The sequence below is a fragment of the Amia ocellicauda genome, assembly GCF_036373705.1.
Source record: "Amia ocellicauda isolate fAmiCal2 chromosome 11 unlocalized genomic scaffold, fAmiCal2.hap1 SUPER_11_unloc_2, whole genome shotgun sequence".
Lineage (NCBI taxonomy): Eukaryota > Metazoa > Chordata > Actinopteri > Amiiformes > Amiidae > Amia > Amia ocellicauda.
The window spans coordinates 382,602-442,753 of record NW_027102660.1 but is presented as its reverse complement, the minus strand read 5'-3'; the positions used below and the strand labels follow the sequence as shown (position 1 = coordinate 442,753).

The 60,152-nt window shown below is 43.9% G+C and overlaps 6 non-coding genes across 6 annotated transcripts; all 6 read left to right on the top strand.

The window, feature by feature from the left end:
* Positions 1-11,907: 11,907 nt before the first annotated feature.
* On the top strand, positions 11,908-11,980 carry trnav-cac (transfer RNA valine (anticodon CAC)). The gene has a single exon. It is a non-coding gene; the product is annotated as a tRNA-Val (tRNA).
* Positions 11,981-28,092: 16,112 nt separating this feature from the next.
* On the top strand, positions 28,093-28,165 carry trnav-aac (transfer RNA valine (anticodon AAC)). Its single transcript has one exon. It is a non-coding gene; the product is annotated as a tRNA-Val (tRNA).
* A 3,348-nt stretch (positions 28,166-31,513) lies between these two features.
* On the top strand, positions 31,514-31,586 carry trnav-cac (transfer RNA valine (anticodon CAC)). The gene has a single exon. It is a non-coding gene; the product is annotated as a tRNA-Val (tRNA).
* Positions 31,587-37,737: 6,151 nt separating this feature from the next.
* Positions 37,738-37,810, top strand: trnav-aac (transfer RNA valine (anticodon AAC)). The gene has a single exon. It is a non-coding gene; the product is annotated as a tRNA-Val (tRNA).
* A 3,348-nt stretch (positions 37,811-41,158) lies between these two features.
* trnav-cac (transfer RNA valine (anticodon CAC)) lies at positions 41,159-41,231 on the top strand. The gene has a single exon. It is a non-coding gene; the product is annotated as a tRNA-Val (tRNA).
* A 6,590-nt stretch (positions 41,232-47,821) lies between these two features.
* Positions 47,822-47,894, top strand: trnav-aac (transfer RNA valine (anticodon AAC)). Its single transcript has one exon. It is a non-coding gene; the product is annotated as a tRNA-Val (tRNA).
* Positions 47,895-60,152: the final 12,258 nt, after the last annotated feature.

Below are 60,152 nucleotides of genomic sequence, written 5' to 3'. Positions count from 1 at the left end.
TTTCAAACTTTAATGTTTTTAAAAGGGCTTTGTTTGCCCGTTGAGGGCTAATATTTAAGCGATGGGTGACCGTTTCCTGTAGGGCGGGGGGTTCTGGGAAAGATCTTTAGAAGTCCGGACAGGTCTAGGCTTGTTTCTGGGGAACGTGTTTAGAAATGACCGATTGCCGTACCGTCTGGTTAGGAAGTAAAGCCGTCCGAAAGGGTTTAGTAAGTTGTTTGGCTTATCTCCCGCTATTATACTTCTGTTTTAAAGTGGTTGTAGGAAAAGGCTTGAAGGTGTTCATTGTATTTAATATTTAAACAGATCGTGAAAACGTTTGTGAAACAGGAAGTCCCGGGATCAGGAAGCGTTTACACTTGGAAGGTTCGTTTAAAAATGAAATGTTGTTGTGTGTGTGTGTGTTTTATTAACAATATTACAGTTTTTAAAGAAACATTTAAGAAACAGTTTATTTACAGCGGCTTCTCTGTTTTAAATTTATTATCAAGTCCTAATAAATATATTGTCTGTAAATAATAAGGCGTTGTAGTGAATGTCTAAGGCTATTTTCAAAGGTCTAAAAAAGCTAAAGGTTTTGAATGTCCTGGACATGTTGTTTTAAGTTTGATTTCTGTCGCCGTTTAAAGATGTAAATGTAATGTATATTTTTATTCTTCCCAAGACTCTTGGGATAGTCATTCTGTGAATGAGCTATTGAGGACAATTACCCCGTCTAAGTGGGATCAAACATCTTTCCCGGTGAGATCACCGAGAGGATCCCCCACGATGGTCTTGGAGACCCCCCAACATCTACTCAGGCCACAGCCTTCTGGGGGTAATTCAACACCCCAGATTCAGCCCGCCGCATTGTCGGGCGGAACAAATACAGGCATCCAACAACCTCAGGGGTCGCCGTCAGTCAGGTCTGACACACCACCCAACGACGGCCTAGTTTCAACATCGTCCCCCCAGACCCGTTTCTTGGCTACCGAAACGCGAAACAGTAACCCCGCGCTTGGCCAGGGTGTCACCGCAAAGGCCTTCTTGGTCTCCGTCCATGAGTATACACTCGCTCCCTGCCTCCTTCGACCGAGATTTACCGGAGAGACCATCCTTTGAAGCTGAGCCAGGCCACCAGCCCCCGGAGCTACTTCCTGAAGGTCGGCATGAGTTGCTACATACTTTGTTACAAAATCAAAGACTTGTGTTAGTGGGGCAAAACCTGGTGATAGAGAGCCAAAACACCCTTATTAATACCCTTACTAACGAATTGTACCGTATTTAATGTTTAAATAGACACAAAACGCCTTACTATTGTGGGTTGTTGGAAAAATAAAAAATAAATTAAAAAATGTCCTGACTTGGTAAAAGAACTCACAAACTAAAGGATTATGAACAAGCTAGGGCCCCAAAAAGACCTTCCCGAGAGAACATCCCCGGCCCTGTTGTGAACTCCTCTGATGTCCCAATGAACCTGGAACTATTACAAATGATAAATTATTTAAATAACCCCCAATTACCACCGATAGAATGTGAATTAACAGACTTACCTGTGAACCCCGACCTGTTACAGATGGTCAATGATCTAAATAACCACCTCCCACCGGTAGCGCTTATAGAGGTTCACCCCCTAGTTCACCCCGATTTGTTTGAAATGGTGGAGTCTTTGGAGGAGCTACCCCGACCAAATTCTGCCCCTATTATAAATGATTTGAAACAATTAGAACACAGGATGGCGGCAGAAGCAGCCATCACTATAGAGGAGGGTCTTGACATTAACCGGTTGGATATCTTTGAAGGACTTTTACAGGCTTTAAATGAGCCTCCTCAAAAAGGGGGTTTTGTAGATGTCAGCAGTGGGGGTGTTCGGAATGTGGAGGGTTCTGAGACTGATAAGGCTGTGGAGGACATGCTCTGTGAGAATGTAGGGGGTGAAGGCTTTGTTCAAAATGATGATGTGTCCAAGAGTACCAGTGATCCCGTGATTATAGATAGACCGGCCTATAACAATTTTGAAATGATTCAGTGTTTTAATTTTGCAGAACTTTTAAATTGTGACAATTATGCAGAAATATTTGTCAACATACACGAGGCCTTGCAGAAAATGCTTGAACAGGTTGCTGAAAGGGTCAGACCTCGAGATGTTGTACAGTTAGAACTCAGAGGGGATGATTTGTTTAGCAACCTATCTGTAATGCTGAGTGGAGATAATTTAGATGTCTGGCTAAAATCGAAGCGTTATTGCAAAGTAACGCAGCCATCTTAGCTGATGAAAGTCTGTCTCTGGTAATGAATGTGGTTCGTAACCCTGAGGGTGGGGCGCTTAGAAGACTGTCGAAATGCTTGAAGAACGACATAATTAGGACCAAGCTCAGGCAATTAGTGGTGAGTTCCAGTGGGGACAATAAGCTCTGTTTTGCTTACAGTTTAATAAAACTACTCACCCCCGACATGCCTGAACCCCAAGCTCTGCAAGAGGCTTTAACGCTTCATCAGAGGGCTGGCTTAAACTCTCAACAGAGGGTTGCCTTTTCAGACATCACCAAGTTGCAGGAACATAACTGTAAACCCCGCCAAGAGACAAATGTCCAAACTGATTTTAAACAGTCTGTGGGGTAAGTTTGGGGAAAGAAATTACCGTCTAAACACAACCTTGATTAAAACCCCTGAACAGTTTATAGAATTTATGTTTTCCAAACAACATGCAGTATCACACCTTCAATTCTTAAATGACCACGTGGCACAGGTCCAGTGGAGGGCCCCTAAAGATTTCCCCACCAAACAGGGGAACGTTAATGTTTTCATAGCGGTTCTTACCACGGCTTACGCCCGGCTTGAACTGTACAACTTAATGGATCAGTTGCAGGAACGCACACTCTATCATGATTCTGACTCTGTAATCTTTGTCACCAGGCCAGGGGATTGGGTCCCTCCCCTCGGGGACTACCTTGGGGAGTTAACGAGCGAACTAGATCCTCAGGACCACATAGTGGAGTTTGTTTCAGGGGGTCCTAAGACGCATACAGAACGGCTGCGGGTAAGACCTGTATGAAAGTTAAGGGTTTCACTCTGAACCATTGTAACAACAAGCTCATTAACATCAAGTCTCTGACGACCCTGGTAGAAAGTTTTGTAACCGAGAAAGACGCGCCTCCTCGTGAGATTATTACAGCCGGAAATCAGATCTATCGCAATAAAAAGGAGTACACGTTGGAAAATAGATCACTAAACAAACGGTTCAGGGTGGTGTACAATAAAGGAGTGTTGAAGACTGATTATACCACTCTGCCTTATGGATATTAGCGGTGGTTTTGATAACAGACTTCAACACCCTTTCTCCTGTATTATAGCCGGTCCCTCCAATTCGGGGAAGAGCTATCTTATAAGGAACATCATAGAAGATGTGGACGCAACCGTGTCCCAAGCTCTTGACAACATAGTGTGGTGTTACTCTTGCTGGCAACCTCTCTACGATGATTTGGCTTCGAAAAAAAATAATCTGAAATTTGTGCAAGGTCTCCCCGCCTCGTTGTAAGACGATGACTTGTTCCCGCCCGGTCAAACTAACCTAGTGATCCTTGATGACCTGATGGAGCAGGCCGGTGACAACAGTGAAGTGGAAAAAGCTTTCACAAAGTACACTCATCATAGGAATTTAAGTATTCTTTATTTAGTTCAAAATCTATTTTTTCAAGGTAAAAAAAGCCGCACTATTAATTTAAATGCCAATTATATAATTCTTTTTAAAAACCCCAGAGATAAACTACAGGTCACCGTCTTGGCTCGTCAAATGTACCCTAACCAGACCAAGTTCTTTTTGGAGGCATTTGAGGATGCCACCAAAAAACCCTACGGGTACTTGATTGCGGACTTAAAAGCACAAACCCCAGAAGACTTTCGCCTCAGAACAGGTTTGTGCCCGCCCGATTGGCCGGCAGTGTATGTGCTAAAGAAAAGGAAATAAATAAGAATGTCTGTTCGGATTAAAAGAAATCTGCCACTTTTGCAAATGTTATTTGAGGGGAGCCTGCGCCATAGGAAAGCTGTGCTGGCAGGGGCCCCCTCGGATTTGATCGAGACCATGTGTGAAATAGCTTTTAACATCTTACACGGTAATATACCCCTAACCCCTTCTTAACATTCTAAACTCAAAAAACAAAAAGCGGTTATCAAGATCATCGCTAATAAGAAGTATTCTATTAAAAGAAAAAGAAAGAAGATTAATCAAACCAGGGGTTTTATAGGACCGCTGTTGAGCATAGCCGTGCCTTTCCTAACCAGTCTTCTAGCTTCCAGAGTGGGTTAATAATGGAATATGCTCAGAAAATGTTTTTGATCCCTCAGGAGCAGCTTGAGAAACTGAGAAAAAATGTTGTCGGGCAAGAGCCCATTAGACAAACGGCCGAAAACAACCTGGACTCTGAAATGAAAGCTATACAGGCCAGGGCCGATTTAAATCAGTATTCCAAAGCCCAGTTGTATACCAACACGTTACAGCGTTACCTCCGTCTGGTTAGACAGGGTGAAAAAGATCAAAACATTTTAACTTTAACCATGGCCTCTCAAGAAAATGGTTCTGGGGCTGATGCGGGGGGTACGGTTGATAAAGATGTTGCGGTGACCGAACCTGTTGAGAGTTCAGAGGGAGATGTTGTAACGGATGTTTTGAGAAACATGCCGGCCAGAAGCAGGAGACATGCAGAATATATCCTGCGCAAAATGGTTCAGAAACCGCGGGTAACGGCTTGGAATGAACAGGGTGAATTTGTTTTTAAAGGACAACTGATCAAAGGTTCACACATGTTTGATTTGTTGAAGAGTGTCAATAGCACTAATAAGGTACCCGAGAGTCGCCGACCTGTAGGCTGGAATGCTTTCCTACAGGCGATGGCCTGTCTGAACATGCCCCAATCCACAGTTCCTAACCAGGAAACGCGACAAAAAATCCATCTGTGTAAAGAGGTGTAGCCTGATCTGACTCCGATATCTCATTACTCTGACCGTGCTTAGCGACCATCCTCAGGATCTATCCATCGTTGGGAAGCTTATTAATCTCATGTTTTTATTTGTCTCCCCTGTAAATAATGACCCGACAAACAATTTTTTATTTATTTTTTTTTATTTTCAAATGTTGTACATTTATTTATAACATAACCCCTGCTTTGTATAAGAATTGTTTTGAATAAAAACAAAACTAATGATTCAAAGGCTGTTTTCTTTATTTTTTCACCTTAACACGCATGACATCTTTTAAAATCCTCACAAGAACACCCCATCTGTATACATGACTGGCTAGGGTCGTAAGTCATTGTGTTATAAGGGGGGTCCACAGTGTACTGACAAACTCTGCCACTTTTTTATCATTTTGGCCTAAATCCTCACTGTACAAGGCCATAATATCGGGGTATGACCTTCCTTTAGATCTATGATATAAGAAAAACACACAGTGCTGACCACAAGTGAAGGTCTGAAGACTTTGTACTTGACGACCGCTGTAAATGGTTTCTTGACAGTTGTTGAGCAGAAAGTTATTGATCTTCCGAGGGAAAGGTCTGAAATCCGGGGGGTTTCCATAGGAATCAAAAAATTCACCACGGTGGTCCTCCCTTAGATAAATAGCCAGCCAATGTTCTCCGGGCATATTTTTAGGGTGTGTGTTGATTATGTACATTGCAGGTAAATTCTTGATCTTAAATTTAGGTAGCTGATCGCAGGCGTAGACTCCTTGAAACAGTTTCCGTGAGCCGGCCAGGGCATTCATGATGTGGTTGAGCTCTCTGGTGTTCATTTTAATAATAATCATACCGAACGTTTCTCCTCCGATTCACCTCAATAATGTTGTCAAACACAGCATACACGACCATATTTACAGTGCGTGGTAGAGGCTGCTTGAAACGCATCTCCAAACGCATATTGCCCGTCTTCATCAGTGAAAAATGTTGTCCACACTCTTCGTCAGGGGTCAGGTTGAAACCGTACAGGGTGTAACCGCTGCAGTATTCCCGGCGATCGATCAGCAGAGTTTGATCCTTGAGATGGCGACCCGTAGCCAGTACTACACTGTAATATTCACGAACCGCATTGCCGTTTTCAAAGTCAGGTTGAAAAGGTCTGGATGGAACCTGCACACCATCGACGTACAACGCTATAAATTCCGCGTTATAATGTTTAAAGTTAAAAAGGTTCTTGTTGTAAACCCCGGTAAATGCATCATTATCCACGAGACCAATAATAACCTGTTTTGGGAGCTGTCCTAGAAACAGATTTTCCTGGTTCATCACCCGTGTCCCTGCAGGGATACTGTGGACTTTCATATAGACTCTTTCGATCGGGTACTTAACGCCTGCGCGTGTCCTAGTTTAACCGCCGGGGAGACGGACACTTTTTTCACAAACAGCGAGGCCGATAATATGGTCAGTTTATATTTTTCAGTATCAGGGGTCATCAGATAAAAAGCACTTTTACTACGGATCATTTTAATTTTAATGTCTACCCCGTTGAGCATGAGTTTTTCTTGGAAAAATATGTCTGCATTGATATGCCCCATTAGCTCAAAGGTCCTCCCTTCTGTTGAAGAGGCCGTTCTTTTTTGCAAACCCTTATTGAGTCCCTCTGGATCCTTGTCGTCCATAGCTTCCGGGTTGTCTTTGAAGAAAAGGCCGGGGCTGAACTGTTTGCTTAGGGTCTCCTCACTATAATTAAGGATACACTCCATCATGGCTCTATAGGGGTAAGTATTGCTGCTTTGACTAATGAGCCGATCTCCCAGGGTCACATCCACCTGTGAAAACATGGTGGCCACCGGGTAATTGATGACCCCAGCGTTGGCCGTCTTCTCGATTGCATCGCCATCCTCATTAGTCACTTTACAGTTCATTAAAATAAATGTGTTATTCAAATCATTATAATCCTCGCCATTGCCAGCTATAAAAAACTCCAGAGGGGCCATGTCTGAAATTGCAGAAAGAGGGGGAATCTCTACATATATGCTCTTATCTATACTCGTTTGAGTGTATGGAACTGTAAACAGATCCAGTTCTGATTTGACGCATTCTTCCAATAGACTGTGGACAAAAGACATGTTTAAAAGATATATCCTGAGGCTCTATTTTTCTTTCTTTGAGACTTTCTTTTTGCAGGTTTTTTCTTGTGCTGCTTCCTTCTCCGAGTGTTTCCACGATATGTTGGAGAATGAGAGATTCTTCGTTTTCTGTTAGCCACGGATCATCGTCGCCCTGGTGGACACATGCTGTTTCTTCTTTTACCCCCCCTCCTCGCCATTACCATGAGACCCGAACCCTCCTGATGCTCATGGCTAGCTGCCCGGTTCATAACATTGGTGAACACGTCACTAACAATATTTTTAGCCGCTGATTTCAAGTGGGGTCTGGCTATAGCAAAGCCTCTCTTAAGCAGGGGTACGGCCATTCTAAAGAGACCACGAAAGAGTCCTCCTAGACCGGCGCCATACATTGTGGGGGCTCCTACAAAACCGGGCAAGCCGTTCCATCTTGCATCTTGTAATAATCCACATTGGCGCTAGGATCTACATAACCCCTCGAGGTAGCCATTTTAATAATGTACACACTGTTTCAGGGGTCGAAAATGTAGTTTGACAACTTAACTTTACCGAAGCGGAAGGGTACGTTGATATTCTGATCCGATTTGACTTCGATCGTGATGTTGTCAAAGTGGGTCTTTGAGACTGGTACGTAGTGTGGCTTGTCATAAGTAATTGTGACCATGTCATTGCTTTTACCTTTAATAAGTACATTTCTCAAAAGGGGGACATAACTATCCCCGACCCTCTGGTGGGTTATGATATCCGTATACACATAAAGAGTGTAAAAGCCGCCCCACCACTTCTGAGAACCTGCTCTCTGTGTCAGAATAGAACCCTAATATACGCCCCAGTTGGCCGCTGGTTTGAATGCTAATACCTGGTTTTGACACCTTGTACACTCTGTTTTTAATAGGGTTGTAATATAGCTTGATGTTGGGGGTGCCTTCTGAGAACTGTTTATGCATCTCATCTAATATTTTATCCACATTGTCATAATAACCTCCTTGTATCGTGAATGTCCATTGACTCTTTTTAACATCATCAAAAATGGCGAAGGTGGCATCCTTATCTTGTAAAACAGCCCAAGTGTAAGGATACTGTATTTCCGCCAACCCCACTTCCCACGACCCTCTTAGATCTAAAGATTTTCCAAATTGTACCGTGTAACTGGATATTTCATTTTTAGGGTATATATCGAGAGAGGCGTTACTGGGTAGAGTCACGTAGAAGCCTCCTGATTCCATCTTGAGTATCGAGAGTAATGCCCCCAACACACCCGCGGGCATGTTGTTATAAGGATTGAATATCGCAAACCTGTTGTTCCGGGACCCAACTATTGAACTTTTCAGGCCATCCAAGCCATTTCACCAACACATATTTTTTCCGGTTCTGGGTTTTTTCAGCTAATATCTTTTCAACTCTGTATACACTGTCTTTACCCACAATAATTTTTTGTAACTCGGCTTCGTAAAACGTTCCTTCTATATCCTCCCCGTCATAGTCTTTTAACCGGTACACGGGGGGGGCTCTAGCCAACTGTTCGGTAACTGTAAAATATTCGTCAGAAAATGTTTGTTCATAACCTTTGGCAAAAGTACTCCTTAGCTTTGAAACGCGAACCACATCACCGATGTTGAACTTATAAGTAGTTTTTCCCTTCTTAATAAATGGTCCATATAATTTTGTATAGACCTGAAAAGAATTACTTTGATCAACATCTATAGACTTCATTTTAATACTGGTGTGATACCCTTGGTTGTAAGCATCAATAAAATCCTGAACTTTATCAAAATACTTGAACGTGTTGACCGCTGTAAAATATCTCCACATTTTGGTCTTTATGGTGCGGTTAAACCTCTCCACTACCGATGCTTTAAGCTCATTTCCGGTGGTGAAATGATGTATTTTGTGTCTCTTCAGTAGATTCTGAAATTCTCTGTTGAGAAACTCTTTTCCTTAATCAGTCTGCAGTTTTTTAGGACATCGACCCTGGGACAATATATCCTCAAAGACCCTCGTCACCGCTCAACCTGTTTTATTATGTAGAATTCGAGCCCAGGCATATTTTGATTAAACATCGATACACATCAACATCAATTTGTGACCATTGTTATGTTTTGATAAATTTGACATATCGACTAGATCCATTTGCCATTGTGAGTCTATGTCAGTTGCATATACGCGGTTTCTTTTAAAGTTAATCCTGAGAGGTTTATGTAAGGTATAGGCGTCTTGTTCCCGTAACCATTCTGAAACAACCACATCATTAACCTTCACTCCGGCCTCAGCGAGTCCTCTTTGAAAACCCTTCTTACCCGCCAAACCCCCAATCTTGGCTGGGTTGTAGTATAGTTCCTGCATTTGGGGAGCTTGCCGAGTCATTCTGTCAAATAACCACACAGACCCACACTATGCGCAAAGTTTTTTACAAGGTTTTTTATTCAACTTCAGGAGAGCAGATACCCCTTTTTAGACATTTGAGAAAAGTATAACATACACAACAATTTTTTCTACGGTCCAGACAAAAAGAAATCAGATGATTGGTTACTTGATCTATATCAACAAATATACCTGTTTCTTTATCTTGTAGGCACACACCTCAGTTACATATGTAAATAAACAACAATATGACCTATTTTAAAATTAAACAGAGGTGTATTAAACATGCTCAGTAAAAGGTCATACAGATGTTGATGAAATGGCCTAATATCATTCTTGGCCCCCTTGAGCGCTTCATCCCAGTGTTCGTACCCCCCGATCTTTGTTACAGCAGCCATTAACTTTTCCAGGTTTGAAAGTTGATCCTCATCGATGGTTAAATCTGTAGAGAAAAGGCTCGCGTTGGCTACTTTTCTGTCAAGCACATGGTGTAATAGCGCTCTCAGGTTAGCTGCAGAGTGTTGATGACAGAACCAGTTGCAGAAGCAGTCCAGAACATTCCCCATGTTCAAAGTCCCTTAGTTCAGGTCAGAGTCTGAATCAGTGGCGTAGATGTCGAATTCTTCGTCGCTGTCCCCAGCTTTAACTTCTTTACGGAAGAAATAAGCTTTTAGCTTGCCAGCGGTTTTTCTACTCGGCTCATCCAGGTCATTGAGCAGCTGCCCAAGTTTCTCTATTATAAACGGCTCCTTTTTCAGCTCCAGCAAAATCTCATCTATGATTTTCTGGACTTGTCCCGCAGTGACATGTATGTGGGAGTAAGACAGCGCCTTGATTAGTGCCGGTTTCAGCCACGGTTTGTTCAGTCTTCTGTAAAACACGTTGAAATAGAACAGGAAATAGTAACGGTCTGGTTCAAACAAACAACTGTGTCTCAACTGACTGGGGTGATTCACTTCACACCCCCGACAGACTTCTTTCAGAGCTCGGTCGATGAGAGCACTCAGAATATACACCAGGGTGCTTTTAACCACTCTGCTTACTTGGTCACATACCCCGGGCATAAATCCTTCGTCTTCATCACGCCCCCGGGACTGTCCGATGCTCATTGGTTCGCCTGGTGGTTTGTGGGGTGTTTCTACATCCATTGGACTGACCCCCTCCTGAGACGCACAGACGGTAGACAGTTCGGCAAAATCGAGGCCCTCCATGAGCTCCAGAGGCTGGGGATCCCCGAGACTCATTTGGACATCCATCGCACCGCATGTTGTTTCGTCCTGAGGGACCGGGGTCTGAGGTCTTGGAGAGTAACCGCAGTCAAAGGGTTCCAGAGTGTATACAAAATCTGGGGAATAGAACCAGGGGTGATCCCGGGTTTGAAGAGGCCTGTAGAGCCTGTCGACGTCCGCAGCTTTCGGGTAAGACATTCTCTTTAATTTTAAACCATGAATGAATTGTTGCGCCTTTTATCCTATCTCTTCACTACGTCATGACACACCGCCCTCTTAGAAGAGAGTAGCCCCTGAGCCGTCAGACCCCCCTCCAAAACCCCACACGTCGTCTGTTTTATCATCGTCGTCGTCATTCAAGGGGGATATATAATCCATAATCCAGCATATTCTCCTTCTAACCAAATCCAGTTGCGAACATTTGGTCAAGATGTCAAAACCATCATTTATACAGTTTATGACCTCTTTCAAGAACGGCCAGTCCACGGCGTCAAACATCATTTCAGTAACCTGTTTTTCTGGATCCTCTTGCCCTTGAGCAATGCAAAATAGGTCAGTGAAAATAGAAACCTTTATCTCACAGGCTGGCCCACGGGAAACGCCTGTGCGCGTTTTACCAGCCTGCTTCGATGGGAGCCATTCGAAACGCCAGGACGGGTCGGTTTCCGTAGTGTAGTGGCTATCACGTTCGCCTCACACGCGACAGGTCCCCGGTTCGAAACTGGGTGGAAACAACCCGCGGTGCACGTATGCCAGTGCCGTGTTACCCGTCCTCATCTCTCTGCCCCAAGGCCGGCCGTCGTTTTCTCTTCCTCGGAGTGGCAAGAAATCCTGACCTTGAGAACTAATGATCGAAGAAGGGTAGCTTTGCGAGGCGCTGGAACTGACACTTTTAAAATCGATACATGTTGTTGCTGTTACAATACGACCGTAGCAGGATCGGCGACATTGCTGTTACTCTTATGTAGTTGAAGGCGCAGTATAGCTCTGATAGTCTGCTGGTGAAGGAAGACCACCAGCCGTTTGAACAAGCCATTCAGCATCACCTTGTTGGGCTAAGTGCAGGCACTGTCAGAGCGCAGGGCGTCCTGCCTTTGAAAGAGTTTCCAAAGTGTCCTGATGTGCCCTTGAGCATTGCAAAATAGGTCAGTGAAATTAGAAACCTTTATCTCACAGGCTGGCCCAAGGGAAACGCCTGTGCGCGTTTTACCAGCCTGCTTCGATGGGAGCCATTCGAAACGCCAGGACAGGTTGGTTTCCGTAGTGTAGTGGCTATCACGTTCGCCTCACACGCGAAAGGTCCCTGGTTCGAAACCGGGCGGAAACAACCCGCGGTGCACGTGTGCTAGTGCCGTGTTACCTGTCCCTGTAACGCGGCCGGCCATCGTTTTCTCTTCCTCGGAGTGTCAAGAAAGCCTGACCTAGAGAACAAACGATCACAGAAGGGTAGCTTTGCGAGGCGCTGGAACTGACACTTTTAAAATCGATACATGTTGTTGCTGTTACAATACGACCGTAGCAGGATCGGCGACATTGCTGTTACTCTTATGAGTAGATAGTTGGGTTTTTTGGGCGCGGCCTATTTTGTTATGACGTATGCCCTAAGCTTATTAATATTCCTACGTCATAATTGGGGGGCGTGATTTTAGGTAGAGTTATTTCCTTAATTATTCCTACGTCATATCCGTCAGAAAGTGTACACCCATAAAACCCTGAACAACAAGGCCGCCCATAACCTGTTGTTCTTGTTGTTCTTGTTGGTCAACTGTAGAGTGTGAATGGGTCGGCTCTTCCTGTAGTGGTTGGGGGTCTTTTTTAAATAAAAATTTAATGGTTTAGTAAATCTAAACCGTTATAAGATCAACAAGTTCTGTTGTCTGTAATGGTCCCAGGTCTTAACAATGCCAGTTTTGAATTGTGCGTTTATCATATTCACACTGTCTCTGTCTGTCTTTCTCTCTCTCTCGCCCAATCATTTTATAAAATTCAACAAGTTCTGTTGTCTGTTATGATCCCAGGTCCTAACAATGCCTGTTTTGCATAGGGTACTTATGTTATCCACACTGTATCTGGCTCTGTCTCTCTCCTCAAATTTAATTAAAAATTAAATTAAAAAAGAGGGTGTGTGTGTGGGTGTTTGTGTGTATAGGTTAATTGTTTTTGTAAAAAAAAAAAAAAAAAAAGCTGTGGTTATATTTTATCTCTCACATAATGTGTTCAGTCGTTTTACTTAAATACATTCTAGGGTCTTAAAGCTCATAAGAGTTAGACTTAAGATAAGGATATGCTTTTAAGGTATTTTAGCAGTCTCAATCCCTGATGATAAGGAATCGTTTAAAAAATGAAAACAACTGATCACTCAATGCTAAATAGATCACAACACTCAAGGCTAAATCACTCACACCATGGGGGGCGGGGGTGTGCTCATACAACAATAGGTATGGCGTGTGGTATCAAAACATTCAGAATACTTTTAACCTATATAATTTATAAGCTTTGTAAAATAAACCCAAATATCTCTTTTGCGGGGATAAACGCTGTTCTGAGTAGTTTGTGACTTGTTTAATACCAAACAAAGCATCGCTATAAAAAAAAAAAAAAAATCACTGTAAAAGCGCTAGTTATTTTTGATCTTTATAGTTATTTTCTAGGCTCAGGTTGTTTTTTAGCGCTTATAAAGGCCTGAAATATTCTTAGTGGTTGTTGACTATAGGTCTTGATGCTTAAAAATGTTTTTTTGAGAGACCAAAAGGTTCTAATAAAAGTTTAGAGTAGAGAGGAGAGAGATCGTCTCCATCTTGGTTTCTATTTGAAATTTGATGCAGTGTCATTTTATTGGTTGGTTTTGATATGTTAATTGGTAACAGGGTGGCACAAAGGCCAGACCAGAACAATGCCTTACAAGCAGATCCGGCATGTGGCCATCATTATAAGTATGAAGGTCTGGTCTTCAGCTCGACAGACTCATACTGACCTTTCGATTTAAGACTAAAGATCAACAATGTCCGGAAACAACATCAGCGATTCGATTTAAACGAGTTTTTAGGCAAGTCTTCAGATTATTTTCATTGACTCAGAGCGTGTTGTGTGCATGTATTGTAAATAAGGCTATAACATCTGTTTTAAGTTCTGTAAAATTATTTTTCAGCCAGTCAACAGGAGTTAATTCCCAACGCTGAGGAGATCATCTGGAACAACGACGGTAAGATTTTTGTGTTTGCGCTCATGGGTTCTTATGCATGGGTGTGTGTGGTTTTGAAGCGGCTCATTAGAGTTATGAAAACGTTTTAATATATATTAATGCCGGTCTCTTTAATTACACAGAAAGTATCGAAAGGCCTGTGATTAATGTCTCCGAGGATCGACCAAGAGAAGTGGTTGTCCCTAGACAGGCTGTCTGCCGACCGGGTAAGAACTAAACCCCTGTTTGTTTGTATAACGTTTCTGTAAGATGTTTGAGTCCAGTTTTGTTAATTTTAAAAAATTATCCTGTCTAACAGTATTAAGAAACGTGGTTCGAGACAACGAAAGGCCTTCCACATCGAGGGCTTGTTTCGTTTTACCTTCGAGAACCGTAACCTTTCAAGAATCTGAAAGGCCGTCAGCCCCGGTATCTGATAGCTGTGAGTATATATCTGCAGCCTGTAAGAGGTTAAAGCTTTTTATAAAGCGGTGTGGTTAAAGGTTAAACATGTCTCTTACCTTCACAGCGGTGCAAAAAGCTAAACCAGCCGAAAAACATAAGAAACGATTATTCTGTGGAGGTAAGTAAGATCTTTCAAACTTTAATGTTTTTAAAAGGGCTTTGTTTGCCCGTTGAGGGCTAATATTTAAGCGATGGGTGACCGTTTCCTGTAGGGCGGGGGGTTCTGGGAAAGATCTTTAGAAGTCCGGACAGGTCTAGGCTTGTTTCTGGGGAACGTGTTTAGAAATGACCGATTGCCGTACCGTCTGGTTAGGAAGTAAAGCCGTCTGAAAGGGTTTAGTAAGTTGTTTGGCTTATCTCCCGCTATTATACTTCTGTTTTAAAGTGGTTGTAGGAAAAGGCTTGAAGGTGTTCATTGTATTTAATATTTAAACAGATCGTGAAAACGTTTGTGAAACAGGAAGTCCCGGGATCAGGAAGCGTTTACACTTGGAAGGTTCGTTTAAAAATGAAATGTTGTTGTGTGTGTGTGTGTTTTATTAACAATATTACAGTTTTTAAAGAAACATTTAAGAAACAGTTTATTTACAGCTGCTTCTCTGTTTTACATTTATTATCAAGTCCTAATAAATATATTGTCTGTAAATAATAAGGCGTTGTAGTGAATGTCTAAGGCTATTTTCAAAGGTCTAAAAAAGCTAAAGGTTTTGAATGTCCTGGACATGTTGTTTTAAGTTTGATTTCTGTCGCCGTTTAAAGATGTAAATGTAATGTATATTTTTATTCTTCCCAAGACTCTTGGGATAGTCATTCTGTGGATGAGCTATTGAGGACAATTACCCCGTCTAAGTGGGATCAAACATCTTCCCCGGTGAGATCACCGAGAGGATCCCCCACGGTGGTCTTGGAGACCCCCCAACATCTACTCAGGCCACAGCCTTCTGGGGGTAATTCAACACCCCAGATTTAGCCCGCCGCATTGTCGGGCGGAACAAATACAGGCATCCAACAACCTCAGGGGTCGCCGTCAGTCAGGGCTGACACACCACCCAACGACGGCCTGGTTTCAACATCGTCCCCCCAGACCCGTTTCTTGGCTACAGAAACGCGGAACAGTACCCCGCGCTTGGCCAGGGTGTCACCGCAAAGGCCTTCTTGGTCTCCGTCCATGAGTATACGCTCGCTCCCTGCCTCCTTCGACCGAGATTTACCGGAGCGACCATCCTTTGAAGCTGAGCCAGGCCACCAGCCCCCGGAGCTACTTCCTGAAGGTCGGCATGAGTTGCTACATACTTTGTTACAAAATCAAAGACTTGTGTTACTGGGGCAATGCCTGGTGATAGAGAGCCAAAACACCCTTATTAATACCCTTACTAACGAATTGTACCGTATTTAATGTTTTAATAGACACAAAACGCCTTACTATTGTGGGTTGTTGGAAAAATAAAAAATAAATTAAAAAATGTCCTGACTTGGTAAAAGAACTCACAAACTAAAGGATTATGAACAAGCTAGGGCCCTAAAAAGACCTTCCCGAGAGAACATCCCCGGCCCTGTTGTGAACTCCTCTGATGTCCCAATGAACCTGGAACTATTACAAATGATAAATTATTTAAATAACCCCCAATTACCACCGATAGAATGTGAATTAACAGACTTACCGGTGAACCCCGACCTGTTACAGATGGTCAATGATCTAAATAACCACCTCCCACCGGTAGCGCTTATAGAGGTTCACCCCCTAGTTCACCCCGATTTGTTTGAAATGGTGGAGGCTTTGGAGGAGCTACCCCGACCAAATTCTGCCCCTATTATAAATGATTTGAGACAATTAGAACACAGGATGGCGGCAGAAGCAGCCATCACTATAGAGGAGGGTCTTGACATTAACCGGTTGGATATCTTTGAAGGACTTTTACAGGCTTTAAATGAGCCTCCTCAAAAAGGGGGTTTTGTAGATGTCAGCAGTGGGGGTGTTCGGAATGTGGAGGGTTCTGAGACTGATAAGGCTGTGGAGGACATGCTCTGTGAGAATGTAGGGGGTGAAGGCTTTGTTCAAAATGATGATGTGTCCAAGAGTACCAGTGATCCCGTGATTATAGATAGACCGGCCTATAACAATTTTGAAATGATTCAGCGTTTTACTTTTGCAGAACTTTTAAATTGTGACAATTATGCAGAAATATTTGTCAACATACACGAGACCTTGCAGAAAATGCTTGAACAGGTTCAGACCTCGAGATGTTGTACAGTTAGAACTCAGAGGGGATGCTTTGTTTAGCAACCTATCTGCAATGCTGAGTGGAGATAATTTAGATGTCTGGCTAAAATCGAAGCGTTATTGCAAAGTAACGCAGCCATCTTAGCTGATGAAAGTCTGTCTCTGGTAATGAATGTGGTTCGTAACCCTGAGGGTGGGGCGCTTAGAAGACTGTCGAAATGCTTGAAGAACGACATAATTAGGACCAAGCTCAGGCAATTAGTGGTGAGTTCCAGTGGGGACAATAAGCTCTGTTTTGCTTACAGTTTAATAAAACTACTCACCCCCGACATGCCTGAACCCCAAGCTCTGCAAGAGGCTTTAATGCTTCATCAGAGGGCCGGCTTAAACTCTCAACAGATGGTTGCCTTTTCAGACATTACCAAGTTTGAGGAGTTGTTGTCTTTAAAAATTGTTGTGTGGTACCGTTGTGAGGTAAAGGAAGTATTTGTTAAATTTCAGACACATCCTGAAACCCATACACAGACACTGTTTCTCTTCCTAGGTGATAGACATTAATTTGGAATAAAGAGTTTGACGGCTTTTTTGGGTTGTTCGTATGTTTGTCATTGGTGTTATAAGGCCTTCAATGATAAGCTTAAGCACCGCTGTGACGGTTACTGTAACGTCTGTTTCAATCCGCAATGTCATAAGGGTTTGGCCCCTACCATCCGATGTAAAGATTGCTTAAGGATTTGTCTCTCAGCGTTCTGTTTTTCCGAGCATAAGGTACAGAGGGCCGCTGCTGAGGGGGTTAAAAAACTGAGTTATTGTGATCAAACTAAATATTGCCCGCAGTGTTGCCTCCAGTACCGTTTTCATGAGGTTAAACCACACAAATGTCTGGAGCCGAGATGCAGGATCTGTAATGCTGATTTAACCCCGGGGTCCGAACACCAGTGCTTTATTCAGCCGGTTAAAAAGGAGCCGCCGCACAACCGGTATGTCTTTTTTGCTTTTGAATGCCGGCAAGAAAACGGGGTCCACGTTGCTAATTATATACACTGTATTGACATGTTGGATCGTGAGTGGTCAGCTAGCGGTGAGAGTTGTGTCAGGGATTTCTTTACGCGGTATCGCGGTCCAAAATACCTCAATTACACATTTATTGCCCACAATGCTAAGGGTTATGATTCTTACATTTTGATGAAGTATCTGGTGGAAAATGGGGTGACCCCAAAAAAAGTAGCTCAGGGTAGCAAGATCATGTGTTTCACCGACGAAGCTTTCAACTAACGTTACATAGACTCGTTAAATTTCCTCCCCATGAAATTGAGCGCTTTGCCTAAGGCTCTGGGTTTTGAGGCTCAGAAGAAAGGTTGGTTCTGCCATTTTTTTAATACTAAGGACACTCAAAATTATCGAGGGTCCTACCCGCCCGCCTCTTATTATGGGGTTGATACTATGATGTCTCATGAGAGGGAGGAATTCTTTAAATGGTACAATACGGTTAAGTGAGGTGTTTTTGATTTCCGAGAAGAGATGGCCGCTTATTGTTAAAATGATGTGGTGATCCTTAAAGAAGCCTGTGTGCGTTTCTGCGCCGAGGTTATCAACACATCGGGTCTCGACCCTTTGCAAAGTGTGACCATAGTGTCTCTCTGCATGAAAATGTATCGGTCCAATTTCTTGCAGAAAAACACTATAGCGGTCACCACTTCTGACAACTATCGTGCTAGACAAAAGAACTTTTCGACTGTCTCCATACAGTGGCTGGAATACCTGAGTGCCCGGGATAACATATTCATCAGACATGCTTTAAATCAAGGGGAAGTCAAAATGGGGCCTTACTACTTAGACGGTTTTAGCGACGTGTTCGGGCGGCGTACCGCTTATGAGTTTGCTGGTTGTATTTACCATGGCTGTCCTCAGTGCTTCGACCCAAACACCTTTAACCCCGAAACACAAAAACTCTGCGGTGATATCTACTATGATTTCCAGGAACGAATTGAAACTTTAAAAAACACCTATGGTTTGAACGTGCTGGTGATTTGGGAACACGAGTGGACGACCCTGAAGCAACAGGATGCGGGGGTACAACGGTTTATGGAAACCTTGGACTTTCCTGAATGTCTAGAGCCCCGGGATGCGTTATTTGGGGGTCGTACCAATGCCCTCTGTTTACATTATGAGGTAAAGGAGGGTGAGAGAGTAGATTACTATGATTTCACCAGTCTGTACCCTTATGTCAACAAGACCAAAATGTACCCGGTGGGGCGTCCAACCATTGTTTATCGTGACTTTCTCGAAATCGGACATTACTTTGGATTGATCAAAGTCACCATGTACCCTCCTCGCGAGCTGTTCTTACCCGTGTTGCCTTACAGGTGTTCGGGAAAATTGATGTTCCCTCTGTGTAGAACGTGTGTGGAAACTGAAAATCAAACTACCTCTTGTCTGCACAGTGATGAAGATGACGGGTGTCTGGTGTAGCATTGAGCTTGACAAGGCGGTGGAGAAAGGTTACAGAGTCGGTAAGGTGTTTGAGGTTTGGCATTTTTCTGAAAAATCTGATACTCTTTTTGCTGATTACATTATGACCCATCTGAAAGGGAAACAGGAGGCATCGGGCTATCCCTCATGGTGTGTTGACTCCGCGGCCAAAGAGCGATACATTCAGCAATATTTTGAAAAGGAAGGGATCCGTCTAGAGCCGGGGAACATAACTGTAAACCCCGCCAAGAGACAAATGTCCAAACTGATTTTAAACAGTCTGTGGGGTAAGTTTGGGGAAAGAAATTACCGTCTAAACACAACCTTGATTAAAACCCCTGAACAGTTTATAGAATTTATGTTTTCCAAACAACATGCAGTATCACACTTTCAATTCTTAAATGACCACGTGGCACAGGTCCAGTGGAGGGCCCCTAAAGATTTCCCCACCAAACAGGGGAACGTTAATGTTTTCATAGCGGTTTTTACCACGGCTTACGCCCGGCTTGAACTGTACAACTTAATGGATCAGTTGCAGGAACGCACGCTCTATCATGATACTGACTCTGTAATCTTTGTCACCAGGCCAGGGGATTGGGTCCCTCCCCTCGGGGACTACCTTGGGGAGTTAACGAGCGAACTAGATCCTCAGGACCACATAGTGGAGTTTGTTTCAGGGGGTCCTAAGACTTACGCATACAGAACGGCTGCGGGTAAGACCTGTATGAAAGTTAAGGGTTTCACTCTGAAACATTGTAACAACAAGCTCATTAACATCAAGTCTTTAGATCTATCGAAATAAAAAGGGGTACACGTTGGAAGATAGATCACTAAACAAACGGTTCAGGGTGGTGTACAATAAAAGAGTGTTGAAGACTGATTATACCACTCTGCCTTATGGATATTAGCGGTGGTTTTGATAACAGACTTCAACACCCTTTCTCCTGTATTATAGCCTGTCCCTCCAATTCGGGGAAGAGCTATCTTATAAAGAACATCATAGAAGATGTGGACACAACCGTGTCCCAAGCTCTTGACAACATAGTGTGGTGTTACTCTTGCTGGCAACCTCTCTACGATGATTTGGCTTCGAAAAAAAATAATCTGAAATTTGTGCAAGGTCTCCCCGCCTCGTTGTGTGACGATGACTTGTTCCCGCCCGGTCAAACTAATCTAGTGATCCTTGATGACCTGATGGAGCAGGCCGGTGACAACAGTGAAGTGGAAAAAGCTTTCACAAAGTACACTCATCATAGGAATTTAAGTATTATTTATTTAGTTCAAAATCTATTTTTTCAAGGTAAAAAAAGCCGCACTATTAATTTATATGCCAATTATATAATTATTTTTAAAAACCCCAGAGATAAACTACAGGTCACCGTCTTGGCTCGTCAAATGTACCCTAACCAGACCAAGTTCTTTTTGGAGGCATTTGAGGATGCCACCAAAAAACCCTATGGGGACTTGATTGCGGACTTAAAAGCACAAACCCCAGAAGACTTTCGCCTCAGAACAGGTTTGTGCCCGCCCGATTGGCCGGCAGTGTATGTGCTAAAGTAAAGGAAATACATAAGAATGTCTGTTCGGATTAAAAGAAATCTGCCACTTTTGCAAATGTTATTTGAGGGGAGCCCGCGCCATAGGAAAGCTGTGCTGGCAGGGGCCCCCTCGGATTTGATCGAGACCCTGTGTGAAATAGCTTTTAACATCTTACGCGGTAATATACCCCTAACCACTTCTCAACATTCTAAACTCAAAAAACAAAAAGCGGTTATCAAGATCATCGCTAATAAGAAGTATTCTATTAAAAGAAAAAGAAAGAAGATTAATCAAACCGGGGGTTTTATAGGACCGCTGTTGAGCATAGCCGTGCCTTTCCTAACCAGTCTTCTAGCTTCCAGAGTGGGTTAATAATGGAATATGCTCAGAAAATGTTTTTGATCCCTCAGGAGCAGCTTGAGAAACTGAGAAAAAATGTTGTCGGGCCAGAGCCCATTAGACAAACGGCCGAAAACAACCTGGACTCTGAAATGAAAGTTATACAGGCCAGGGCCGATTTAAATCAGTATTCCAAAGCTCAGTTGTATACCAACACGTTACAGCGCTACCTCCGTCTGGTTAGACAGGGTGAAAAAGATCAAAACATTTTAACTTTAACCATGGCCTCTCAAGAAAATGGTTCTGGGGCTGATGCGGGGGGTACGGTTGATAAAGATGTTGCGGTGACCGAACCTGTTGAGAGTTCAGAGGGAGATGTTGTAACGGATGTTTTGAGAAACATGCCGGCCAGAAGCAAAAGACATGCAGAATATATCCTGCACAAAATGGTTCAGAAACCGCGGGTAACGGCTTGGAATGAACAGGGTGAATTTGTTTTTAAAGGACAACTGATCAAAGGTTCACACATGTTTGATTTGTTGAAGAGTGTCACTAACACTAATAAGGTACCCGATAGTCGCCGACCTGTAGGCTGGAATGCTTTCCTACAGGCGATGGCCTGTCTGAACATGCCCCAATCAACAGTTCCTAACCAGGAAACGCGACAAAAAATCCGTCTGTGTAAAGAGGTGGAGCCTGATCTGACTCCGATATCTCATTACTCTGACCGTGCTGAGCGACCATCCTCAGGATCTATCCATCGTTGGGAAGCTTATTAATCTCATGTTTTTATTTGTCTCCCCTGTAAATAATGACCCGACAAACAATTTTTTTTTTTTTTCAAATGTTGTTCATTTATTTATACCATAAACCCTGCTTTGTATAAGAATTGTGTTGAATAAAAACAAAACTAATGATTCAAAGGCTGTTTTCATTATTTTTTCACCTTAACACGCATGACATCTTTTAAAATCCTCACAAGAACACCCCATCTGTATACATGGCTGGCTAGGGTCGTAAGTCATTGTGTTATAAGGGGGGGTCCACAGTGTCCTGACAAACTCTGCCACTTTTTTATCATTTTGGCCTAAATCCTCACTGTACAAGGCCATAATATCGGGGTATGACCTTCCTTTAGATCTATGATATAAGAAAAACACACAGTGTTGACCACAAGTGAAGGTCTGCAGACTTTGTACTTGACGACCGCTGTAAATGGTTTCTTGACAGTTGTTGAGCAGAAAGTTATTGATCTTCCGAGGGAAAGGTCTGAAATCCGGGGGGTTTGCATAGGAATCAAAAAATTCTCCACGGTGGTCCTCCCTTAGATAAATAGCCAGCCAATGTTCTCCGGGCATATTTTTAGGGTGTGTGTTGATTATGTACATTGCAGGTAAATTCTTGATCTTAAATTTAGGCAGCTGATCGCAGGCGTAGACTCCTTGAAACAGTTTCCGTGAGCCGGCAAGGGCATTCATGTTGTGGTTGAGCTCTCTGGTGTTCATTTTAATAATAATCATACAGAACGTTTCTCCTCCGATTCACCTCAATAATGTTGTCAAACACAGCATACACGACCATATTTACAGTGCGTGGTAGAGGCTGCTTGAAACGCATCTCCAAACGCATATTGCCCGTCTTCATCAGTGAAAAATGTTGTCCACACTCTTCGTCAGGGGTCAGGTTGAAACCGTACAGGGTGTAACCGCTGCAGTATTCCCGGCGATCGATCAGCAGAGTTTGATCCTTGAGATGGCGACCCGTAGCCAGTACTAGACTGTCATATTCACGAACCGCATTGCCGTTTTCAAAGTCAGGTTGAAAAGGTCTGGATGGAACCTGCACACCATCGACGTACAACGCTATAAATTCCGCGTTATGTTTAAAGTTAAAGGGGTTCTTGTTGTAAACCCCGGTAAATGCATCATTATCCACGAGACCTATAATAACCTGTTTTGGGAGCTGTCCTAGAAACAGATTTTCCTGGTTCATCACCCGTGTCCCTGCGGGGATACTGTGGACTTTCATATAGACTCTTTCGATCGGGTACTCGGCGTTTGCCGTCATTAACGCCTGCGCGTGTCCTAGTTTAACCGCCGGGGAGACGGACACTTTTTTCACAAACAGCGAGGCCGATAATATGGTCAGTTTATATTTTTCCGTATCAGGGGTCATCAGACAAAAAGCATTTTTACTACGGATCATTTTAATTTTAATGTCTACCCCGTTGAGCATGAGTTTTTCTTGGAAAAATATGTCTGCATGGATATGCCCCATTAGCTCAAAGGTCCTCCCTTCTGTTGAAGAGGCCGTTCTTTTTTGCAAACCCTTATTGAGTCCCTCTGGATCCTTGTCGTCCATAGCTTCCGAGATGTCTTTGAAGAAAAGGCCGGGGCTGAACTGTTTGCTTAGGGTCTCCTCACTATAATTAAGTTTACACTCCATCATGGCTCTATAGGGGTAAGTATTGCTGCTTTGACTAATGAGCCGATCTCCCAGGGTCACATCCACCTGTGAAAACATGGTGGCCACCGGGTAATTGATGACCCCAGCGATGGCCGTATTCTCGATTGCATCGCCATCCTAATCAGTCACTTTACAGTTCATTAAAATAAATGTGTTATTCAAATCAATATAATCCTCGCCATTGCCAGCTATAAAAAACTCCAGAGGGGCCGTGTCTGAAATTGCAGAAAGAGGGGGAATCTCTACATATATGATCTTATCTATACTCATTTGAGTGTATGGAACTGTAAACAGATCCAGTTCTGATTTGACGCATTCTTCCGATAGACTGTTGACAAAAGACATGTTTAAAAGATGTATCCTGAGGCTCTATTTTTCTTTCTTTGAGACTTTCTTTTTGCAGGTTTTTTCTTGTGCTGCTTCCTTCTCCGAGTGTTTCCACGATATGTTGGAGAATGAGAGATTCTTCGTTTTTTGTTAGCCACGGATCTTCGTCGCCCTGGTGGACACATGCTGTTTCTTCTTTTACCCCCCCTCCTCGCCATTACCATGAGACCCGAACCCTCCTGATGCTCATGGCTAGCTGCCCGGTTCATAACATTGGTGAACACGTCACTAACAATATTTTTAGCCGCTGATTTCAAGTGGGGTCTGGCTATAGCAAAGCCTCTCTTAAGCAGGGGTACGGCCATTCTAAAGAGACCATGAAAGAGTCCTCCTAGACCGGCGCCATACATTGTGGGGGCTCCTACAAAACCGGGCAAGCCGTTCCATCTTGCATCTTGTAATAATCCACATAGGCGCTAGGATCTACATAACCCCTCGAGGTAGCCATTTTAATAATGTACACACTGTTTCAGGGGTCGAAAATGTAGTTTGACATTAACTTTACCGAAGCGGAAGGGTACGTTGATATTCTGATCCGATTTTACTTCGATCGTGATGTTGTCAAAGTGGGTCATTGAGACTGGTACGTAGTGTGGTTTGTCATAAGTAATTGTGACCATGTCATTGCTTTTACCTTTAATAAGTACATTTCTCAAAAGGGGGACATAACTATCCCAGACCCTCTGGTGGGTTATGATATCCGTATACACATAAAGAGTGTAAAAGCCGCCACACCACTTCTGAGAACCTGCTCTCTGTGTCCGAATAGAACCCTAATATACGCCCCAGTTGGCCGCTGGTTTGAATGCTAATACCTGGTTTTGACACCTTGTACACTCTGTTTTTAATAGGGTTGTAATATAGCTTGATGTTGGGGGTGCCTTCTGAGAACTGTTTATGCATCTCATCTAATATTTTATCCACATTGTCATAATAACCTCCTTGTATCGTGAATGTCCATTGACTCTTTTTAACATCATCAAAAATGGCGAAAGTGGCATCCTTATCTTGTAAAACAGCCCAAGTGTAAGGATACTGTATTTCCGCCAACCCCACTTCCCACGACCCCCTTAGATCTATAGATTTTCCAAATTCCAAATATTTCATTTTTAGGGTATATATCGAGAGAGGCGTTACTGGGTAGAGTCACGTAGAAGCCTCCTGATTCGATCTTGAGTATCGAAAGTAATGCCCCCAACACACCCGCGGGCATGTTGTTATAAGGATTGAATATCGCAAACCTGTTGTTCCGGGACCCAACTATTGAACTTTTCAGGCCATCCAAGCCATTTCATCAACACATATTTTTTCCGGTTCTGGGTTTTTTCAGCTAATATCTTTTCAACTCTGTATACACTGTCTTTACCCACAATAATTTTTTGTAACTCGGCTTCGTAAAACGTTCCTTCTATATTCTCCCCGTCATAGTCTTTTAACCGGTACACGGGGGGGTCTCTAGCCAACTGTTTGGTAACTGTAAAAGTACTCCTTAGCTTTGAAACGCGAACCACATCACAGATGTTGAACTTATAAGTAGTTTTTCCCTTCTTAATAAATGGTCCGTATAATTTTTTATAGACCTTAAAAGAATTACTTTGATCCACATCTATAGGCTTCATTTTAATACTGGTGTGATACCCTTGGTTGTAAGTATCGATAAAATCCTGAACTTTATCAAAATACTTGAACGTGTTGACCGCTGTAAAATATCTCCACATTTTGGTCTTTATGGTGCGGTTAAACCTCTCCACTACCGATGCCTTAAGCTCATTACCGGTGGTGAAATGATGTATTTTGTGTCTCTTCAGTAGATTCTGAAATTCTCTGTTGAGAAACTCTTTTCCTTTATCAGTCTGCAGTTTTTTAGGACATCGACCCTGGGACAATATATCCTCAAAGGCCCTTGTCACCGCCCGACCTGTTTTATTATGTAGAATGCGAGCCCAGGCATATTTTGATAACACATCGATACACATCAACATCAATTTGTGACCATTGTTATGTTTTGATAAATTTGACATATCGACTAGATCCATTTGCCATTGTGAGTCTATGTCAGTTGCATATACGCGGTTTCTTTTAAAGTTAATCCTGAGAGGTTTATGTAAGGTATAGGCGTCTTGTTCCCGTAACCATTCTGAAACAACCACATCATTAACCTTCACTCCGGCCTCAGCGAGTCCTCTTTGAAAACCCTTCTTACCCGCCAAACCCCCAATCTTGGCTGGGTTGTAGTATAGTTCCTGCATTTGGGGAGCTTGCCGAGTCATTCTGTCAAATAACCACACAGACCCACACTATGCGCAAAGTTTTTATACAAGGTTTTTTATTCAACTTCAGGAGAGCAGATACCCCTTTTTAGACATTTGAGAAAAGTATAACATACACAACAATTTTTTCTACGGTCCAGACAAAAAGAAATCAGATGATTGGTTACTTGATCTATATCAACAAATATACCTGTTTCTTTATCTTGTAGGCACACACCTCAGTTACATATGTAAATAAAACAACAATATGACCTATTTTAAAAGTAAACAGAGGTGTATTAAACATGCTCAGTAAAAGGTCATACAGATGTTGATGAAATGGCCTAATATCATTCTTGGCCCCCTTGAGCGCTTCATCCCAGTGTTCGTACCCCCCGGTCTTTGTTACAGCAGCCATTAACTTTTCCAGGTTTGAAAGTTGATCCTCATCGATGGTTAAATCTGTAGAGAAAAGGCTCGCGTTGGCTACTTTTCTGTCAAGCACATGGTGTAATAGCGCTCTCAGGTTAGCTGCAGAGTGTTGATGACAGAACCAGTTGCAGAAGCAGTCCAGGGTCTGAGGTCTTGGAGAGTAACCGCAGTCAAAGGGTTCCAGAGTGTATACAAAATCTGGGGAATAGAACCAGGGGTGATCCCGGGTTTGAAGAGGCCTGTAGAGCCTGTCGACGTCCGCAGCTTTCAGGTAAGACATTCTCTTTAATTTTAAACCATGATTGAATTGTTGCGCCTTTTATCCTATCTCTTCACTACGTCACGACACACCGCCCTCTTAGAAGAGAGTAGCCCCTGAGCCGTCAGACCCCCCTCCAAAACCCCACACGTCGTCTGTTTTATCATCGTCGTCGTCATTCAAGGGGGATATATAATCCATAATCCAGCATATTCTCCTTCTAACCAAATCCAGTTGCGAACATTTGGTCAAGATGTCAAAACCATCATTTATACAGTTTATGACCTCTTTCAAGAACGGCCAGTCCACGGCGTCAAACATAATTTCAGTAACCTGTTTTTCTGGATCCTCCACACCCCCTTCAATAGGGTTTGTAATCAGGGTACTGCTAAACAAAACCTTACGATCTGTAGTTAGAGATAGACTCTTCACCACTCTACCGTAGTTCTGCAAGCTTTCCCATTCACACCTTTCAAAACCCTGAGTCGGAGACTCCATTTCGCATTCTCTTGGACCCTCTTGCAAGCCTTCTAGAGTCTTATCCACAAGCCCCAGATCTCTCCAGGCCATCACCTTCAACCAGTCCTCATAAGAGTATTCAATTACCGTCTCAAAAGGTTCCAACGTACCCTCCTTCTCTCCCAAAGCAAAAAGCTCCACTCCAACATAGCTGGGATCCCTTTTAAAGCGGTAACCCCGTCGAGCCCCCCAGAACAACACCCAGGAGCGTTCAATCTTCAAATTGGTGAGTACAGGAACCCTTGCCCGGGATTGTTTCTTGCGGGGTTTCATGTTGATGTCGCTGGACATGTTGAAGAAGCGGGATGTTTCTGATGCTGAGAATTAAAGAGGTATTGCCTAAAAGCAGCGCGGGTTCTTAAATAGAGAGGAGAGTTTCGGGGCGTTGCCTTCAGAGGGGTGGGGGTATTTATGGGTGGCCTTGATGTTCAGGGTTTTATGGGTGTACACTTTCTGACGGATATGACGTAGGAATAATTAAGGAAATAACTCTACCTAAAATCACGCCCCCCAATTATGACATAGGAATATTAATAAGCTTAGGGCATACGTCATAACAAAATAGGCCGCGCCCAAAAAACCCTACTATCTACTCTTATGTAGTTGAAGGCGCAGTATAGCTCTGATAGTCTGGTGGTGACGGAAGACCACCAGCCGTTTGAACAAGCCATTCAGCATCACCTTGTTGGGCTAAGTGCAGGCACTGTCAGAGCGCAGGGCGTCCTGCCTTTGAAAGAGTTTCCGAAGTGTCCTGATGTGCCCTTTAGCAATGCCAAACAGGTCTGTGAAAATGGCATCCTTTCGCGGCACTTCAGACGCCATCTCACAGTCTAGCCGACCTGAAATGCCTGAGCCCGTTTTACCAGCAGGCTTCAACGGTAACCGTTTGAAGCAAGACATGGCGGTGTCAGTTTCCGTAGTGTAGCGGTTATCACGTTCGCCTAACACGCGAAAGGTCCCCGGTTCGAAACCGGGCGGAAACAGCCTGCTGTGGGCCGGCCCTTTTCGTCCTGTTTGCCCTCGTGGTTCCCCGGAGGCGGTGGGTAGCTTTTCTTCATTGGAGTGCCCGAAATCGGTGCTCTCAGAGCGTCCGTCCGTCGACAGGTTGAAATTGTAAACGCTGGTGTAGCCACTTTTAATTAAAATCTGATGATGATGATGATGATGATGTTGTTGTTGTTGTTCTTGCTGTCATCGTGGTCGCCGTCATTATTATTGTTAAAGTAAAGCAGTAGTTAGATTTGTTGCTACCGTAAGGTGTAGAAGGCACAATAGCTCTGTGATTGTCTGATGGTGGCACAAGACGAGCAGCAGCTGTTTGAACAAGCCATTGAGCATCACCTTGTTGGGGTAAGTGTAAGTCTTGTCATAGCTCAGGGCATTCTTCCTTTAAAAGAGTTTCCAAAGTGTCCTGATGTGCCCTTGAGCAATGCAATATAGGTCAGTGAAAATAGAAACCTTTATCTCACAGGCAGGCCCACGGGAAACGCCTGTGCGCGTTTTACCAGCCTGCTTCGATGGGAGCCAATCGAAACCCCAGGACAGGTTGGTTTCTGTAGTGTAGTGGCTATCATGTTCGCCTCACACGCGAGAAGTCCCTGGTTCGAAACTGGGCGGAAACAACCCGCGGTGCACGCGTGCCAGTGCCGTGTTACCCGTCCTCATCTCTCTGCCCCATGGCCGGCCGTCGTTTTCTCTTCCTCGGAGTGGCAAGAAATCCTGACCTTGAGAACAAATGATCGCAGAAGGGTAGCTTTGCGAGGCGCTGGAACTGACACTTTTAAAATCGATACATGTCGTTGCTGTTGCAATACGACCGTAGCAGGATCGGTGACATTGCTGTTACTCTTATGTAGTTGAAGGCGCAAAATAGCTCTGATAGTCTGGTGGTGACGGAAGACCACCAGCCGTTTGAACAAGCCATTCAGCATCACCTTGTTGGGCTAAGTGCAGGCACTGTCTGATCGCAGGGCGTCCTGCCTTTGAAAGAGTTTCCGAAGTATCCCGAAATCGGTGCACTCAGAGCGTCCGTCCGTCGACAGGTTGAAATTGTAAACGCTGGTGTAGCCACTTTTAATTAAAATCTGATGATGATGATGATGATGTTGTTGTTGTTCTTGTTGATGTTGTTGTTGTTGTTGTTGTTCTTGTTGTCGTCGTAGTCGCCGTCATTATTAATGTTAAAGTAAAGCAGTAGTTAGATTTGTTGCTACCGTAAGGTGCAGAAGGCACAATAGCTCTGTGATTGTCTGATGGTGGCACAAGACGAGCAGCAGCTGTTTGAACAAGCCATTGAGCATCACCTTGTTGGGGTAAGTGTAAGTCTTGTCATTGCTCAGGGCGTTCTTCCTTTGAAAGAGTTTCCAAAGTGTCCTGATGTGCCCTTGAGCAATGCAAAATAGGTCAGTGAAAATAGAAACCTTTATCTCACAGGCTGGCCCACGGGAAACGCCTGTGTGCGTTTTACCAGCCGGCTTCGATAGGAGTTATTCGAAACACCAGGACGGGTTGGTTTCCGTAGTGTAGTGGCTATCACGTTCGCCTAACGCACGAAAGGTCCCCGGTTTGAAACCGGGCGGAAAGAGCCTGCTGTGGGCCGGCCCTTTTCGTCCTGCTTGCCCTCGTGGTTCCCCAGAGGCGGTAGGTGGCTTTTCTTCATTGGAGTTCCCGAAATTGTTGGACTCAGAGCGTCCGTCCGTCGACAGGTTGAAATTGTAAACGCTGGTGTAGCCACTTTTAATTAAAATCTGATGATGATGTTATTGTTCTTGTTGTTGTTGTTGTTGTTCTTGTTTTTCTTTTTGTCGTCGTGGTCGCCGTCATTATTATTGTTAAAGTAAAGCTACCGTAAGGTGTAGAAGGCACAATAGCTCTGTGATTGTCTGATGGTGGCACAAGACGAGCAGCAGCTGTTTGAACAAGCCATTGAGCATCACCTTGTTGGGGTAAGTGTAAGTCTTGTCATAGCTCAGGGCGTTCTTCCTTTGAAAGAGTTTCCAAAGTGTCCTGATGTGTCCTTGAGCAATGCAAAATAGGTCAGTGAAAATACACTCACCTAAAGGATTATTAGGAACACCATACTAATACTATGTTTGACACCCTTTCGCCTTCAGAACTGACTTAATTCTACGTGGCATTGATTCAACAAGGTGCTGAAAGCATTCTTTAGAAATGTTGGCCCATATTGATAGGATAGCATCTTGCAGTTGATGGAGATTTGTGGGATGCACATCCAGGGCACGAAGCTCCCGTTCCACCACATCCCAAAGATGCTCTATTGGGTTGAGATCTGGTGACTGTGGGGGCCAGTTTAGTACAGTGAACTCATTGTCATGTTCAAGAAACCAATTTGAAATGATTCAACCTTTGTGACATGGTGCATTATCCTGCTGGAAGTAGCCATCAGAGGATGGGTACATGGTGGTCATAAAGGGATGGACATGGTCAGAAACAATGCTCAGGTAGGCCGTGGCATTTAAACGATGCCCAATTGGCACTAAGGAGCCTAAAGTGTGCCAAGAAAACATCCCCCACACCATTACACCACCACCACCAGCCTGCACAGTGGTAACAAGGCATGATGGATCCATGTTCTCATTCTGTTTACGTCAAATTCTGACTCTACCATCTGAATGTCTCAACAGAAATCGAGACTCATCAGACCAGGCAACAACTGTCCAATTTTGGTGAGTTTGTGCAAATTGTAGCCTCTTTTTCCTATTTGTAGTGGAGATGAGTGGTACCCGGTGGGGTCTTCTGCTGTTGTAGCCCATCCGCCTCAAGGTTGTACGTGTTGTGGCTTCACAAATGCTTTGCTGCATACCTCGGTTGTAACGAGTGGTTATTTCAGTCAAAGTTGCTCTTCTATCAGCTTGAATCAGTCGGCCCATTCTCCTCTGACCTCTAGCATCAACAAGGCATTTTCGCCCACAGGACTGCCGCATACTGGATGTTTTTCCCTTTTCACACCATTCTTTGTAAACCCTAGAAATGGTTGTGCGTGAAAATCCCAGTAACTGAGCAGATTGTGAAATACTCAGACCAGCCCGTCTGGCACCAACAACCATGCCACGCTCAAAATTGCTTAAATCACCTTTCTTTCCCATTCAGACTTTCAGTTTGGAGTTCAGGAGATTGTCTTGACCAGGACCACACCCCTAAATGCATTGAAGCAACTGCCATATGATTGGTTGGTTATTGAACAGGTGTTCCTAATAATCCTTTAGGTGAGTGTAGAAACCTTTATCTCACAGGCTGGCCCACGGGAAACGCCTGTGCGCGTTTTACCAGCCGGCTTCGATGGGAGCCATTCGAAACACCAGGACAGGTCGGTTTCCGTAGTGTAGTGGCTATCACGTTCGCCTCACACGCGAAAGGTCCCTGGTTCGAAACCGGGCGGAAACAACCCGCGGTGCATGCGTGCTAGTGCACACAGTGCTGACCACAAGTGAAGGTCTGAAGACTTTGTACTTGACGACCGCTGTAAATGGTTTCTTGACAGTTGTTGAGCAGAAAGTTATTGATCTTCCGAGGGAAAGGTCTGAAATCCGGGGGGTTTGCATAGGAATCAAAAAATTCACCACGGTGGTCCTCCCTTAGATAAATAGCCAGCCAATGTTCTCCGGGCATATTTTTAGGGTGTGTGTTGATTATGTACATTGCAGGTAAATTCTTGATCTTAAATTTAGGCAGCTGATCGCAGGCGTAGACTCCTTGAAACAGTTTCCGTGAGCCGGCCAGGGCATTCATGATGTGGTTGAGCTCTCTGGTGTTCATTTTAATAATAATCATACGGAACGTTTCTCCTCTGATTCACCTCAATAATGTTGTCAAACACAGCATACACGACCATATTTACAGTGTGTGGTAGAGGCTGCTTGAAACGCATCTCCAAACGCATATTGCCCGTCTTCATCAGTGAAATATGTTGTCCACACTCTTCGTCAGGGGTCAGGTTGAAACCATACAGGGTGTAACCGCTGCAGTATTCCCGGCGATCGATCAGCAGAGTTTGATCCTTGAGATGGCGACCCGTAGCCAGTACTAGACTGTAATATTCACGAACCGCATTGCCGTTTTCAAAGTCAGGTTGAAAAGGTCTGGATGGAACCTGCACACCATCGACGTACAATGCTATAAATTCCGCGTTATAATGTTTAAAGTTAAAGGTGTTCTTGTTGTAAACCCCGGTAAATGCATCATTATCCACGAGACCTATAATAACCTGTTTTGGGAGCTGTCCTAGAAACAGATTTTCCTGGTTCATCACCCGTGTCCCTGCGGGGATACTGTGGACTTTCATATAGACTCTTTCGATCGGGTACTTGGCGTTTGCCGTCACTAACGCCAGCGCGTGTCCTAGTTTAACCGCCGGGGAGACGGACACTTATTTCACAAACAGCGAGGCCGATAATATGGTCAGTTTATATTTTTCCGTATCAGGGGTCATCAGACAAAAAGCACTTTTACTACGGATCATTTTAATTTTAATGTCTACCCCGTTGAGCATGAGTTTTTCTTGGAAAAATATGTCTGCATGGATATGCCCCATTAGCTCAAAGGTCCTCCCTTCTGTTGAAAAGGCCGATCTTTTTTGCAAACCCTTATTGAGTCCCTCTGGATCCTTGTCGTCCATAGCTTCCGGGATGTCTTTGAAGAGAAGGCCGGGGCTGAACTGTTTGCTTAGGGTCTCCTCACTATAATTAAGGATACACTCCATCATGACTCTATAGGGGTAAGTATTGCTGCTTTGACTAATGAGCCGATCTCCCAGGGTCACATCCACCTGTGAAAACATGGTGGCCACCGGGTAATTGATTAATTGATGACCCCAGCGTTGGCCGTCTTCTCGATTGCATCGCCATCCTAATCAGTCACTTTACAGTTCATTAAAATAAATGTGTTATTCAAATCAATATAATCCTCGCCATTGCCAGCTATAAAAAACTCCAGAGGGGCCGTGTCTGAAATTGCAGAAAGAGGGGGAATCTCTACATATATGATCTTATCTATACTCGTTTGAGTGTATGGAACTGTAAACAGATCCAGTTCTGATTTGACGCATTCTTCCGATAGACTGTTGACAAAAGACATGTTTAAAAGATGTATCCTGAGGCTCTATTTTTCTTTCTTTGAGACTTTCTTTTTGCAGGTTTTTTCTTGTGCTGCTTCCTTCTCCGAGTGTTTCCACGATATGTTGGAGAATGAGAGATTCTTCGTTTTTTGTTAGCCACGGATCTTCGTCGCCCTGGTGGACACATGCTGTTTCTTCTTTTACCCCCCCTCCTCGCCATTACCATGAGACCCGAACCCTCCTGATGCTCATGGCTAGCTGCCCGGTTCATAACATTGGTGAACACGTCACTAACAATATTTTTAGCCGCTGATTTCAAGTGGGGTCTGGCTATAGCAAAGCCTCTCTTAAGCAGGGGTACGGCCATTCTAAAGAGACCATGAAAGAGTCCTCCTAGACCGGCGCCATACATTGTGGGGGCTCCTACAAAACCGGGCAAGCCGTTCCCGGCTTGCATCTTGTAATAATCCACATAGGCGCTAGGATCTACATAACCCCTCGAGGTAGCCATTTTAATAATGTACAAACTGTTTCAGGGGTCGAAAATGTAGTTTGACAATAACTTTACTGAAGCGGAAGGGTACGTTGATATTCTGATCCGATTTTACTTCGATCGTGATGTTGTCAAATTGGGTCTTTGAGACTGGTACGTAGTGTGGCTTGTCATAAGTAATTGTGACCATGTCATTGCTTTTACCTTTAATAAGTACATTTCTCAAAAGGGGGACATAACTATCCCCGACCCTCTGGTGGGTTATGATATCCGTATACACATAAAGAGTGTAAAAGCCGCCCCACCACTTCTGAGAACCTGCTCTCTGTGTCAGAATAGATCCCAAATATACGCCCCAGTTGGCCGCTGGTTTGAATGCTAATACCTGGTTTTGACACCTTGTACACTCTGTTTTTAATAGGGTTGTAATATAGCTTGATGTTGGGGGTGCCTTCTGAGAACTGTTTATGCATCTCATCTAATATTTTATCCACATTGTCATAATAACCTCCTTGTATCGTGAATGTCCATTGACTCTTTTTAACATCATCAAAAATGGCGAAAGTGGCATCCTTATCTTGTAAAACAGCCCAAGTGTAAGGATACTGTATTTCCGCCAACCCCACTTCCCACGACCCCCTTAGATCTATAGATTTTCCAAATTGTACCGTGTAACTGGATATTTCATTTTTAGGGTATATATCGAGAGAGGCGTTACTGGGTAGAGTCACGTAGAAGCCTCCTGATTCCATCTTGAGAATCGAAAGTAATGCCCCCAACACACCCGCGGGCATGTTGTTATAAGGATTGAATATCGCAAACCTGTTGTTCCGGGACCCAACTATTGAACTTTTCAGGCCATCCAAGCCATTTCATCAACACATATTTTTTCCGGTTCTGGGTTTTTTCAGCTAATATCTTTTCAACTCTGTATACACTGTCTTTACCCACAATAATTTTTTGTAACTCGGCTTCGTAAAACGTTCCTTCTATATCCTCCCCGTCATAGTCTTTTAACCGGTACACGGGTGGGTCTCTAGCCAACTGTTCGGTAACTGTAAAATATTCGTCAGAAAATGTTTCTTCATAACCTTTGGCAAAAGTACTCCTTAGCTTTGAAACGCGAACCACATCACCGATGTTGAACTTATAAGTAGTTTTTCCCTTCTTAATAAATGGTCCGTATAATTTTTTATAGACCTTAAAAGAATTACTTTGATCAACATCTTTAGGCTTCATTTTAATACTGGTGTGATACCCTTGGTTGTAAGCATCGATAAAATCCTGAACTTTATCAAAATACTTGAACGTGTTGACCGCTGTAAAATATCTCCACATTTTGGTCTTTATGGTGCGGTTAAACCTCTCCACTACCGATGCCCTAAGCTCATTACCGGTGGTGAAATGATGTATTTTGTGTCTCTTCAGTAGATTCTGAAATTCTCTGTTGAGAAACTCTTTTCCTTTATCAGTCTGCAGTTTTTTAGGACATCGACCCTGGGACAATATATCCTCAAAGGCCCTTGTCACCGCCCGACCTGTTTTATTATGTAGAATGCGAGCCCAGGCATATTTTGATAACACATCGATACACATCAACATCAATTTGTGACCATTGTTATGTTTTGATAAATTTGACATATCGACTAGATCCATTTGCCATTGTGAGTCTATGTCAGTTGCATATACGCGGTTTCTTTTAAAGTTAATCCTGAGAGGTTTATGTAAGGTATAGGCGTCTTGTTCCCGTAACCATTCTGAAACAACCACATCATTAACCTTCACTCCGGCCTCAGCGAGTCCTCTTTGAAAACCCTTCTTACCCGCCAAACCCCCAATCTTGGCTGGGTTGTAGTATAGTTCCTGCATTTGGGGAGCTTGCCGAGTCATTCTGTCAAATAACCACACAGACCCACACTATGCGCAAAGTTTTTATACAAGGTTTTTTATTCAACTTCAGGAGAGCAGATACCCCTTTTTAGACATTTGAGAAAAGTATAACATACACAACAATTTTTTCTACGGTCCAGACAAAAAGAAATCAGATGATTGGTTACTTGATCTATATCAACAAATATACCTGTTTCTTTATCTTGTAGGCACACACCTCAGTTACATATGTAAATAAAACAACAATATGACCTATTTTAAAAGTAAACAGAGGTGTATTAAACATGCTCAGTAAAAGGTCATACAGATGTTGATGAAATGGCCTAATATCATTCTTGGCCCCCTTGAGCGCTTCATCCCAGTGTTCGTACCCCCCGGTCTTTGTTACAGCAGCCATTAACTTTTCCAGGTTTGAAAGTTGATCCTCATCGATGGTTAAATCTGTAGAGAAAAGGCTCGCGTTGGCTACTTTTCTGTCAAGCACATGGTGTAATAGCGCTCTCAGGTTAGCTGCAGAGTGTTGATGACAGAACCAGTTGCAGAAGCAGTCCAGGGTCTGAGGTCTTGGAGAGTAACCGCAGTCAAAGGGTTCCAGAGTGTATACAAAATCTGGGGAATAGAACCAGGGGTGATCCCGGGTTTGAAGAGGCCTGTAGAGCCTGTCGACGTCCGCAGCTTTCAGGTAAGACATTCTCTTTAATTTTAAACCATGATTGAATTGTTGCGCCTTTTATCCTATCTCTTCACTACGTCACGACACACCGCCCTCTTAGAAGAGAGTAGCCCCTGAGCCGTCAGACCCCCCTCCAAAACCCCACACGTCGTCTGTTTTATCATCGTCGTCGTCATTCAAGGGGGATATATAATCCATAATCCAGCATATTCTCCTTCTAACCAAATCCAGTTGCGAACATTTGGTCAAGATGTCAAAACCATCATTTATACAGTTTATGACCTCTTTCAAGAACGGCCAGTCCACGGCGTCAAACATAATTTCAGTAACCTGTTTTTCTGGATCCTCCACACCCCCTTCAATAGGGTTTGTAATCAGGGTACTGCTAAACAAAACCTTACGATCTGTAGTTAGAGATAGACTCTTCACCACTCTACCGTAGTTCTGCAAGCTTTCCCATTCACACCTTTCAAAACCCTGAGTCGGAGACTCCATTTCGCATTCTCTTGGACCCTCTTGCAAGCCTTCTAGAGTCTTATCCACAAGCCCCAGATCTCTCCAGGCCATCACCTTCAACCAGTCCTCATAAGAGTATTCAATTACCGTCTCAAAAGGTTCCAACGTACCCTCCTTCTCTCCCAAAGCAAAAAGCTCCACTCCAACATAGCTGGGATCCCTTTTAAAGCGGTAACCCCGTCGAGCCCCCCAGAACAACACCCAGGAGCGTTCAATCTTCAAATTGGTGAGTACAGGAACCCTTGCCCGGGATTGTTTCTTGCGGGGTTTCATGTTGATGTCGCTGGACATGTTGAAGAAGCGGGATGTTTCTGATGCTGAGAATTAAAGAGGTATTGCCTAAAAGCAGCGCGGGTTCTTAAATAGAGAGGAGAGTTTCGGGGCGTTGCCTTCAGAGGGGTGGGGGTATTTATGGGTGGCCTTGATGTTCAGGGTTTTATGGGTGTACACTTTCTGACGGATATGACGTAGGAATAATTAAGGAAATAACTCTACCTAAAATCACGCCCCCCAATTATGACGTAGGAATATTAATAAGCTTAGGGCATACGTCATAACAAAATAGGCCGCGCCCAAAAAACCCTACTATCTACTCTTAAGTAGTTGAAGGCGCAGTATAGCTCTGATAGTCTGGTGGTGACGGAAGACCACCAGCCGTTTGAACAAGCCATTCAGCATCACCTTGTTGGGCTAAGTGCAGGCACTGTCAGAGCGCAGGGCGTCCTGCCTTTGAAAGAGTTTCTGAAGTGTCCTGATGTGCCCTTTAGCAATGCCAAACAGGTCTGTGAAAATGGCATCCTTTCGCGGCACTTCAGACGCCATCTCACAGTCTAGCCGACCTGAAATGCCTGAGCCCGTTTTACCAGCAGGCTTCAACGGTAACCGTTTGAAGCAAGACGTGGCGGTGTCAGTTTCCATAGTGTAGCGGTTATCACGTTCGCCTAACACGCGAAAGGTCCCCGGTTCGAAACCGGGCGGAAACAGCCTGCTGTGGGCTGGCCCTTTTCGTCCTGCTTGCCCTCGTGGTTCCCCGGAGGCGGTGGGTGTCTTTTCTTCATTGGAGTGCCCGAAATCGGTGCTCTCAGAGCGTCCGTCCGTCGACAGGTTGAAATTGTAAACGCTGGTGTAGCCACTTTTAATTAAAATCTGATGATGATGATGATGATGATGTTGTTGTTGTTGTTCTTGCTGTCATCGTGGTCGCCGTCATTATTATTGTTAAAGTAAAGCAGTAGTTAGATTTGTTGCTACCGTAAGGTGTAGAAGGCACAATAGCTCTGTGATTGTCTGATGGTGGCACAAGACGAGCAGCAGCTGTTTGAACAAGCCATTGAGCATCACCTTGTTGGGGTAAGTGTAAGTCTTGTCATAGCTCAGGGCATTCTTCCTTTAAAAGAGTTTCCAAAGTGTCCTGATGTGCCCTTGAGCAATGCAATATAGGTCAGTGAAAATAGAAACCTTTATCTCACAGGCAGGCCCACGGGAAACGCCTGTGCGCGTTTTACCAGCCTGCTTCGATGGGAGCCAATCGAAACCCCAGGACAGGTTGGTTTCTGTAGTGTAGTGGCTATCATGTTCGCCTCACACGCGAGAAGTCCCTGGTTCGAAACTGGGCGGAAACAACCCGCGGTGCACGCGTGCCAGTGCCGTGTTACCCGTCCTCATCTCTCTGCCCCATGGCCGGCCGTCGTTTTCTCTTCCTCGGAGTGGCAAGAAATCCTGACCTTGAGAACAAATGATCGCAGAAGGGTAGCTTTGCGAGGCGCTGGAACTGACACTTTTAAAATCGATACATGTCGTTGCTGTTGCAATACGACCGTAGCAGGATCGGTGACATTGCTGTTACTCTTATGTAGTTGAAGGCGCAAAATAGCTCTGATAGTCTGGTGGTGACGGAAGACCACCAGCCGTTTGAACAAGCCATTCAGCATCACCTTGTTGGGCTAAGTGCAGGCACTGTCTGATCGCAGGGCGTCCTGCCTTTGAAAGAGTTTCCGAAGTATCCCGAAATCGGTGCACTCAGAGCGTCCGTCCGTCGACAGGTTGAAATTGTAAACGCTGGTGTAGCCACTTTTAATTAAAATCTGATGATGATGATGATGATGTTGTTGTTGTTCTTGTTGATGTTGTTGTTGTTGTTGTTGTTCTTGTTGTCGTCGTAGTCGCCGTCATTATTAATGTTAAAGTAAAGCAGTAGTTAGATTTGTTGCTACCGTAAGGTGCAGAAGGCACAATAGCTCTGTGATTGTCTGATGGTGGCACAAGACGAGCAGCAGCTGTTTGAACAAGCCATTGAGCATCACCTTGTTGGGGTAAGTGTAAGTCTTGTCATTGCTCAGGGCGTTCTTCCTTTGAAAGAGTTTCCAAAGTGTCCTGATGTGCCCTTGAGCAATGCAAAATAGGTCAGTGAAAATAGAAACCTTTATCTCACAGGCTGGCCCACGGGAAACGCCTGTGTGCGTTTTACCAGCCGGCTTCGATAGGAGTTATTCGAAACACCAGGACGGGTTGGTTTCCGTAGTGTAGTGGCTATCACGTTCGCCTAACGCACGAAAGGTCCCCGGTTTGAAACCGGGCGGAAAGAGCCTGCTGTGGGCCGGCCCTTTTCGTCCTGCTTGCCCTCGTGGTTCCCCAGAGGCGGTAGGTGGCTTTTCTTCATTGGAGTTCCCGAAATTGTTGGACTCAGAGCGTCCGTCCGTCGACAGGTTGAAATTGTAAACGCTGGTGTAGCCACTTTTAATTAAAATCTGATGATGATGTTATTGTTCTTGTTGTTGTTGTTGTTGTTCTTGTTTTTCTTTTTGTCGTCGTGGTCGCCGTCATTATTATTGTTAAAGTAAAGCTACCGTAAGGTGTAGAAGGCACAATAGCTCTGTGATTGTCTGATGGTGGCACAAGACGAGCAGCAGCTGTTTGAACAAGCCATTGAGCATCACCTTGTTGGGGTAAGTGTAAGTCTTGTCATAGCTCAGGGCGTTCTTCCTTTGAAAGAGTTTCCAAAGTGTCCTGATGTGTCCTTGAGCAATGCAAAATAGGTCAGTGAAAATACACTCACCTAAAGGATTATTAGGAACACCATACTAATACTATGTTTGACACCCTTTCGCCTTCAGAACTGACTTAATTCTACGTGGCATTGATTCAACAAGGTGCTGAAAGCATTCTTTAGAAATGTTGGCCCATATTGATAGGATAGCATCTTGCAGTTGATGGAGATTTGTGGGATGCACATCCAGGGCACGAAGCTCCCGTTCCACCACATCCCAAAGATGCTCTATTGGGTTGAGATCTGGTGACTGTGGGGGCCAGTTTAGTACAGTGAACTCATTGTCATGTTCAAGAAACCAATTTGAAATGATTCAACCTTTGTGACATGGTGCATTATCCTGCTGGAAGTAGCCATCAGAGGATGGGTACATGGTGGTCATAAAGGGATGGACATGGTCAGAAACAATGCTCAGGTAGGCCGTGGCATTTAAACGATGCCCAATTGGAACTAAGGAGCCTAAAGTGTGCCAAGAAAACATCCCCCACACCATTACACCACCACCACCAGCCTGCACAGTGGTAACAAGGCATGATGGATCCATGTTCTCATTCTGTTTACGTCAAATTCTGACTCTACCATCTGAATGTCTCAACAGAAATCGAGACTCATCAGACCAGGCAACAACTGTCCAATTTTGGTGAGTTTGTGCAAATTGTAGCCTCTTTTTCCTATTTGTAGTGGAGATGAGTGGTACCCGGTGGGGTCTTCTGCTGTTGTAGCCCATCCGCCTCAAGGTTGTACGTGTTGTGGCTTCACAAATGCTTTGCTGCATACCTCGGTTGTAACGAGTGGTTATTTCAGTCAAAGTTGCTCTTCTATCAGCTTGAATCAGTCGGCCCATTCTCCTCTGACCTCTAGCATCAACAAGGCATTTTCGCCCACAGGACTGCCGCATACTGGATGTTTTTCCCTTTTCACACCATTCTTTGTAAACCCTAGAAATGGTTGTGCGTGAAAATCCCAGTAACTGAGCAGATTGTGAAATACTCAGACCAGCCCGTCTGGCACCAACAACCATGCCACGCTCAAAATTGCTTAAATCACCTTTCTTTCCCATTCAGACTTTCAGTTTGGAGTTCAGGAGATTGTCTTGACCAGGACCACACCCCTAAATGCATTGAAGCAACTGCCATATGATTGGTTGGTTATTGAACAGGTGTTCCTAATAATCCTTTAGGTGAGTGTAGAAACCTTTATCTCACAGGCTGGCCCACGGGAAACGCCTGTGCGCGTTTTACCAGCCGGCTTCGATGGGAGCCATTCGAAACACCAGGACAGGTCGGTTTCCGTAGTGTAGTGGCTATCACGTTCGCCTCACACGCGAAAGGTCCCTGGTTCGAAACCGGGCGGAAACAACCCGCGGTGCATGCGTGCTAGTGCACACAGTGCTGACCACAAGTGAAGGTCTGAAGACTTTGTACTTGACGACCGCTGTAAATGGTTTCTTGACAGTTGTTGAGCAGAAAGTTATTGATCTTCCGAGGGAAAGGTCTGAAATCCGGGGGGTTTGCATAGGAATCAAAAAATTCACCACGGTGGTCCTCCCTTAGATAAATAGCCAGCCAATGTTCTCCGGGCATATTTTTAGGGTGTGTGTTGATTATGTACATTGCAGGTAAATTCTTGATCTTAAATTTAGGCAGCTGATCGCAGGCGTAGACTCCTTGAAACAGTTTCCGTGAGCCGGCCAGGGCATTCATGATGTGGTTGAGCTCTCTGGTGTTCATTTTAATAATAATCATACGGAACGTTTCTCCTCTGATTCACCTCAATAATGTTGTCAAACACAGCATACACGACCATATTTACAGTGTGTGGTAGAGGCTGCTTGAAACGCATCTCCAAACGCATATTGCCCGTCTTCATCAGTGAAATATGTTGTCCACACTCTTCGTCAGGGGTCAGGTTGAAACCATACAGGGTGTAACCGCTGCAGTATTCCCGGCGATCGATCAGCAGAGTTTGATCCTTGAGATGGCGACCCGTAGCCAGTACTAGACTGTAATATTCACGAACCGCATTGCCGTTTTCAAAGTCAGGTTGAAAAGGTCTGGATGGAACCTGCACACCATCGACGTACAATGCTATAAATTCCGCGTTATAATGTTTAAAGTTAAAGGTGTTCTTGTTGTAAACCCCGGTAAATGCATCATTATCCACGAGACCTATAATAACCTGTTTTGGGAGCTGTCCTAGAAACAGATTTTCCTGGTTCATCACCCGTGTCCCTGCGGGGATACTGTGGACTTTCATATAGACTCTTTCGATCGGGTACTTGGCGTTTGCCGTCACTAACGCCAGCGCGTGTCCTAGTTTAACCGCCGGGGAGACGGACACTTATTTCACAAACAGCGAGGCCGATAATATGGTCAGTTTATATTTTTCCGTATCAGGGGTCATCAGACAAAAAGCACTTTTACTACGGATCATTTTAATTTTAATGTCTACCCCGTTGAGCATGAGTTTTTCTTGGAAAAATATGTCTGCATGGATATGCCCCATTAGCTCAAAGGTCCTCCCTTCTGTTGAAGAGGCCGATCTTTTTTGCAAACCCTTATTGAGTCCCTCTGGATCCTTGTCGTCCATAGCTTCCGGGATGTCTTTGAAGAGAAGGCCGGGGCTGAACTGTTTGCTTAGGGTCTCCTCACTATAATTAAGGATACACTCCATCATGACTCTATAGGGGTAAGTATTGCTGCTTTGACTAATGAGCCGATCTCCCAGGGTCACATCCACCTGTGAAAACATGGTGGCCACCGGGTAATTGATTAATTGATGACCCCAGCGTTGGCCGTCTTCTCGATTGCATCGCCATCCTAATCAGTCACTTTACAGTTCATTAAAATAAATGTGTTATTCAAATCAATATAATCCTCGCCATTGCCAGCTATAAAAAACTCCAGAGGGGCCGTGTCTGAAATTGCAGAAAGAGGGGGAATCTCTACATATATGATCTTATCTATACTCGTTTGAGTGTATGGAACTGTAAACAGATCCAGTTCTGATTTGACGCATTCTTCCGATAGACTGTTGACAAAAGACATGTTTAAAAGATGTATCCTGAGGCTCTATTTTTCTTTCTTTGAGACTTTCTTTTTGCAGGTTTTTTCTTGTGCTGCTTCCTTCTCCGAGTGTTTCCACGATATGTTGGAGAATGAGAGATTCTTCGTTTTTTGTTAGCCACGGATCTTCGTCGCCCTGGTGGACACATGCTGTTTCTTCTTTTACCCCCCCTCCTCGCCATTACCATGAGACCCGAACCCTCCTGATGCTCATGGCTAGCTGCCCGGTTCATAACATTGGTGAACACGTCACTAACAATATTTTTAGCCGCTGATTTCAAGTGGGGTCTGGCTATAGCAAAGCCTCTCTTAAGCAGGGGTACGGCCATTCTAAAGAGACCATGAAAGAGTCCTCCTAGACCGGCGCCATACATTGTGGGGGCTCCTACAAAACCGGGCAAGCCGTTCCCGGCTTGCATCTTGTAATAATCCACATAGGCGCTAGGATCTACATAACCCCTCGAGGTAGCCATTTTAATAATGTACAAACTGTTTCAGGGGTCGAAAATGTAGTTTGACAATAACTTTACTGAAGCGGAAGGGTACGTTGATATTCTGATCCGATTTTACTTCGATCGTGATGTTGTCAAATTGGGTCTTTGAGACTGGTACGTAGTGTGGCTTGTCATAAGTAATTGTGACCATGTCATTGCTTTTACCTTTAATAAGTACATTTCTCAAAAGGGGGACATAACTATCCCCGACCCTCTGGTGGGTTATGATATCCGTATACACATAAAGAGTGTAAAAGCCGCCCCACCACTTCTGAGAACCTGCTCTCTGTGTCAGAATAGATCCCAAATATACGCCCCAGTTGGCCGCTGGTTTGAATGCTAATACCTGGTTTTGACACCTTGTACACTCTGTTTTTAATAGGGTTGTAATATAGCTTGATGTTGGGGGTGCCTTCTGAGAACTGTTTATGCATCTCATCTAATATTTTATCCACATTGTCATAATAACCTCCTTGTATCGTGAATGTCCATTGACTCTTTTTAACATCATCAAAAATGGCGAAGGTGGCATCCTTATCTTGTAAAACAGCCCAAGTGTAAGGATACTGTATTTCCGCCAACCCCACTTCCCACGACCCCCTTAGATCTATAGATTTTCCAAATTGTACCGTGTAACTGGATATTTCATTTTTAGGGTATATATCGAGAGAGGCGTTACTGGGTAGAGTCACGTAGAAGCCTCCTGATTCCATCTTGAGTATCGAAAGTAATGCCCACAACACACCCGCGGGCAAGTTGTTATAAGGATTGAATATCGCAAACCTGTTGTTCCGGGACCCAACTATTGAACTTTTCAGGCCATCCAAGCCATTTCATCAACACATATTTTTTCCGGTTCTGGGTTTTTTCAGCTAATATCTTTTCAACTCTGTATACACTGTCTTTACCCACAATAATTTTTTGTAACTCGGCTTCGTAAAACGTTCCTTCTATATCCTCCCCGTCATAGTCTTTTAACCGGTACACGGGTGGGTCTCTAGCCAACTGTTCGGTAACTGTAAAATATTCGTCAGAAAATGTTTCTTCATAACCTTTGGCAAAAGTACTCCTTAGCTTTGAAACGCGAACCACATCACCGATGTTGAACTTATAAGTAGTTTTTCCCTTCTTAATAAATGGTCCGTATAATTTTTTATAGACCTTAAAAGAATTACTTTGATCAACATCTTTAGGCTTCATTTTAATACTGGTGTGATACCCTTGGTTGTAAGCATCGATAAAATCCTGAACTTTATCAAAATACTTGAACGTGTTGACCGCTGTAAAATATCTCCACATTTTGGTCTTTATGGTGCGGTTAAACCTCTCCACTACCGATGCCCTAAGCTCATTACCGGTGGTGAAATGATGTATTTTGTGTCTCTTCAGTAGATTCTGAAATTCTCTGTTGAGAAACTCTTTTCCTTTATCAGTCTGCAGTTTTTTAGGACATCGACCCTGGGACAATATATCCTCAAAGGCCCTTGTCACCGCCCGACCTGTTTTATTATGTAGAATGCGAGCCCAGGCATATTTTGATAACACATCGATACACATCAACATCAATTTGTGACCATTGTTATGTTTTGATAAATTTGACATATCGACTAGATCCATTTGCCATTGTGAGTCTATGTCAGTTGCATATACGCGGTTTCTTTTAAAGTTAATCCTGAGAGGTTTATGTTAGGTATAGGCGTCTTGTTCCCGTAACCATTCTGAAACAACCACATCATTAACCTTCACTCCGGCCTCAGCGAGTCCTCTTTAAAAACCCTTCTTACCCGCCAAACCCCCAATCTTGGCTGGGTTGTAGTATAGTTCCTGCATTTGGGGAGCTTGCCGAGTCATTCTGTCAAATAACCACACAGACCCACACTATGCGCAAAGTTTTTATACAAGGTTTTTTATTCAACTTCAGGAGAGCAGATACCCCTTTTAAGACATTTGAGAAAAGTATAACATACACAACAATTTTTTCTACGGTCCAGACAAAATGAAATCAGATGATTGGTTACTTGATCTATATCAACAAATATACCTGTTTCTTTATCTTGTAGGCACACACCTCAGTTACATATGTAAATAAAACAACATTATGACCTATTTTAAAATTAAACAGAGGTGTATTAAACATGCTCAGTAAAAGGTCATACAGATGTTGATGAAATGGCCTAATATCATTCTTGGCCCCCTTGAGCCCTTCATCCCAGTGTTCGTACCCCCCGGTCTTTGTTACAGCAGCCATTCACTTTTCCAGGTTTGAAAGTTGATCCTCATCGATGGTTAAATCTGTAGAGAAAAGGCTCGCGTTGGCTACTTTTCTGTCAAGCACATGGTGTAATAGCGCTCTCAGGTTAGCTGCAGAGTGTTGATGACAGAACCAGTTGCAGAAGCAGTCCAGAACATTCCCCATGTTCAAAGTCCCTTAGTTCAGGTCAGAGTCTGAATCAGTGGCGTAGATGTCGAATTCTTCGTCGCTGCCCCCAGCTTTAACTTCTTTACGGAAGAAATAAGCTTTTAGCTTGCCAGCGGTTTTTCTACTCGGCTCATCCAGGTCATTGAGCAGCTGCCCAAGTTTCTCTATTATAAACGGCTCCTTTTTCAGCTCCAGCAAAATCTCATCTATGATTTTCTGGACTTGTCCCACAGTGACATGTATGTGGGAGTAAGAGAGCGCCTTGATTAGTGCCGGTTTCAGCCACGGTTTGTTCAGTCTTCTGTAAAACACATTGAAATAGAACAGGAAATAGTAACGGTCTGGTTCAAACAAACAACTGTGTCTCAACTGACTGGGGTGATTCACTTCACACCCCCGACAGACTTCTTTCAGAGCTCGGTCGATGAGAGCACTCAGAATATACACCAGGGTGCTTTTAACCACTCTGCTTACTTGGTCACATACCCCGGGCATAAATCCTGCGTCTTCATCACGCCCCCGGGACAGTCCGATGCTCATTGGGTCGCCTGGTGGTTTGTGTTTCTCCATCCATTGGACTGACCCCCTCCTGAGACGCACAGACGGTAGACAGTTCGGCAAAATCGAGGCCCTCCATGAGCTCCAGAGGCTGGGGATCCCCGAGACTCATTTGGACATCCATCGCACCGCATGTTGTTTCGTCCTGAGGGACCGGGGTCTGAGGTCTTGGAGAGTAACCACAGTCAAAGGGTTCCAGAGTGTATACAAAATATGGGGAATAGAACCAGGGGTGATCCCGGGTTTGAAGAGGCCTGTAGAGCCTGTCGACGTCCGCAGCTTTCGGGTAAGACATTCTCTTTAATTTTAAACCATGAATGAATTGTTGCACCTTTTATCCTATCTCTTCACTACGTCACGACACACCGCCCTCTTAGAAGAGAGTAGCCCCTGAGCCGTCAGACCCCCCTCCAAAACCCCACACGTCGTCTGTCGTAGTTCTGCAAGCTTTCCCATTCACACCTTTCAAAACCCTGAGTCGGAGACTCCATTTCGCATTCTCTTGGACCCTCTTGCAAGCCTTCTAGAGTCTTATCCACAAGCCCCAGATCTCTCCAGGCCATCACCTTCAACCAGTCCTCATAAGAGTATTCAATTACCGTCTCAAAAGGTTCCAACGTACCCTCCTTCTCTCCCAAAGCAAAAAGCTCCACTCCAACATAGCTGGGATCCCTTTTAAAGCGGTAACCCCGTCGAGCCCCCCAGAACAACACCCAGGAGCGTTCAATCTTCAAATTGGTGAGTACAGGAACCCTTGCCCGGGATTGTTTCTTGCGGGGTTTCATGTTGATGTCGCTGGACATGTTGAAGAAGCGGGATGTTTCAGATGCTGAGAATTAAAGAGGTATTGCCTAAAAGAAGCGCGGGTTCTTAAATAGAGAGGAGAGTTTCGGGGCGTTGCCTTCAGAGGGGTGGGGGTATTTATGGGTGGCCTTGTTGTTCAGGGTTTTATGGGTGCACACTTTCTGACGGATATGACGTAGGAATAATTAAGGAAATAACTCTACCTAAAATCACGCCCCCCAATTATGACGTAGGAATATTAATAAGCTTAGGGCATACGTCATAACAAAATAGGCCGCGCCCAAAAAACCCTACTATCTACTCTTATGTAGTTGAAGGCGCAGTATAGCTCTCATAGTCTGGTGGTGACGGAAGACCACCAGCCGTTTGAACAAGCCATTCAGCATCACCTTGTTGGGTTAAGTGCAGGCACTGTCAGAGCGCAGGGCGTCCTGCCTTTGAAAGAGTTTCCGAAGTGTCCTGATGTGCCCTTTAGCAATGCCAAACAGGTCTGTGAAAATGGCATCCTTTCGCCGCACTTCTCACAGCCTAGCCGACCTGAAACACCTGAGCCCGTTTTACCAGCAGGCTTTAACGGTAACCATTTGAAGCAAGAGGCAGCGGTGTCAGTTTCCGTAGTGTAGTGGTTATCACGTTCGCCTAACGCGCGAAAGGTCCCCGGTTCGAAACCGGGCGGAAACAGCCTACTGTGGGCTGGCCCTTTTCGTCATGCTTGCCCTCGTGGTTCCCCGGAGGCGGTGGGTGTCTTTTCTTCATTGGAGTGCCCGCAATCGATGCACTCAGAGCGTCCGTCCGTCGACAGGTTGAAATTGTAAACGCTGGTGTAGCCACTTTTAATTAAAATCTGATGATGATGATGATGATGATGTTGTTGTTGTTGTTCTTGTTGTTGTTGTTCTTGTTGTCATCGTGGTCGCCGTCATTATTATTGTTAAAGTAAAGCAGTAGTTAGATTTGTTGCTACCGTAAGGTGTAGAAGACAACAGTTGGTATGGCGTGTGATATCAAAACATTCAGAATACTTTTAACCTATATAATTTATAAGCTTTGTAAAATAAACCCAAATATCTCTTTTGCGGGGATAAACGCTGTTCTGAGTAGTTTGTGACTTGTTTAATACCAAACAAAGCATCGCTATAAAAAAAAAAAAAAAATCACTGTAAAAGCGCTAGTTATTTTTGATCTTTATAGTTATTTTCTAGGCTCAGGTTGTTTTTTAGCGCTTATAAAGGCCTGAAATATTCTTAGTGGTTGTTGACTATAGGTCTTGATGCTTAAAAATGTTTTTTTGAGAGACCAAAAGGTTCTAATAAAAGTTTAGAGTAGAGAGGAGAGAGATCGTCTCCATCTTGGTTTCTATTTGAAATTTGATGCAGTGTCATTTTATTGGTTGGTTTTGATATGTTAATTGGTAACAGGGTGGCACAAAGGCCAGACCAGAACAATGCCTTACAAACAGATCCGGCATGTGGCCATCAGTATAAGTATGAAGGTCTGGTCTTCAGCTCGACAGACTCATACTGACCTTTCGATTTAAGACTAAAGATCAACAATGTCCGGAAACAACATCAGCGATTCGATTTAAACGAGTTTTTAGGCAAGTCTTCAGATTATTTTCATTGACTCAGAGCGTGTTGTGTGCATGTATTGTAAATAAGGCTATAACATCTGTTTTAAGTTCTGTAAAATTATTTTTCAACCAGTCAACAGGAGTTAATTCCCAACGCTGAGGAGATCATCTGGAACAACGACGGTAAGATTTTTGTGTTTGCGCTCATGGGTTCTTATGCATGGGTGTGTGTGGTTTTGAAGCGGCTCATTAGAGTTATGAAAACGTTTTAATATATATTAATGCCGGTCTCTTTAATTACACAGAAACTATCGAAAGGCCTGTGATTAATGTCTCCGAGGATCGACCAAGAGAAGTGGTTGTCCCTAGACAGGCTGTCTGCCGACCGGGTAAGAACTAAACCCCTGTTTGTTTGTATAACGTTTCTGTAAGATGTTTGAGTCCAGTTTTGTTAATTTTAAAAAATTATCCTGTCTAACAGTATTAAGAAACGTGGTTCGAGACAACGAAAGGCCTTCCACATCGAGGGCTTGTTTCGTTTTACCTTCGAGAACCGTAACCTTTCAAGAATCTGAAAGGCCGTTAGCCCCGGTATCTGATAGCTGTGAGTATATGTCTGCAGCCTGTAAGAGGTTAAAGCTTTTTATAAAGCGGTGTGGTTAAAGGTTAAACATGTCTCTTACCTTCACAGCGGTGCAAAAAGCTAAACCAGCCGAAAAACATAAGAAACGATTATTCTGTGGAGGTAAGTAAGATCTTTCAAACTTTAATGTTTTTAAAAGGGCTTTGTTTGCCCGTTGATGGCTAATATTTAAGCGATGGGTGACCGTTTCCTGTAGGGCGGGGGGTTCTGGGAAAGATCTTTAGAAGTCCGGACAGGTCTATGCTTGTTTCTGGGGAACGTGTTTAGAAATGACCGATTGCCGTACCGTCTGGTTAGGAAGTAAAGACGTCCGAAAGGGTTTAGTAAGTTGTTTGGCTTATCTCCCGCTATTATACTTCTGTTTTAAAGTGGTTGTAGGAAAAGGCTTGAAGGTGTTCATTGTATTTAATATTTAAACAGATCGTGAAAACATTTGTGAAACAGGAAGTCCCGGGATCAGGAAGCGTTTACACTTGGAAGGTTCGTTTAAAAATGAAATGTTGTTGTGTGTGTGTGTGTTTTATTAACAATATTACAGTTTTTAAAGAAACATTTAAGAAACAGTTTATTTACAGCGGCTTCTCTGTTTTACATTTATTATCAAGTCCTAATAAATATATTGTCTGTAAATAATAAGGCGTTGTAGTGAATGTCTAAGGCTATTTTCAAAGGTTTAAAAAAGCTAAAGGTTTTGAATGTCCTGGACATGTTGTTTTAAGTTTGATTTCTGTCACCGTTTAAAGATGTAAATGTAATGTATATTTTTATTCTTCCCAAGACTCTTGGGATAGTCATTCTGTGGATGAGCTATTGAGGACAATTACCCCGTCTAAGTGGGATCAAACATCTTCCCCGGTGAGATCACCGATAGGATCCCCCACGGTGGTCTTGGAGACCCCCCAACATCTACTCAGGCCACAGCCTTCTGGGGGTAATTCAACACCCCAGATTCAGCCCGCCGCATTGTCGGGCGGAACAAATACAGGCATCCAACAACCTCAGGGGTCGCCGTCAGTCAGGGCTGACACACCACCCAACGACGGCCTGGTTTCAACATCGTCCCCCCAGACCCGTTTCTTGGCTACAGAAACGCGGAACAGTACCCCGCGCTTGGCCAGGGTGTCACCGCAAAGGCCTTCTTGGTCTCCGTCCATGAGTATACGCTCGCTCCCTGCCTCCTTCGACCGAGATTTACCGGAGCGACCATCCTTTGAAGCTGAGCCAGGCCACCAGCCCCCGAAGCTACTTCCTGAAGGTCGGCATGAGTTGCTACATACTTTGTTACAAAATCAAAGACTTGTGTTAGTGGGGCAAAACCTGCTGATAGAGAGCCAAAACACCCTTATTAATACCCTTACTAACGAATTGTACCGTATTTAATGTTTTAATAGACACAAAACGCCTTACTATTGTGGGTTGTTGGAAAAATAAAAAATAAATTAAAAAATGTCCTGACTTGGTAAAAGAACTCACAAACTAAAGGATTATGAACAAGCTAGGGCCCCAAAAAGACCTTCCCGAGAGAACATCCCCGGCCCTGTTGTGAACTCCTCTGATGTCCCAATGAACCTGGAACTATTACAAATGATAAATGATTTAAATAACCCCCAATTACCACCGATAGAATGTGAATTAACAGACTTACCGGTGAACCCCGACCTGTTACAGATGGTCAATGATCTAAATAACCACCTCCCACCGGTAGCGCTTATAGAGGTTCACCCCCTAGTTCACCCCGATTTGTTTGAAATGGTGGAGGCTTTGGAGGAGCTACCCCGACCAAATTCTGCCCCTATTATAAATGATTTGAGACAATTAGAACACAGGATGGCGGCAGAAGCAGCCATCACTATAGAGGAGGGTCTTGACATTAACCGGTTGGATATCTTTGAAGGACTTTTACAGGCTTTAAATGAGCCTCCTCAAAAAGGGGGTTTTGTAGATGTCAGCAGTGGGGGTGTTCGGAATGTGGAGGGTTCTGAGACTGATAAGGCTGTGGAGGACATGCTCTGTGAGAATGTAGGGGGTGAAGGCTTTGTTCAAAATGATGATGTGTCCAAGAGTACCAGTGATCCCGTGATTATAGATAGACCGGCCTATAACAATTTTGAAATGATTCAGCGTTTTAATTTTGCAGAACTTTTAAATTGTGACAATTATGCAGAAATATTTGTCAACATACACGAGGCCTTGCAGAAAATGCTTGAACAGGTTGCTGAAAGGGTCAGACCTCGAGATGTTGTACAGTTAGAACTCAGAGGGGATGATTTGTTTAGCAACCTATCTGTAATGCTGAGTGGAGATAATTTAGACGTCTGGCTAAAATCGAAGCGTTATTGCAAAGTAACGCAGCCATCTTAGCTGATGAAAGTCTGTCTCTGGTAATGAATGTGGTTCGTAACCCTGAGGGTGGGGCGCTTAGATGACTGTCGAAATGCTTGAAGAACGACATAATTAGGACCAAGCTCAGGCAATTAGTGGTGAGTTCCAGTGGGGACAATAAGCTCTGTTTTGCTTACAGTTTAATAAAACTACTCACCCCCGACATGCCTGAACCCCAAGCTCTGCAAGAGGCTTTAATGCTTCATCAGAGGGCCGGCTTAAACTCTCAACAGATGGTTGCCTTTTCAGACATCACCAAGTTTGAGGAGTTGTTGTCTTTAAAAATTGTTGTGTGGTACCGTTGTGAGGTAAAGGAAGTATTTGTGAAATTTCAGACACATCCTGAAACCCATACACAGACACTGTTTCTCTTCCTAAGTGATAGTCATTACTTTGGAATAAAGAGTTTGACGGCTTTTTTGGGTTGTTCGTATGTTTGTCATTGGTGTTATAAGGCCTTCAATGATAAGCTTAAGCACCGCTGTGACGGTTACTGTAACGTCTGATTCAATCCCCAATGTTGTAAGGGTTTGGCCCCTACCATCCGATGAAAAGATTGCTTAAGGATTTGTCTCTCTGCGTTCTGTTTTTCCGAGCATAAGGTACAGAGGGCCGCTGCTGAGGGGGTTAAAAAACTGAGTTATTGTGATCAAACTAAATATTGCCCGCAGTGTTGCCTCCAGTACCGTTTTCATGAGGTTAAACCACACAAATGTCTGGAGCCGAGATGCAGGATCTGTAATGCTGATTTAACCCCGGGGTCCGAACACCAGTGCTTTATTCAGCCGGTTAAAAAGGAGCCGCCGCACAACCGGTATGTCTTTTTTGCTTTTGAATGCCGGCAAGAAAACGGGGTCCACGTTGCTAATTATATACACTGTATTGACATGTTGGATCGTGAGTGGTCAGCTAGCGGTGAGAGTTGTGTCAGGGAAATCATTACGCGGTATCGCGGTCCAAAATACCTCAATTACACATTTATTGCCCACAATGCTAAGGGTTATGATTCTTACATTTTGATGAAGTATCTGGTGGAAAATGGGGTGACCCCAAAAATAATAGCTCAGGGTAGCAAGATCATGTGTTTCACCGACGAAGCTTTCAACTAACGTTACATAGACTCGTTAAATTTCCTCCCCATGAAATTGAGCGCTTTGCCTAAGGCTCTGGGTTTTGAGGCTCAGAAGAAAGGTTGGTTCTGCCATTTTTTTAATACTAAGGACACTCAAAATTATCGAGGGTCCTACCCGCCCGCCTCTTATTATGGGGTTGATACTATGATGTCTCATGAGAGGGACGAATTCTTTAAATGGTACAATACCGAGAAGAGATGGCCGCTTATTGTAAAAATGATGTGGTGATCCTTAAAGAAGCCTGTGTGCGTTTCTGCGCCGAGGTTATCAACACATCGGGTCTCGACCCTTTGCAAAGTGTGACCATAGCGTCTCTCTGCATGAAAATGTATCGGTCCAATTTCTTGCAGAAAAACACTATAGCGGTCACCACTTCTGACAACTATCGTGCTAGACAAAAGAACTTTTCGACTGTCTCCATACAGTGGCTGGAATACCTGAGTGCCCGGGATAACATCTTCATCAGACATGCTTTAAATCAAGGGAAAGTCAAAATGGGGCCTTACTACTTAGACGGTTTTAGCGACGTGTCCGGGCGGCGTACCGCTTATGAGTTTGCTGGTTGTATTTACCATGGCTGTCCTCAGTGCTTCGACCCAAACACCTTTAACCCCGTAACACAAAAACTCTGCGGTGATATGTACTATGATTTCCAGGAACGAATTGAAACTTTAAAAAACACCTATGGTTTGAACGTGCTGGTGATTTGGGAACACGAGTGGACGACCCTGAAGCAACAGGATGCGGGGGTACAATGGTTTATGGAAACCTTGGACTTTCCTGAACGTCTAGAGCCCCGGGATGCGTTATTTGGGGGTCGTACCAACGCCCTCTGTTTACATTATGAGGTAAAGGAGGGTGAGAGAGTAGATTACTATGATTTCACCAGTCTGTACCCTTATGTCAACAAGACCAAAATGTACCCGGTGGGGCGTCCAACCATTGTTTATCGTGACTTTCTCAAAATCGGACATTTCTTTGGTTTGATCAAAGTCACCATGTACCCTCCTCGTGAGCTGTTCTTACCCGTGTTGCCTTACAGGTGTTCGGGAAAATTGATGTTCCCTCTGTGTAGAACGTGTGTGGAAACTGAAAATCAAACTACCTCTTGTCTGCACAGTGATGAAGAGAGAGCGCTGACGGGTGTCTGGTGTAGCATTGAGCTTGACAAGGCGGTGGAGAAAGGTTACAGAGTCGGTAAGGTGTATGAGGTTTGGCATTTTTCTGAAAAACCTGATACTCTTTTTGCTGATTACATTATGACCCATCTGAAAGGGAAACAGGAGGCATCGGGCTATCCCTCATGGTGTGTTGACTCCGCGGCCAAAGAGCGATACGTTCAGCAATATTTTGAAAAGGAAGGGATCCGTCTAGAGCCGGGGAACATAACTGTAAACCCCGCCAAGAGACAAATGTCCAAACTGATTTTAAACAGTCTGTGGGGTAAGTTTGGGGAAAGAAATTACCGTCTAAACACAACCATGATTAAAACCCCTGAACAGTTTATAGAATTTATGTTTTCCAAACAACATGCAGTATCACACTTTCAATTCTTAAATGACCACGTGGCACAGGTCCAGTGGAGGGCCCCTAAAGATTTCCCCACCAAACAGGGGAACGTTAATGTTTTCATAGCGGTTTTTACCACGGCTTACGCCCGGCTTGAACTGTACAACTTAATGGATCAGTTGCAGGAACGCACGCTCTATCATGATACTGACTCTGTAATCTTTGTCACCAGGCCAGGGGATTGGGTCCCTCCCCTCGGGGACTACCTTGGGGAGTTAACGAGCGAACTAGATCCTCAGGACCACATAGTGGAGTTTGTTTCAGGGGGTCCTAAGACTTACGCATACAGAACGGCTGCGGGTAAGACCTGTATGAAAGTTAAGGGTTTCACTCTGAAACATTGTAACAACAAGCTCATTAACATCAAGTCTCTGACGACCCTGGTAGAAAGTTTTGTAACCGAGAAAGACGCGCCTCCTCGTGAGATTATTACAGCCGGAAATCAGATCTATCGCAATAAAAAGGGGTACACGTTGGAAAATAGATCACTAAACAAACGGTTCAGGGTGGTGTACAATAAAAGAGTCTTGAAGACTGATTATACCACTCTGCCTTATGGATATTAGCGGTGGTTTTGATAACAGACTTCAACACCCTTTCTCCTGTATTATAGCCGGTCCCTCCAATTCGGGGAAGAGCTATCTTATAAAGAACATCATAGAAGATGTGGACGCAACCGTGTCCCAAGCTCTTGACAACATAGTGTGGTGTTACTCTTGCTGGCAACCTCTCTACGATGATTTGGCTTCGAAAAAAAATAATCTGAAATTTGTGCAAGGTCTCCCCGCCTCGTTGTGTGACGATGACTTGTTCCCGCCCGGTCAAACTAATCTAGTGATCCTTGATGACCTGATGGAGCAGGCCGGTGACAACAGTGAAGTGGAAAAAGCTTTCACAAAGTACACTCATCATAGGAATTTAAGTATTATTTATTTAGTTCAAAATCTATTTTTTCAAGGTAAAAAAAGCCGCACTATTAATTTAAATGCCAATTATATAATTCTTTTTAAAAACCCCAGAGATAAACTACAGGTCACCGTCTTGGCTCGTCAAATGTACCCTAACCAGACCAAGTTCTTTTTGGAGGCATTTGAGGATGCCACCAAAAAACCCTACGGGTACTTGATTGCGGACTTAAAAGCACAAACCCCAGAAGACTTTCGCCTCAGAACAGGTTTGTGCCCGCCCGATTGGCCGGCAGTGTATGTGCTAAAGAAAAGGAAATAAATAAGAATGTCTGTTCGGATTAAAAGAAATCTGCCGCTTTTGCAAATGTTATTTGAGGGGAGCCCGCGCCATAGGAAAGCTGTGCTGGCAGGGGCCCCCTCGGATTTGATCGAGACCCTGTGTGAAATAGCTTTTAACATCTTACGCGGTAATATACCCCTAACCCCTTCTCAACATTCTAAACTCAAAAAACAAAAAGCGGTTATCAAGATCATCGCTAATAAGAAGTATTCTATTAAAAGAAAAAGAAAGAAGATTAATCAAACCGGGGGTTTTATAGGACCGCTGTTGAGCATAGCCGTGCCTTTCCTAACCAGTCTTCTAGCTTCCAGAGTGGGTTAATAATGGAATATGCTCAGAAAATGTTTTTGATCCCTCAGGAGCAGCTTGAGAAACTGAGAAAAAATGTTGTCGGGCCAGAGCCCATTAGACAAACGGCCGAAAACAACCTGGACTCTGAAATGAAAGCTATACAGGCCAGGGCCGATTTAAATCAGTATTCCAAAGCCCAGTTGTATACCAACACGTTACAGCGCTACCTCCGTCTGGTTAGACAGGGTGAAAAAGATCAAAACATTTTAACTTTAACCATGGCCTCTCAAGAAAATGGTTCTGGGGCTGATGCGGGGGGTACGGTTGATAAAGATGTTGCGGTGACCGAACCTGTTGAGAGTTCAGAGGGAGATGTTGTAACGGATGTTTTGAGAAACATGCCGGCCAGAAGCAAAAGACATGCAGAATATATCCTGCACAAAATGGTTCAGAAACCGCGGGTAACGGCTTGGAATGAACAGGGTGAATTTGTTTTTAAAGGACAACTGATCAAAGGTTCACACATGTTTGATTTGTTGAAGAGTGTCACTAGCACTAATAAGGTACCCGATAGTCGCCGACCTGTAGGCTGGAATGCTTTCCTACAGGCGATGGCCTGTCTGAACATGCCCCAATCCACAGTTCCTAACCAGGAAACGCGACAAAAAATCCGTCTGTGTAAAGAGGTGGAGCCTGATCTGACTCCGATATCTCATTACTCTGACCGTGCTGAGCGACCATCCTCAGGATCTATCCATCGTTGGGAAGCTTATTAATCTCATGTTTTTATTTGTCTCCCCTGTAAATAATGACCCGACAAACAATTTTTTATTTTATTTTTTTTATTTTCAAATGTTGTACATTTATTTATAACATAACCCCTGCTTTGTATAAGAATTGTGTTGAATAAAAACAAAACTAATGATTAAAAGGCTGTTTTCATTATTTTTTCACCTTAACACGCATGACATCTATTAAAATCCTCACAAGAACACCCCATCTGTATACATGGCTGGCTAGGGTCGTAAGTCATTGTGTTATAAGGGGGGGTCCACAGTGTCCTGACAAACTCTGCCACTTTTTTATCATTTTGGCCTAAATCCTCACTGTACAAGGCCATAATATCGGGGTATGACCTTCCTTTAGATCTATGATATAAGAAAAACACACAGTGTTGACCACAAGTGAAGGTCTGAAGACTTTGTACTTGACGACAGCTGTAAATGCTTTCTTGACAGTTGTTGAGCAGAAAGTTATTGATCTTCCGAGGGAAAGGTCTGAAATCTGGGGGGTTTCCATAGGAATCAAAAAATTCACCACGTTGGTCCTCCCTTAGATAAATAACCAGCCAATGTTCTCCGGGCATATTTTTAGGGTGTGTGTTGATTATGTACATTGCAGGTAAATTCTTGATCTTAAATTTAGGCAGCTGATCGCAGGCGTAGACTCCTTGAAACAGTTTCCGTGAGCCGGCCAGGGCATTCATGATGTGGTTGAGCTCTCTGGTGTTCATTTTAATAATAATCATACAGAACGTTTCTCCTCTGATGCACCTCAATAATGTTGTCAAACACAGCATACACGACCATATTTACAGTGCGTGGTAGAGGCTGCTTGAAACGCATCTCCAAACGCATATTGCCCGTCTTCATCAGTGAAAAATGTTGTCCACACTCTTCGTCAGGGGTCAGGTTGAAACCGTACAGGGTGTAACCGCTGCAGTATTCCCGGCGATCGATCAGCAGAGTTTGATCCTTGAGATGGCGACCCTTAGCCAGTACTAGACTGTAATATTCACGAACCGCATTGCCGTTTTCAAAGTCAGGTTGAAAAGGTCTGGATGGAACCTGCACACCATCGACGTACAATACTATAAATTCCACGTTATAATGTTTAAAGTTAAAGGGGTTCTTGTTGTAAACCCCGGTAAATGCATCATTATCCACGAGACCTATAATAACCTGTTTTGGGAGCTGTCCTAGAAACAGATTTTCCTGGTTCATCACCCGTGTCCCTGCGGGGATACTGTGGACTTTCATATAGACTCTTTCGATCGGGTACTTAACGCCTGCGCGTGTCCTAGTTTAACCGCCGGGGAGACGGACACTTTTTTCACAAACAGCGAGGCCGATAATATGCTCAGTTTATATTTTTCAGTATCAGGGGTCATCAGACAAAAAGCACTTTTACTACGGATCATTTTAATTTTTATGTCTACCCCGTTGAGCATGAGTTTTTCTTGGAAAAATATGTCTGCATGGATATGCCCCATTAGCTCAAAGGTCCTCCCTTCTGTTGAAGAGGCCGTTCTTTTTTGCAAACCCTTATTGAGTCCCTCTGGATCCTTGTCGTCCATAGCTTCCGGGATGTCTTTGAAGAAAAGGCCGGGGCTGAACTGTTTGCTTAGGGTCTCCTCACTATAATTAAGTTTACACTCCATCATGGCTCTATAGGGGTAAGTATTGCTGCTTTGACTAATGAGCCGATCTCCCAGGGTCACATCCACCTGTGAAAACATGGTGGCCACCGGGTAATTGATGACCCCAGCGTTGGCCGTCTTCTCGATTGCATCGCCATCCTAATCAGTCACTTTACAGTTCATTAAAATAAATGTGTTATTCAAATCAATATAATCCTCGCCATTGCCAGCTTTAAAAAACTCCAGAGAGGCCGTGTCTGAAATTGCAGAAAGAGGGGGAATCTTTACATATATGATCTTATCTATACTCGTTTGAGTGTATGGAACTGTAAACAGATCCAGTTCTGATTTGACGCATTCTTCCGATAGACTGTGGACAAAAGACATGTTTAAAAGATGTATCCTGAGGCTCTATTTTTCTTTCTTTGAGACTTTCTTTTTGCAGGTTTTTTCTTGTGCTGCTTCCTTCTCCGAGTGTTTCCACGATATGTTGAAGAATGAGAGATTCCTCGTTTTTTGTTAGCCACGGATCTTCGTCGCCCTGGTGGACACATGCTGTTTCTTCTTTTACCCCCCCTCCTCGCCATTACCATGAGACCCGAACCCTCCTGATGCTCATGGCTAGCTGCCCGGTTCATAACATTGGTGAACACGTTACTAACAATATTTTTAGCCGCTGATTTCAAGTGGGGTCTGGCTATAGCAAAGCCTCTCTTAAGCAGGGGTACGGCCATTCTAAAGAGACCACGAAAGAGTCCTCCTAGACTGACGCCATACATTGTGGGGGCTCCTACAAAACCGGGCAAGCCGTTCCATCTTGCATCTTGTAATAATCCACATAGGCGCTAGGATCTACATAACCCCTCGAGGTAGCCATTTTAATAATGTACACACTGTTTCAGGGGTCGAAAATGTAGTTTGACATTAACTTTACCGAAGCGGAAGGGTACGTTGATATTCTGATCCGATTTTACTTTGATCGTGATGTTGTCAAAGTGGGTCTTTGAGACTGGTACGTAGTGTGGTTTGTCATAAGTAATTGTGACCATGTCATTGCTTTTACCTTTAATAAGTACATTTCTCAAAAGGGGGACATAACTATCCCCAACCCTCTGGTGGGTTATGATATCCGTATACACATAAAGAGTGTAGAAGCCGCCACACCACTTCTGAGAACCTGCTCTCTGTGTCAGAATAGAACCCTAATATACGCCCCAGTTGGCCCCTGGTTTGAATGCTAATACCTGGTTTTGACACCTTGTACACTCTGTTTTTAATAGGGTTGTAATATAGCTTGATGTTGGGGGTGCCTTCTGAGAACTGTTTATGCATCTCATCTAATATTTTATCCACATTGTCATAATAAACTCCTTGTATCGTGAATGTCCATTGACTCTTTTTAACATCATCAAAAATGGCGAAGGTGGCATCCTTATCTTGTAAAACAGCCCAAGTGTAAGGATACTGTATTTCCGCCAACCCCACTTCCCACGACCCCCTTAGATCTATAGATTTTCCAAATTGTACCGTGTAACTGGATATTTCATTTTTAGGGTATATATCGAGAGAGGCGTTACTGGGTAGAGTCACGTAGAAGCCTCCTGATTCGATCTTTAGTATCGAAAGTAATGCCCCCAACACACCCGCGGGCATGTTGTTATAAGGATTGAATATCGCAAACCTG